We start from the raw sequence: 72,089 nt of genomic DNA on the forward strand, positions 1-72,089 counted from the left end.
TTCAATATAGCATAAATTAGCATAAATTCATCCATTAAAGACATGAATCCACATTTTCAAATGAATCCATATATAAGTTTCTACTTAATTTTGTGAATTCTAATTATTTTTGCCATATCAAATCTATTGAATTACTAAAAGGAGTACGAAAATAGCATAAATTATTATAATGAATTTCATATATTATACATAAAAATCTATAATATAAAGAAAATACTTATATGATATATTCAATATTTTTTTTAATACTAACTCAATTCTTACTTAATTGTATATCACCACAAATTTTCTTATTCAAAATTAAATAGCGTATACAATCAACCAATTAGAATTTATTTCCAAAATATGCAGGCATAAATTATTGCTTCGTTTATGCTAAAGTAGATCCACGATTTACATTCACATTTGAATGAAGATAATTTTTTCTTATTATTTCATATGCCATGACAATCAATAAGAGCCAATGACAATATATGTACATGACATTCCCGTTTCATTTCACGATCAACTTTACATTTGATATGAATGATATTATGCTCTTCTTTGTGGGTCAAGCCTAATGGATAAAATTACAGATTAAGGCGAAGGATTATACTTGGACGAAAGAATCAAAGAAGAAATTCAAAACTTATGGAATTCAATCAAGATTAAAGGACGAAAGAATATGACAAAAAAAAAGTTTCAATAGCGCATCAACTTTACCTCTGCCAAACATCAACCTTGGCGGTCAGCTCCACCAACTTTAGAGCTTAGCTTCGTACAACCTTGGCGATTAGCCTTACCACAATCTTTAACGGTCAACTCTGCACTAACCATGGGGCTCAACTCTGCCAACCTTGATGGTCCACTCCAAGATAGGAGTGAGCAAAATCCGATTAAATCCGAAAATTCGAACCGAACCTAACCGAAATACTAATTTGGTTCGGTTAATTTGGTTTTCGGTTCGGTTTTGGTTTTGAATTTTGAAGTTTTTGCTTTTTCGGTTCGGTTATGGTTTTTAAGAAAAAATATTTGGTTATCCGAAAACTGAACCGAAATAATAATTAATTTAATAATTTAATAAATTATATATATTATTTAAAAAATTAAAATGATTAGTATTACTATTCTATAAAATAGTCAATAATTACTCTTAATTTATACTCTTAATCTCGGTCAATTTAAAAAAATTAAAGTAAATTTTCAATAATGTTTCTTAATTTATACTATTAATCTTTGGTTAAGATGTTTTGAAATTTTGGATTATTGTTTTTTACGGATTTCGAATCTTGTATATTGAATATTAATTAATTATTTAAACTTTAAAAAATATAGTGTATTTATTTCGGTTATTTGGTTTTAACCGAAACCGAACCGAAATAGTTCGGTTCGATTTTGTTTGGTTTTAAGCATGTTCGGTTCGAATTTGGATATTAATTATATAATTCGATTTTAATTTGATTTTTGTTATTCGGTTCGTTCGGTGACTGAATAACCGAATGCTCACCCCTATTCCAAGATAGAAAATGTTATAATGAGACATGGGCTCAATTGCTTCGATTAATTGACTTTAGCGCTATATTTGCTTTGTAATCTATTAATATGATTCCCATGTGTAAAATTATTAAGTCATTCTTTACGCATTCAGCCCATTCTTCACATTTTTCAATGTTATTATTTTTCTTAAATTTGCTATTGAGATTCAAACCAGACTCGACTACGTTGTTGTTTCAAGAGTAAAAAATCAAAGTTTGTTGAAGATTTTAGCATGAGAAAAAAATTATAATAACATATCAAGTACAATGAATCTTCTTTTTTAAAAAAAGTACAATGAATGTTCTTATAAAGAAGTTCTTAAAATATAAATTTACTAATATGTATTACCATGCTTTAGTCAATATTATAATTGTTAGTTTTTTATTTTTTATTATTGTTTCATCATAGGCCCCCTATTTATGTACACAATATTTTTTTAGGACCAATTTTTTTTATTCTTTAAAGATTATGTATTTTTATAGAATATAACACAATATTTTTTATATTTTAGCACAACACATGATTAATCAATATATAATTAATTCTTTATAAAAAAAATTATATCAATTTACCCTGTGTGTATGCAGGGGTGGAATACTAGTCAATTTTAAAAAAGATTCCCAGAACATTTGAGACTCGATCCTCTATCATGTAAATTGACATAAACAAGACACAACAACATAATTTTGGTCCCTTAAATATAAGCACGCATGCCCTAAATAGTACATCCTGAAATTTGTCACTTTTTAAACTAACTAAAATAATTATTTTAGTTATTATCTCCGTTCATGAAATAACTTCAGACTTTTCCTTTGTGGAATGTTTATAAAAAAATTTCTTACCTATATTTAAACTATAATTGCAATACATTTTCATCACTTTCAATACTCGCAACAATATTTTCTCTACTCTCAATACACTAAATAACTTTTTTCTTAAAATATGTGTCACTCCCTCCTAAGAAGTTCTTTCATGGACGGATGAAGTATTTTTTATAAAATCAAATGAAATACTACATCCGTCCGTCAAAAGTGGAGCACTTTGGCTGGGCACGAAATTTAATAAAATTATTGGTTATTTTGATGTAGTGGAGAAAGAGTCCCACCACTTTATGAGATGTGTGGTTGAGATTGAATTTGAGGTGGATTTTTTTGTAAATAAAGAGTGTTTGTAAGGTTAAAAGATTAAAGTCGATGATGAGACCATTTTTTTCAAAGGAAAGTGGTACACTCTTTGCGGACGCCCTATATAGTAATTGTGCCCCACTTTTGGCGGACGGATAGAGTATTACAAATGATACTCCTTCCGTTCCACTTTACTTGGTCTAGTTCTTTTGGGTACGATTATTAAGGAGAGTAAGATTATAGTGTAAAATATGTGGACACATATTTATTGTAGTAAAAATTTATTACTAAAAAAAGAAACATGCCAAGTCGGGTGAGACGACCCAAAAAGAAAACTAGGCCAAGTGAAGTGGGACGGTGAGGGTATCATTTATAAAAATAAATAGTATATTACAAATGATTCTTTTAAGAATAGAAAATGATACTCCCTCCGTCCCCAAAATAAGTTCCTCTTTGGGGACGGCACGGGTTTTAAGGAAAAGTGGTAAAGTGTATTGATAGTGGAGAAAAATATGTTATAATTAGTATTGGAAGTAGTGAAAATGTGAAAAAGTGTTATAATTAGTATTGAGAGTGGTGAAAATGTGAAAAGTAAAAATAAATAAAGTATTATTAGTGGTGGGGTAGTTGTCCAAAAATGGAAAAAAAGAAAGAGGAACTTATTTGGGGGACGTTCCAAAAAGGAAAAAGAGGAACTTATTTTAGGGACGGAGGGAGTAGTATTTTTAATGTATGCAAATCAAATGATATTTTGTATAAAAATAAATGATATATTACAGATGATACTTTTAATACATATAAATTATACTTTTAGTAGCAGAAAATTATGCTTTTAATGTATACAAATGAAATTTCGTAAATGATATTTTGTATAAAATAAATGATGTATTACAAATGACACTTTTAATGCATTCAAATGATCTTTTTAATACATGCAAATGATATTTTGTAAATTATACTTTTTTTATAAAAATAAATGACATTTTATATAAAATTAAATGATAGTATATTACAAATGATTCTTTTAATACATGCAAATGATAATTTTGAATAGGGACGAGAAGGGTCTGGACAAAAAAAATCTAAAAAAATAAATAAATTGGACAAAACAATATTTAAAAATCAATAATAAAAAAGTAAAAAAATTAAAATAAAAGAGAAGACTACAAAAATATAAAAAAAATATATTAAAGATTAAAAAATCAAAAAATAATTATCTCATTTGGCCTCAAAATGACATTCTCATCGATCAATTTTTTAGCAAAATAATATTCAACAACCTCGTCACTCACAGACCGTACTGTAGTAGCACGATTCAAATCCGACTAACAGGTGTGATTCAATGTCAACTTACTAATTCTCCAAAGATATGCACCCTTTACAATACACAATCTAAACGTGCAATTCTTTTTTCCATTCGTACAGAGGTACACTGCACAGAATCTGCAGAACGATCAGTGGCACACTCTAAGTGATGCTCCAAATGATACATTTCTACAACTATCCTCAACTTTGCCTTGGATCAAAATATGACTCCTAACTCGAGCATACCAGTGACTAGTGGAGGCTGCTCAACCCACCCCAATGGTAGTATGTTGTTAAAGTTTGAAAATTGAATAATCCAATTGTGCAAGGAACGCTCATGCTCAACATCGCATGCAGACTGATGATTCAATGAAAAATGTCGTTGCCCCATAAGGCTATTCATTTATGTCGACTGTCCAACCCAAGAAAAAAAATCTTCTTTCATTGAATCAAGCAACTCTTTAGGACGATCTTCCACTTCATCTTCGGATGTAGACACCGCTTCATCTTTTTCATAACTCCTCATCGAACTCATCTTCATCATCTTCAAACGGCATGCCATGATACATCATTCTTTGATCTATATTATCATGATATACACCCGAGATACTACCTCTCATAGTGCTACGACTCACATTAACCTCGGGCCCGGAGGTACGCTGTTCTCAATCACATAAAACTCTGAATCATATCTAGGATCCGCTAACCATCGAAGCAACTCCATATTGCCTCGCAATAGAACTTTTGCTTACATGTTGTTAATATTTATGATGTACCATAACTCATATTCAGTCTCTTTTCGACTGCACAAACACTATCTAATAAGCTCCACAAGGTTAACACGATTAATTGTACTAGAATTGATACAACCAACAAAGAAATCTCCATCTATATATGTTGATCGTTCCCAATGACTGCCGTAATGCATTATAATACATCATCCCGACATCTAAGATTAACAAAAGATAAAAAAAAATAAACTGTCAACAAACCATCAAAATAATTTTTAGAGCTTCGTCTGCCAAGCCCACGATCATTGCTAGCGACCGTGGGAATTGCTGAAGCTTAAAAATCTCCATCGTGAGATCGATACTCTTAGGTATTTCAACTTATTTTACCGCAACATATGTTTCTAAACAAAAAGTTATAATTTAATACAACCTTATATAAATTAATGGACAATTTCATGCTAAATATTTATTGTATGATAGTATGAAAACCCTAATGTGACTATAAGAACGTGACATTGAAACCTAAAATCATGTGCGACCTATTTGAAACAAAATAAACAATATTCATGAGCAATATATATGTCTACATGAAATCGAAACCTTCGAACAACGAAACAATCATGAAAGCCGACAATAAAATTTACTGTTAGGTCCAGAGGGTCTCGAATAGGTGCATGGGGGGGGAATACAACTATGGGCTATTTTTCTTTCCTCTAAAAATAGAGGGATCTCAAGATAGAGATCGAAACGAAACTTTACACGCAAACTATGACACCTGTTAACTGAAATGAGTTTTGACCAACAGGGTTGACGACTGATATTGAAAATTCTTCAGTAAGGAGTTATCAGTTAAGTTACTGGAACTTAACTGATGCACATAAGGGCTTCAGTCGAGTTTGCTAAAACAGAGATGATATAAATATTTCTGACTATCAGAGGATAGATCAGTCACACTGATATCATACGCAGCGGAAATAATTTTGTTTCGTAATAGCCTCGGTTGAGCACGTTGTTAGTCTTAGGTTTCTCTTTGCAGTTATTCAGTATTCAGTTTATCAAAAGTAAGAATACAAGTAAGTATGTAAAAACTGAAAGCTGTAAATAACACAAAGACTTTTACGTAGTTCGGAAAACACTTTCCTACATCCACGGTCGGTTGATCAGACCAACAATCCACTCCGCAAGTGCTTAACTGGTGCACTGCAAACCGAACCGTGTGCTTGTCGGGTGCACACAACCGTTCCACTGAAGATTCCACTCTTCAGTACCCACACTTCACTCGTGTCGGATTTCTCACTCCTAGCACGACCTTGCACTAGGATCTCACGGAGTCAGAGTACCTTCCTGAACTCCTTTACCACTCAAACACTCTATTTTTTTTTATCTCGAAAGGAGGTTTGAAAAACTTGCCAACTAAACTTCAAAGAACAAGTTCTTTGGAGCAAGTTTGACCTAGGCTTCTGGGTAAACAGAGGTTTGCCTAAGGTCTAAGAGAATGTGTGTAATCAGCAGTGACTGATTTTTGGCTTTGGAATTCTCTTCTTCGATTCAAGCTTTGGGGAGGTTAAGCTTTGAGCTGAGTAGCAATTTTGGCAGAGCTTCAGCTTATGTCGTTGAATCGGTGAAGATTGAAGTGATCCTCGAGCGCTACTTATAGGAGAGATCATGAATAGATCCGTTGGCGGAGAACGTCTTCAAGATTTCTTCCGTTGGAGAGCTTTTTGAATTTGGGCTGAGGCTTCAATCTTCGAGGTTCCTTGTTTGGTGGGAACTGCTATCTTGATGGGCAGGATATGCGACGTCTCTGATAAAGTAGCCACCAAATAGGAATGACCTCTGCAGAGAGGAATGATCCTGAGATCTCTACATTTAATGCGGCTGTACTATGTGAGCACGTGGCTTCCTTTGAACGATGGAAGTTCAATCTGAGGAAGAATGTTTAACTGATACTTGACTTTAGTATCAGTTCGCTGAGTCCACGGAGCATGCATTAAGTAATCAGTTCAGAACTGATTCTTCAACTGATACTTCAGTTGGTAACTTCAGTCTTCAGTCTTCAGTCCTTCGTTCTTCAGGCTTCGGTCTTCAGTCTTCAGAATTGCAAACTAAAGTAGAAACGAACTCTAACACTTGAGTTCAAACTGTTTTAGTCTATTACAAATTAAACCTAAGGATTTTGGTATCATCAAAACAAGACACGATATTCCATGGGGTTCCCAACAATTTCGCCCTTTTTGATGATGCCAAAACCTTACAATAGTTCTAAGCAAAACAAAGACTGAACTCAGAGCACAAGTTCTAAAACAGGGTGAATACAGTTCCCCCTTAACAATAGAACCTAATAACTTGTACTTAGAGTCAAGAACGCAACAGTTCAAAACAAGAACGAGGATAAAGACATAAAAACCATAATCAGAGCCTGGACAAAAAGATATTGTCTTCAGGTTGAGATCAATAAGAAGTTCTTTTTATTTCAATAAAATGACTGATGAGACATCAGTCAAGGTACAGAGCAAGACTTATATTGGAGTACAAAATACTAAATACAAAAACTCATGGGAAACCCATGGACTCCAGCAGTCTGCTTGGCTGCGCCTTGAACTTCTTGATCTTCATCTTTTGTCTTCATTCTTCATGTTCCTAAACTTGTTCCATTCCCACTTGTTTTCATTTGACTTGAGGTCTCCCTGGGCTAATCTTCCTCATGATCATCGTGATGATCATTTTGCTTAATCGACTTCAGTCTTTCGAGAATAAGCCTCTAAGAACTTTCCCCCCTTTTTGGCAACATCAAAAATTTAGAATTGACTGAATGATGCAGCTAAGACCATGCGAGGAAACCGAATCGCAGAATGGTCCAGAGAAAGATGCCTTGGGTAGGATGGAGGTGGAGAATGCGGAGGTTTAGAGAAAAAAAGAAAGATGGAGAAGAGGAGAGAGAAATGATGGAGACGGAGAAAGGGGCAGGGGTTGATTTGCATGGCTCTCTAGAATGGGAAGAGAAGAGCAGCTATCATGCAAACCAAAGGAGGTTGACAAGAGGGTTTTTGGGGAAAAGAAAGAAGCACATGAGGAGATGTGTGTGAATAGAGAGGATCGAATCAGTGACTATCGTGAGGATAGACACTGTCGATGACCCAACACTTGGTCCATGAAGAGAAGACCTTGTGCAATAGGTTGCGCTGGTTGACAACAAGCTCCTGCTCATTGTTGTTGCACCACACGGAAGCTTCACAAAAAGGTGAGAAGCTCGCCTGAGGAACAGGTAAAGTCCGTCTTCTTGAGACAGGTACTTCAAACCGTATGGTCCGGGCATGAGGATGGAAGACGCTCGCATCGATGGATACAAGTGAGAACATGGCAAGCTTTGACGTCGGAGGGACGCTGAGATCCAGTGGAAGGGTCCGGTGAAGACCAAGTATGTGAGCGTCATTTTCCCACTCCATGACTTTGCAGTCATTGAATTCTCCTATGTCGGAACAGAATTTTCTCTGCAAACTTTGAAAGAATTTGAAATTTTTCTCACAGTGAAGGCTGTGGAGATTTGTTAGTGGATGCAGAAAACTATTGAAGACACCATGGTATAAATAAACACAATTACCAAGTGAGAAGATGAAAAGTTTTTCGAAAACTGTGCCTAAAATGTTTTTGAAGAAAAATTCACGTCTGCCGTCACTGCATGAAACGGAAGCTTCAAAAGGTGAGAAATATCATGTCAATGAGATTCTCAAGAAATTTGATCACAGAGGCAGAATGTCGCAGCCCGATTCCCGACACTAGTGATAGTGGGGTACGAGTATCGATACGACTATTTTTAAAAGAATAAAAGATAAGAAGAATAGGTCGAACATCAAGCGGAAGCTCGCATCAAAAGGTGTTAAAGAAATCATTATAAATGAACCCAAGGGTAAAATTGTCAATGTCGTTATAACTTTTTAATTATCAGGAATTTCACGAACAAAAACAAAACGGGTATCGCTCATTTTTCGTAAGGAATCATAATATGCAGAGTATCGCAGCAAAAGGCGAACCGATTATATGTATGAAGACATATAACCGTGAGTACATTGCTTAACTTCAAAAGAAAATTAAAGTATATCAATCATCAAGACTTTATCGTCAAAATGGAAATACGATAAAGTAAATACATCCTCCAACATTTCCCCGCCAGCACCAGACCAATCTCGCTCCTCGCTTAGTCTGCACATTTAGAAATACATGCAGGGCGTGAGTATATAATACTCAGTGGGCAAACGCCGAAAAACAAGAAAGGCGCTCTTAGAGCTATAAGTTTGAAGCTTGCCACATCTCAGCAATACACAGAAATAAAGTTAGCGTAAATGAATCTGTGCATGCAGTTTTCATAATCATGATATCATAAAGAAACGATAGCGCTATCAAAGTACTCATCATGTATGTACCACATCTACAACTCATCATCATCAAAGGTACTGAGAAGTAGGCCTCCCTCTCAAGTACCGTGACCGGCCGACCCGAAGACGGCTCGCAGTCACCTCTGTGCACAAAATCCCGCTTGTGGCAGGACCCAATTCGTCTCATCTCATCAGTAGAGGGTAACATACAAGCTCAACCTCAAAAATTGGCAAGTCAAACAGTTCTCAAATATCATTTATCTCGAAACATTTGTTAAACTCATAACATCATTAAACAATTTTAGAAAGCTCATACGATATACGTATACTCAAAATATTGCCCACCTGAAGACCTTACTCAAAAACTCCCGTCAAAGCGGAGTTACTTACTTCCCTGCTCTGCTCGTGTCTTCAGGGATCATCGTCATCATCGAAGGTTCATGTCATAAAATGAATCTCGATTAGAACTCAACGACAAAAACTCATGCCTTAACTCATGCTCTATCTTATATTCTATCTCTTAATCAACTCTACATAAACTTCTTCACTCAATTCAAATCCTTAAGTCCAAGGATAGGTTTCAAGAAAATCATGGTTCTAAGTCTCGATTTATCTCTCATATAAGACTCGTCTAATCTCATTAAAACACTTAGGCAACATTAACACATAAGGCACATAAGAAAATACAATCAAACATCAACAAATCATGTCCTGTTTTCCCACTGACTCAACTTCAAAATTTAACACGTTCTGACTCCGACATCTCCTGGACTCCAGACTCATACCAAAAGCAAGGTATTTGAGTCTAGTTTCATTTAAAAAAAAGTAGAGTCAGAAACTCAAAGTGGTTTGGGAGATATGGCGTTTTTACCACGGTCTACCATATTCGGCAGTTTTGAGCAATCGGAAACATTGATTTTTGAAAAATAGTAAACGTTGTCAAACTGAGCTAAACTTTGGTGGATATCTAGCCCATACAGTAAGGTTGATACCATAAAAATTTGGAAATCTAGATCACACAGGAAGCTACTGAAATGAATGACTTTGTCCCCTGTTCTCTGAAATTCCCGGTAGAAATGTGCAGATTTGGTTTTGAATTTTATAAAAATAGTAAATCAAGTCCAAATGACTTGAAATTTTACCGGTATGCTCAAGACGCATGTAGGGACATTCTGTAAAATTTTCAAAGCCATTAGACATCGACAACCCGTCGATCACAGTAGGTCAGTAGCCTACGAAAAATCACCAAAATTTCATCTCAAACTCTTAAATGCTCAATTCAACATTCCTTCAAAGAAAACCAATCAAAGCTCATTTTAAACACATATAACACTCAAAAACATTCAAAAACATTAAAATACTCATCATACTCAATCTCAAATCTCCTCTTACATCATAAACTCAAATCTCAAGGAAAACGTTTCTACAAACGTATCAATTCAATCCTCTTTTCAATTTCATGCTCAATATCATTCAATCATTCATTATTGACTTCATACATCATATAACTCATTTTACACAAATAAATCCCCTTTTATCATGCCAACTAAACTCTAATAAAAACTCATATATCCATATAAACTCTTCATACATCATGACAACTTTCACATAATGGTCATAAGCAAAATAGACCTCATGTTATCAATCATTGACTTCTCAAGATATGAAAACTCAAAAATTCTCATAAACTAACTCAAGTCAAAATTTTACTTAGCTTAGAAAAGACTTAATCAAACATATTAAAACACTAACATCATGTTCAATTACCTATATTTTAAGCCAAAACACTTAATAGACACATAGACAAGAAAGTCCTAATTTTTACCAAACTAAACTCTTTGAAATTTTATAAACTCACATGGATCTTTAATCTCATCATATATCTATCAATTTTAGTCATTTAAACTCACATATACTCCATCCATTTACAAATTAGAGCATAGATACACATAGCCCTAATTTTAGTAAACTAACTCATATCAAAATCATCATTTGACATCATATACTCAATTTACTCCATCAATCATTATCATATACATCTCATGAACTCCTCTTCATCATCAATTCATCACTTTAATCATCAACTCAAAAATTCCCAATTTTGGGTAAACTAAACTATATCAAAGTTTGAATCTCAAAGCATAGCTTTTCAAAACACACATCATACATCACCAAACATCACATAGATCATTTTTCTCACTTCTATTCAAGGAAAGAAGAAGAAAATTTTTTGAAGGGTAGAACACCCAAATTTTCGAAAATCTTGAAGAATAAAAGAGGGGGTGATTTTCTTGCTTCAATCCTTCAAATATACTCATATATATCATCATACAAGTTTAATCTATGAATATAGAGATCACTTACTCAAGTTTTTCACCAACAAACAAACTTTCTCTCACTAGTCTTGAAGCCAATCTTCAAGGATTTCCTTGGATTCAAGTTGATAGGAGGTGTTTAGGTGGAATTTTGTTGGTGATTTATGTGTTTGGCATATTTTGGTGAAGCTTCGGAGGTCTCTCCAATGGTTGACAATGGAGGAATTATGAGAGAGAAAGGAGAGAGAGAGGTGGCCGATTGGTGAGGATGAAGGAGAGAGAGAGTTGCTTGATAGATATGAATGGATTTGCAAGATTTAGATGATCTTATAGAGATTTTGCAAATCTTAAAGAATATTGGCAATTAATGCCTTTGATCTCTCTCTCACTCTAATCTCTCTCTAATCTCTACACTATCAATCCTTACTCTCTCCATAATATACTCTCAACTCTCTACTCTCTCAATTCTATACTTAGCAAAATTTAGGCATATAACATATGGTAGAGAGAATTAAAATAAAGTGTGAGAAGGGTGATTAAATAATAATCACAAAAACTATGGAAATATTACTCATTAATAAAGTACCATAGTATAATTATTCATGTGACCCAAAATAAAATAATTATAGCACTAATATTAGTGCACTCACTCAATTATAATATTCCTCATCATAGGAAAAATAATTTAAAAATATTATGCTTGGAAAAATTTCCATAAACCGGCATCGTTCGATTTTCCGGTAAAAATAAACTGCACTTGCTTTGCAAACTTAATAAAAATTCCAAGTGCTAAAGTCTCAAATAAAAATCATAATAACTTGGTTAAAATGACTCACGTAACAAAATCACATAATCAATCAGTCACGTAAATTCACATATCATCACATCAAAGTAGTCGGCAAACACAAACAGACTAAACGTCTCTCAGACCGACTCTATTTATCAAGGTTTCTCACTCTTTCTTCCTCGACTCTATTTCCAACTCATTATTCCCATTTTCTTAATAGGACAGTCAATCTCTGATAACTCGGTATCCGGTAACTCTATTCCCGGTAGTTGGAAATAAAATAAAATCTCAGCTCAATTCAATCAGCATCTCTATCTCAACTCATTTCTCAAATCTCATCACTCTAATTCCATCATCGGTTTATTCACTCGTATTTCTATTTAAAAGACAATCTGTCTTATCTGCTCATAAAAAAAATAGTCTCGTATTTCGACATCTCAGTACTCTCAATAGTGTTAAGACACTATTTCACAACATGAGGAAAAGTACGGGGTGTTACATCCTACCCCCCTTAAAAAAAAATTTCGTCCCGAAATTTGAGTTATTCACCTTCGGGAAAAAGCTCTGGGTACTTCTCTTTCATCTTCTCTTCAACTTCCCATGTTGATTCTTCTTGACTGTGATATCTCCATTGGATTTTCATCAAAGGAATCGATTCGTCCCTCAATTATTGGATCTTCCAGTCCAGCATAGCATCAGGTCTATCTCTTCGTAGCTCAAAACTGGTTCCAGGGACACTTCTTCTTGATAGATGACGTGTTTTGGATCAAACACGAACTTTCTCAATTGAGAAACATGGAAAACGTCATGGACGTTCGCGAAGCTCAGAGGCAACGCTAATTTATAGGCTACATGGCCTACTTACTCTAATACATCATACGATCATATATATCTTGGTTTGAGTTCTTGTTAACTCGAAAATAACATGCTCCTCGAGATAGGGAAAAACTCACATAATCATCGTTTCTATCATTGAAAGAATCTATCAGTGATTACTCAACTGTTTGATTTTCTTCTCTCGATTTTGCTATTCGATGCCATAATTCATGGCTATGTGGTTCCACTTCTATTGTGAAAGTCTTTAATAGGTATAATTGTATAAGGTTGCCAAAGTGGCACCTTCACGTGTTAACACGTTAAACATCCTTCTACGAATGATGCCATCTCTCGCTTCTTATTCTCTTATCAAAGCGTCGTTTCAGTCTTGGCACGTATTTACTACTTTCCGCCTGTGCGGTGTAAAAGGTATCATGAGCTTTGCTCGAAATTTCGTTTTTCAGCTCTTCTTTATCAGGCACACACAGTCGCTCTCTTAAAACTAAAATGGCATTATCTGCCGCCTCTTGATAATTCTCTATTTTCTCAATTCGAATCTTCATTCGAAATCTTTCCATCTTCTCATTCTCTCTCTGAGCTGTGACTATTCTCGATCGTAAGTCAGGTGTAATGCTCAGTGCAGAAATTATTATTTCTGTCGTTGGTGGTGGTATCTCTACCTCCTAATTCATCTTCTCGAATTCCTTGATTGGGTTCACTTCTCGTGTAAGGAGAAATCCTAACTCTCCCTGATTCTTTCTGCTCAATGCGTCGGTTACAACGTTAGCTTTTCCAGGGTGATAATTTATTCCACAATCGTAGTCCTTCATCAACTCTAGCCATCTTCTTCGTCGTATGTTCAGATCTTTTTGCTCAAAGAAATATTTGAGACTCTCATGATCGGTGTATATCTCACACCGTACTCCGTAGGAATGGTGTCTCCAGATCTTCAAAGCATGCACCACGGCTGCTAATTCTAAATCATGCGTTGGATAAATCACTTCATGCGGTCTCAGTTGTCGTGAAGCATACGCTATAACTTTTCACTCTTGTATCAGTGCACATCTTGGACCATTTTTCGATGCATCAGTATAAACTGCATACTCTTGATCCGCTTTCGGAACAGCTACTCTGGGGCAATAGTAAGCCTCTTCTTCAGCCCTTGAAAACTTCGCTCACACTCGTTCGTCTAAACGAGCTTGACTTCTTTCTTTAGCAGGTACGTCAATGGCTTAGCGATTTTCGAAAAGCCGTAAACAAAACGTCGATAATACCCTGCTAATCCCAGAAAACTGCGAATCTCGTGCGGTGTGGTTAGCGGTCTCCGCTCCTATACCGCTTGAACTTTCGCTGGGTCTACTTCAATTTCTTTTGCAAAACAATATGGCTGAGAAAATTGACTTCTTCAAGTCAAAACTTACATTTGCTAACTTCGCATAAAGCTTTTCAGCTCGAAATCTCTCTAATGCGATCCTTAATGCTCTTCGTGTTCTCGTTTATTCTTCGAGTAAATCAGGATATGGTCTATGAAGACTAACACGAACTTGTCTAGGTATTCGCGAAAAACGCGGTTCATGTGATCCATGAATACTGTCGGGACGTTCGTCAATCTGAAAGGCATTTCTTCCAAACATCTTTGAGTTTATAGTAATGCTATATTGCATATGCGATACCGTCTTCGGAAATATCTTCCGATCGTATTTTCAGCTGATGGTATCCCGTTCTCATGTCAAACTTTGAAAAAGTGCTCGCTCCTTGTAGTTGATCGAACAGATCATCGATACGTGGTAAAGGATATTTATTCTTTAACGTCACTTTGTTCAACTTTCGATAAACGAAACACAACCTCAAGCTTCCATCCTTCTTTTAACAAAAAGAACTGGTGCTCTCCACGGGAAAACACTGGGTCGAATGAAACCCATATCTAGAAGTTCTTGTAGTTGCAGCTTTAACTCTTGCAACTCTGTGGGGGTCATCCTGTACGACGCTTTCGACGTCGGTGCCGTGCCAGGCTCTAAATCGATCGTAAACTCAAGCTGTCGGTCTGGGGAAATCCCGGTAAAGTTTCAGGGAAAACGTCTTTGTAATCTCACACGACTGGCACGTCATCGACATTTGCCTTGGATTCGTCTCTCTGATTCAGATATACAACATACGCGGTTGTATCTTTTCTTCGCAAGAGATTTCTTGCTTGCAGCGCCGAGATGATCAGCGTCTTCTTCCATTTTCTCTCAATGCCAATGAAGGAAGTAGTTTCTTGGCCAGGTGGCTGAAAAGATATTCGTCTCTCCTTGCATTGTATCTATGCATGGTTTTCCTCTAACCAGTCTATTCCAAAATTATATCCAAGTGCCACGTAGGCATCAATCTCAAGTTTCTAGCCTCGAACTTAATCGATTCTAACTTAAATTCTAAGTTAGGGCATACGGATAAAACCGTAGTAATTCTACCTATGGGTGCGGTTACTCTTTAGAGGTTGTGGAGCAAGCTCTACGTTCAGTGTCGAACAAAAATACTATGGGCACATCATTCAACTTGCCTATATTTGACAAATTTCCTCTATTCTTGTCTGGTGCTTTCTACTTAAGCGCAAACAGTCTCTGGTGATGCGGTTGATTTGCCTGCGGGGCTGGTAGTTGCCTTCTTGACTGACGTGGTCGATAGGCTGGCTGTTGTCGCTGTGGTGGAGGTAGCGATAGGATTCCCTTCATTGCTTCGAGTTGCGGTCGAAACTGACTCGATCGTCTTTCGCTTCCACTTTGCTGACGATTCGGACACTGATGCGAGTAGTGTCCGACCCTTCCACAGGTGTAACAGCTATTCTTTTTCATCTTGCGTTATCTCCGACGTAATTTATTGCTCTTCGACAAAGCGATAACCCTCGCGGTCCTTGAAAAACTGCTGCTGGGGCAGCTGGGCCAATTATAAGGCTGTTCATCTCAGTTCTGATGTCGCGGTGGCGTATTTTGACTCCGCCACGGCTCCTTGGGGATCTTGACTTCGGTCGTCCCATTTTCTCTTTTCTTCTTGCCTGCATCCAGAAAAGGATGGATTGCACGTCTGAGTGCTCTAACTCGTTTGGGTGCTGAAGCTCAAATCACGTTCTCTGGCTGCATTGCCAGTTCTATATCAAATGCTCTATTTAATGCTTCAGTACACATAACCGCATTCTGACTCGTTAAATCGTCTCGAACCTCTTATCTCAAACCTAATCGAAACAATCCTGACATCTTCTCGTTCATCTCTTCTTGATATGTGGCATACCGAACCAAGTCGCGAAACTGACGTTCGTATTCAGCTACGGTTTTATTGCCTTATCTCATATCATCAACTCTATTTCTTTCTTTCAATTTGTTTCTCTTTCTCGACAAAAGTCTAAGGGAACATATATCAACCTTAGAACTAATTCTCATATTTCACAAATCGTAAGACTCTTACTCGACATCATATTATTTTCTCGATTCTCATAACTCATCGTCAAAGACATATCTCATGTCTATCATCGCAACCTCAGCTCAAAACTCTACTCAAGCATAGAGACTCTCTGGTCATCGTCATATAGACATATAAGAAAATTTTCTCTTTCGAGAACTCTTACTAATTGCGGGGCAAAACGAAAATAAAACATCCCCTATTATTACGACGATGCTACTTCTATACTAGTCATCATCCCAGTCTGCTATCGTCGAAAACGTTATCTGCTCTAATTTGTAATCTCGATCTCCTTGTATCTGCTTTTGCCTATTCTGGCTTAGCATCACTTCTTCTCATCCTCGAATTGGTTAGCTTTCTACATACTTGGCTAATAGAAGAAAATCCATAATCGAAAAGTTGTGCTCGTCCCGTAATAATATATTCTACGACTGCTGCCATAACTCGTGTTTCTTCCAAACACTCTTCTTATTATACCATCCTAGTTACCTAGACATTCCTAGCTCTTGTCGGATGTGGTAGGGAATAGGATGTGATGAATAAAATGTCTGATCTTGAACAAGACGAGCTCAAGTAATGGAATAATTCCATAATAGCCAGCGCTATTTCAAGGATAATGAGGAAGTTAAAATCAAGGTAAGATCAAAAGCTAGAACAGAATCTAGAATGAAACTGAGATACGATATGATAGGAATAAATCAATACTGGAGGTAGAAACAATCCACTAAGTGGAAAATGAATATATTGTCCACTGTTAAAGCAAGGGGTAAAAATTTCCAACACAAACGGGTCAGGCTCAAATACAGTGGATCTGGAAAAAAAATTTCTCAATAGTAAATAGTTCTTCTCCTGTGGGAGTTCAAATGGATGCAGAAAAATTTAAATACGACCAAGCGGGATAGGGACTTAATAAGTCTACTCTCATGACTACTCTAGCGATGATACGCGCGGTCCCGGTGAAAGTACCTCTATTGCGAAGTACAATTGGTCAATAGTATCTATGCATCCCATGAGTCTCCATTATACGTTCGTCCTATTAGGGTCGTGTCCCTAAATCGCGATGAAATCTCTAACTCTCGTCGTATTATCTCAACGGTTGGTTTCTCTGTTCCTCTTCTTCATCTTCTTCTCGATTTATGTTCCTTCTGTTCCCTCTTCTTCTCGGAGGTATACTATAAAGGAAAAAGAGTTATATAACTATCGGCTTCTAAACTAACCGTTCGTCGTTACAAAATACAAATCCTCGTTTTTCATTTCACTTCTATATCTCATTTATGATCTCAAAATTCTCAAAATTCTCGTCTATCATCGTTCGTAATTCCCATCAATCTCTATTTCTCATTTTTCATCAAGCATCAACATCATCATCATCATTCTCAAAGCTCTGATAAAGATAGTGAAACTCACTAATCAACTACATCTCTGTATATACATATATAAGGAAAATTGCCTCTCTCTCGAGGTCTTTTACAAAAGTAGGATCCTATGTACAAAGGTCCTAACACTATAATGATGCTCTAACTATACAAGCATCATAGGTACTAAGCACCTATAGATATATACTATCTGCACATACACACTATACTATGCCTCTCTTCCTATATATATACATATACGTATATATCGACTATGCATCTATACGTATGTACGTGTCTACTAGATACACGTGATCGCTAGTCGTCGTCTTCTGAAATCCTGCTCGTCGCATCGTCAACCTCCATATCCTCACTCGGCTCCGTCTCCTCGCTCGGCTCCGACTCCTGACTTTCGTACTCGTCGATCAGTCGGTAGACACTATCGTCGCTCGGCTCATCCTCGACATCGGTGTCCATCATCGGACCATAAATCGGCACCTCGGGAACAGGTACCCCCGTCTCGACTCCGTCGGCAGTAATATGACGCTGTAATGGCTGGGTCCGTCCGTGGCCAACCATTATCTCTGGAGTTTCCTCATCCGGGTCCTCCTCATCACTGTCCAGGTGTACTGGCCGAGACCTTCCCTCCTGGGCGTCTCGGGACGGTGAATATAAAATCGAGTGTATATACGTCTGAAAAGCCAAAGTGCCCGGCTCAGGCAACGGGGCAACCCTCGGATAAGGATCAAAGGGCACATACTGTATCTGAGGCTTAATAGAAACAATCGGCTATACTAGCCTCAACATCTCTCCTTGTATTCCACATCAACTGCCTCGTATCAGAATTCATCATCTCAAACAATTTCGTCATTAAAACAATACATGACTCATTAGTGAATCAAACTCAGCTCTCAACAGGAAAGCAACAAGAAACAACATCAACCTCTTACCTCGTTAAGCCGGAGGAGATGGGGTGCTGGGGTTCTGTTTCGAACTGACTCTCTCAAATTAGCCTAAGAATTCAAATTAGGCTAGTACTCAATTTTAAAAGAGTAGAAACAATCAAAGGTTCAACTCAGTCAAGCAATAGACTCAGAGCAGACGACCTGCTCTGATACCACCCTGTCGCAGCCCGATTCCCGACACTAGTGATAGTGGGGTACGAGTATCGATACGACTATTTTTAAAAGAATAAAAGATAAGAAGAATAGGTCGAACATCAAGCGGAAGCTCGCATCAAAAGGTGTTAAAGAAATCATTATAAATGAACCCAAGGGTAAAATTGTCAATGTCGTTATAACTTTTTAATTATCAGGAATTTCACGAACAAAAACAAAATGGGTATCGCTCATTTTTCGTAAGGAATCATAATATGCAGAGTATCGCAGCAAAAGGCGAACCGATTATATGTATGAAGACATATAACCGTGAGTACATTGCTTAACTTCAAAAGAAAATTAAAGTATATCAATCATCAAGACTTTATCGTCAAAATGGAAATACGATAAAGTAAATACATCCTCCAACATTTCCCCGCCAGCACCAGACCAATCTCGCTCCTCGCTTAGTCTGCACATTTAGAAATACATGCAGGGCGTGAGTATATAATACTCAGTGGGCAAACGCCGAAAAACAAGAAAGGCGCTCTTAGAGCTATAAGTTTGAAGCTTGCCACATCTCAGCAATACACAGAAATAAAGTTAGCGTAAATGAATCTGTGCATGCAGTTTTCATAATCATGATATCATAAAGAAACGATAGCGCTATCAAAGTACTCATCATGTATGTACCACATCTACAACTCATCATCATCAAAGGTACTGAGAAGTAGGCCTCCCTCTCAAGTACCGTGACCGGCCGACCCGAAGACGGCTCGCAGTCACCTCTGTGCACAAAATCCCGCTTGTGGCAGGACCCAATTCGTCTCATCTCATCAGTAGAGGGTAACATACAAGCTCAACCTCAAAAATTGCCAAGTCAAACAGTTCTCAAATATCATTTATCTCGAAACATTTGTTAAACTCATAACATCATTAAACAATTTTAGAAAGCTCATACGATATACGTATACTCAAAATATTGCCCACCTGAAGACCTTACTCAAAAACTCCCGTCAAAGCGGAGTTACTTACTTCCCTGCTCTGCTCGTGTCTTCAGGGATCATCGTCATCATCGAAGGTTCATGTCATAAAATGAATCTCGATTAGAACTCAACGACAAAAACTCATGCCTTAACTCATGCTCTATCTTATATTCTATCTCTTAATCAACTCTACATAAACTTCTTCACTCAATTCAAATCCTTAAGTCCAAGGATAGGTTTCAAGAAAATCATGGTTCTAAGTCTCGATTTATCTCTCATATAAGACTCGTCTAATCTCATTAAAACACTTAGGCAACATTAACACATAAGGCACATAAGAAAATACAATCAAACATCAACAAATCATGTCCTGTTTTCCCACTGACTCAACTTCAAAATTTAACACGTTCTGACTCCGACATCTCCTGGACTCCAGACTCATACCAAAAGCAAGGTATTTGAGTCTAGTTTCATTTAAAAAAAAGTAGAGTCAGAAACTCAAAGTGGTTTGGGAGATATGGCGTTTTTACCACGGTCTACCATATTCGGCAGTTTTGAGCAATCGGAAACATTGATTTTTGAAAAATAGTAAACGTTGTCAAACTGAGCTAAACTTTGGTGGATATCTAGCCCATACAGTAAGGTTGATACCATAAAAATTTGGAAATCTAGATCACACAGGAAGCTACTGAAATGAATGACTTTGTCCCCTGTTCTCTGAAATTCCCGGTAGAAATGTGCAGATTTGGTTTTGAATTTTATAAAAATAGTAAATCAAGTCCAAATGACTTGAAAGTTTACCGGTATGCTCAAGACGCATGTAGGGACATGCTGTAAAATTTTCAAAGCCATTAGACATCGACAACCCGTCGATCACAGTAGGTCAGTAGCCTACGAAAAATCACCAAAATTTCATCTCAAACTCTTAAATGCTCAATTCAACATTCCTTCAAAGAAAACCAATCAAAGCTCATTTTAAACACATATAACACTCAAAAACATTCAAAAACATTAAAATACTCATCATACTCAATCTCAAATCTCCTCTTACATCATAAACTCAAATCTCAAGGAAAACGTTTCTACAAACGTATCAATTCAATCCTCTTTTCAATTTCATGCTCAATATCATTCAATCATTCATTATTGACTTCATACATCATATAACTCATTTTACACAAATAAATCCCCTTTTATCATGCCAACTAAACTCTAATAAAAACTCATATATCCATATAAACTCTTCATACATCATGACAACTTTCACATAATGGTCATAAGCAAAATAGACCTCATGTTATCAATCATTGACTTCTCAAGATATGAAAACTCAAAAATTCTCATAAACTAACTCAAGTCAAAATTTTACTTAGCTTAGAAAAGACTTAATCAAACATATTAAAACACTAACATCATGTTCAATTACCTATATTTTAAGCCAAAACACTTAATAGACACATAGACAAGAAAGTCCTAATTTTTACCAAACTAAACTCTTTGAAATTTTATAAACTCACATGGATCTTTAATCTCATCATATATCTATCAATTTTAGTCATTTAAACTCACATATACTCCATCCATTTACAAATTAGAGCATAGATACACATAGCCCTAATTTTAGTAAACTAACTCATATCAAAATCATCATTTGACATCATATACTCAATTTACTCCATCAATCATTATCATATACATCTCATGAACTCCTCTTCATCATCAATTCATCACTTTAATCATCAACTCAAAAATTCCCAATTTTGGGTAAACTAAACTATATCAAAGTTTGAATCTCAAAGCATAGCTTTTCAAAACACACATCATACATCACCAAACATCACATAGATCATTTTTCTCACTTCTATTCAAGGAAAGAAGAAGAAAATTTTTTGAAGGGTAGAACACCCAAATTTTCGAAAATCTTGAAGAATAAAAGAGGGGGTGATTTTCTTGCTTCAATCCTTCAAATATACTCATATATATCATCATACAAGTTTAATCTATGAATATAGAGATCACTTACTCAAGTTTTTCACCAACAAACAAACTTTCTCTCACTAGTCTTGAAGCCAATCTTCAAGGATTTCCTTGGATTCAAGTTGATAGGAGGTGTTTAGGTGGAATTTTGTTGGTGATTTATGTGTTTGGCATATTTTGGTGAAGCTTCGGAGGTCTCTCCAATGGTTGACAATGGAGGAATTATGAGAGAGAAAGGAGAGAGAGAGGTGGCCGATTGGTGAGGATGAAGGAGAGAGAGAGTTGCTTGATAGATATGAATGGATTTGCAAGATTTAGATGATCTTATAGAGATTTTGCAAATCTTAAAGAATATTGGCAATTAATGCCTTTGATCTCTCTCTCACTCTAATCTCTCTCTAATCTCTACACTATCAATCCTTACTCTCTCCATAATATACTCTCAACTCTCTACTCTCTCAATTCTATACTTAGCAAAATTTAGGCATATAACATATGGTAGAGAGAATTAAAATAAAGTGTGAGAAGGGTGATTAAATAATAATCACAAAAACTATGGAAATATTACTCATTAATAAAGTACCATAGTATAATTATTCATGTGACCCAAAATAAAATAATTATAGCACTAATATTAGTGCACTCACTCAATTATAATATTCCTCATCATAGGAAAAATAATTTAAAAATATTATGCTTGGAAAAATTTCCATAAACCGGCATCGTTCGATTTTCCGGTAAAAATAAACTGCACTTGCTTTGCAAACTTAATAAAAATTCCAAGTGCTAAAGTCTCAAATAAAAATCATAATAACTTGGTTAAAATGACTCACGTAACAAAATCACATAATCAATCAGTCACGTAAATTCACATATCATCACATCAAAGTAGTCGGCAAACACAAACAGACTAAACGTCTCTCAGACCGACTCTATTTATCAAGGTTTCTCACTCTTTCTTCCTCGACTCTATTTCCAACTCATTATTCCCATTTTCTTAATAGGACAGTCAATCTCTGATAACTCGGTATCCGGTAACTCTATTCCCGGTAGTTGGAAATAAAATAAAATCTCAGCTCAATTCAATCAGCATCTCTATCTCAACTCATTTCTCAAATCTCATCACTCTAATTCCATCATCGGTTTATTCACTCGTATTTCTATTTAAAAGACAATCTGTCTTATCTGCTCATAAAAAAAATAGTCTCGTATTTCGACATCTCAGTACTCTCAATAGTGTTAAGACACTATTTCACAACATGAGGAAAAGTACGGGGTGTTACACAGAAAGGTTGGAAATATTTTTGGTAAAGATCTGGACAATTTAAATCAAATTAAATCCCCTTTTTGAAAATACTTGACCTTTACAGATATTACATATTCCAACAATATCAGTTAAAGATTTTGAAAGAAACTGATCAGTCAGAAAGATTTTGTAATTTAAAAACACAGAGTTCTTGACCGAAATAACTGATACTCCCCTTCTTAATCTCCGTGCCCAAAAAAAAGTGGCCACTTTTATTGGGACGGAGGGAGTATTAAATAGTAAGCTTAAAAATACTTACTGATCGACTGAGCATTGTAGTCAGTCGATACCACTTGATTCTGAATAACTCACCAGGATGAGTTTTCTCCATTGCTTTCCACGTCAGCGGTCGTAGAACAGCAGTTGGTTGACCATCAGTCAGCGTGACTGTTTGAGAGAAATCTTCAAACACAGCATCACTCTTCTGGGTTGATGAGGCTGATCCTTCCACACAGATCGTTGAACTTTTCTTCTGGAAGAGCTTTGGTTAGCAGGTCTGCTCTCTGAACTGCGGTCGGAATCCATTCAACAGAGATATCCTTCTTTTCGACGTGATCACGAATGAAGTGATGTCGAATAGCAATATGCTTGACTCTGGTGTGATGAACTGGATTCTGGGATATTGCAATAGCACTGGAGCTATCGCAATAGATTGGGACTTCCTTTTCTTCGATCCCATAGTCTTTCAACTGGTGGACTAACCATAGGAGTTGTGAACAGAAGCTTCCCGCAGCAACATATTCAGCTTCAGTTGTGGAGGTGGCGACTGAAGTTTGCTTATTTGAAAACCAAGAGATGGGCTTATTGCCTAAGAATTGACAGGTTCCGGAGGTTGATTTGCGATCAATTTTGCATCCTGCAAAATCCGAGTCTGAATATCCGGTGAGCTTGAAGTCGTCGTCAGCTGGGTACCACAATCCTAAATTGGGTGTGCCTTTAAATTATCGCAAGATTCGCTTTGCTGCATCCATGTGAGCTTTCTTTGGATCTGACTGATATCTCGCACAAACCCCGACTGCAAACGCAATATCTGGTCTGCTCGCAGTCAAATACAGCAATGATCCAATGATTTCTCTGTACTTGGTTGAAGATACAGATTTCCCTTCTGATCCTGGATCTACTTTCCAGTTTGTATTCATTGGAATCTTGACTGATTTCATGTGTTGAATACCGAACTTGGCGATCAGTTCCTTGGCGTACTTGGACTGATTGATCAGTATTCCTTCGCTGGTCTGCTTGACTTGCAATCCTAGAAAGAAATTCATTTATCCCATCATGGACATCTGGAACTTATTAGTCATGATGTCAGCAAACTTCTTGCACATGCGTTCGGATTTGGATCCGAAGATTATGTCATCGGCATAGATCTGAACAAGTAGGAGATCTTCTCCTTATTTGAGAGTGAACAGAGTTCTGTCCACTGATCATTTCTTGAACCCTTGTTCATTAAGATACTCAGAGAGAGTATCATACCATGCTCTTGGAGCTTGCTTCAGTCCATAGAGCGCTTTCTTCAGCTTGTACACCTTTTCTGGACCTGCAACCTCAAACCCTGGAGGTTGTTCAACGTAGACTTCATCTGTGAGCACTCCATTGAGTAAAGCGCACTTCACGTCCATTTGATGTACCTTGAATCCTTTGTGAGCTGCAAAGGCTAAGAAGAGCCTGACTGCTTCCAATCTGGCCACTGGTGCAAAAGTTTCATCGTAGTCGATTCCTTCTTCTTGACTGTATCCTTTCGCAACTAGCCTTGCTTTGTTTCTCACAACGTGACCTTCTTCATCTTTCTTATTTTTGAAAATCCATTTCAAACCAATCACCTTTGCATCATCAGGTCGATCCGCAAGTTCCCAAACTGAATTCCGATTGATTTCATTGAGCTCTTCTTGCATTGCGATCAGAGGCGGAGCCAGGCCCTGAGGCGTTGGGGGGGCAAAATATTTAAAATATCTAAAATAACTTATATAGATATAATATCATAAAATATTTTTACAAATCACAAAAATTCTCTATGATTACTAAAATGGAGTAATATGAACTCGTTGTAAAGTAATATATTTTTTTATATAATTAAGTAACAAGATAAAGACGGTCTCTCATACTATTTATAAGCTGACTTTTTTATAATCTTTGTGACAAAAAAAGAAAGTTATTTTTACAGTGTCATAGGTATGTATATACTCTGTATGACTGTATTCCCTGTGTCCTCTCACAATAATTCAATAATTATGTGAATTTAGAATTTGGATAATATATATATATATATATATATATATATATATAATATTGATATTTATTTATTATTTACAATAAAACTCGAAGAATATTCATGGGTGTAAAAAGAAGACCCACATGCTACTATTAAAATTCTGATAACAATAAACAAATAATTATGCCAAACGGAAAGCTAGAAATGTAATACAAAAAAACTGTGAATTAGAACGAATTTAGAAAAAATTAACTTTTAAAATTCAGAGTTAATAATGATCCTTCAGTAAATTAATTAGATTATTGAATATACATTGGGGCTTCGCTTGGATAAGAAATTGAAGAAGTAAGACGAAATAAATATTTAAAATAAAGAAGAGTTTCAAAAGACCAATGAATTGTATTTTGTCAATAATATAAAAAATAGTTAGAATTTGTGTAAATTAGGAATAATACTTTATTGGTGCAATTTTTGAATTGAATTTACTTGAATTTATCTATTTGAATGTAATTTATAATTTTTGGTGGGGCAAACTTAAATATTTATGTAAAATTGAATATATATGGAAGCATAATATAACTCAATTGAGGGGGGGCAATTGCCCCACCATTTTATAGTGTAGCTCCGCCCCTGATTGCGATGACCCATTCAGTGGATTTCAGCGCTTCTTCAATATCATTGGGCTTTGTGGATGATAAGAAACAGCTAAAATTCTTATCTTTGTTGATGCAGTTCTGGTTGATATCAAAGACGAGGTTGCACATTGATCTTCGAGTCTTGACACCGTCTGATGGTTCTCCAATGATGTTCTCCTTTGAATGGAGTTTAAACCATCTTCGATACTTCTTGATCTCTTTTGGTGATGGAGGAAGTTCTTTAGTCAGAACGGTTCTGAGGTATTGAGCATTGTTCTGAACTGGGGAGAGATAAGTTGGATCTTCTTCGGTTGGTTTAGCTCTTTCTTCATCAGTTGGAGTTCCCCCTTGACTGATGCCATCTGCATTGGTTCCAGTCTGAACTTCTGACCTTTGACTGATCTTCTGATACTGAAGCTTTTCAGTATCTTCATCTTTTTCGGGTCCCCACACCAAGACTGTAGAAGGTTCGGTGTCCTGCTTTTCAGTTCTGGAAACTTCAGCATTCTCTGTTTCCTGTTTCCTGAATTCATCAGCAGACTCATCAAAGACAACATGAGGTGTTTCTTCAACACAGAGAGTTTGAGAATTAAACACCCGATAGGCTTCGCTGGATCGTTCAGTTCCAGAATATCCAAGAAAGATTCCTGGATCAGCCTTGCTATCGAAGGTGTTTAATCTCCTCTTATCATTGTTGTGGATGAAAGACTTAGAACCGAAAGCATGAAAGTAAGAGATTGAAGGCTTTCTGTTATTCCATATCTCGTATGGAGTTTTTCCATGTCTTTGAGTGAGGAAGGAGCGATTTTGCGTGTAGCATGCGTTGTTGACTGCTTCGGCCCAAAACTTCAAGGGGAGTTTTGATTCGGCTAGCATCGTCCTTGCTGCTTCCTTCAAAGACCTGTTTCTTCTTTCTGCAACTCCGTTCTGTTGAGGAGTCATTGCCGCAGAAGTTTGATGACTGATTCCATGTTCCTCACAATACTCACGGATGACAGTATTGAGGAATTCAGTCCCACGATCTGATCTGATGCTGATGATGTTGACTTCCTTTTCAACACTTAGTCTTCTCAGCAGCTTTGGAAATTCCATCAGTGTCTCCTTCTTGTTGTAGAGAAAGATGACCCAAGTGTATCGTGAGAAATCATCCACGACAACTAAGGTGTACTTTCTGCCATTGTAGCTTCTGGGAGAGATAGGGCCAAACAGATCCATGTGAAGTAGTTGAAGAATCCTTCCAGAGGAGTGTCCTGACTTTGACTTGAATGATGTCTTTGTCTGCTTTCTCTTTGACATGCTTCACATTCTTGCTTCTTCTGGAATACAATAGAAGGCAGACCTTCTACAAACTGGTGTTTAGCAAGCTTGTTGATCGTCTTGAAGTTGAGATGGTTGAGTCTCCTGTGCCACAGCCAATTGAGCTCCGAGCTGCTCTTGCTAATAAGACACGTTTCTGGAGGGCTGTCTTCCCATGAGACAACATAGAGACTCCCTTGTCTGAAACCTTTCAGAACCACCTTTCTTTGACTGTTTCTGACAGTGAATTTATCCTTTTTGATCTTCACTGTGAAACCGCTGTTACAAAATTGACTCACAGACAACAAATTATGTTTAAGACCAGAAATAAAGCTAACATTACTGATACTGGCATTACCCATGTCGAGCTCACCATAGCCTTTTGTTTCTCCGATTGAGTTGTCTCCGAATGTAACTTTAGATCCAGCTTTCTCAACATACTGAGTTAGATATTCTTTGTAGCCCGTCATGTGCTTCGAACAGCCGCTATCAAGATACCACGTTCTTATTGATGCCTTGATTTCTTCCTTTCTTTTAGATTTTCTGCATTTGACCTGCAAGGAAGAGTCAATTTAGGTACCCAATCAAGATTTGGGTCCTTCAATGTTAGCTCGAATTCCCTTTGGAACTCATTATCTACTTCAGAACTGGTCTTGCTGATCTCTTGCGCTTTGCTGGTTGTCTGACTGAAGTAGTCATAGCTTTGGTTGGCACATGAGCATTCTTCTGTTGAGATTTTCTTCTGAAGGCCTCACTCTTGTAGGAGTTCTGTCTGATGAGGGGTTGAGGTCTTCTCTGCTCTGCAAGGTATCTGCCTTGAGATACTTGAGTCATCCTTGACTGATGGAGACTTGACTTATGTTGAGCATCATAAGTCTTTGGATATCCAGTCGTATGCTGTTGTTGATGATGTTTGCCTCGTCTGGATTTGTTACAGCTTTGTCTCCATGGATGTTCTTCTCTTCGGAACTGAATTGGTTTCAGTTTCTGACTGATGTTGTTGTTCTTTTCCCTGGACTGATGAGGAAGAGTCTTCTTGATGCCTGATGTTCCTTCCCCGATCTTTGACTGAAATCTGCTTTCCAGTCTTCTTAGTAGGATGATCTGGTTGGGGGCCTCCTTTGCTCGTCTGTAGCTTTGTGGAGGAGGAACATTCGTTCTTGCCATCAGTTTGCGTTTCTGAAGTTCTTCCATATCATGATCTCTTGATCCCTCTGAAGTGCTGTCTCCAGAAGCATCAGTTGACTCGTTGATCATGATACTCTTTCCTTTATCAACTGCAATCTTTCCTCCAATGCTTTCAACAAGGTCTTTTGATGGAAAGTTGCTCATCATGGGAGATTTCATCATGCAGTCATTGACTGTTTCCTCCAGTTTGTGATTGAGTCTCTTGATTTCACGAGATGCTCTGTCACATTCTGAGTTGGAGATTCTGAGCTTTTTTTCCAGTCAACTGTTCTCCATGATCAGTTGATCAAGACAAGTTTCATCCGGAAAGTAGATGACTGTCTGATTCTTGGCTCGTTCATCATTAATCTCCTTTTTCATTATCTGATTCTGCTTGAGGAGATCTTCGAACATTTTTCTCAACTGACAGTGATCAATCATGAGCTGATCGAGCTCGTCAGTTTCATCGGTTGAGCCTTCTCCAGATCCTGAATGATCTCCTGAATACACCAGGGAATAATCAGTATAAGGAGTTTTTGAGTGAGAGTTTACCTCTGAGCCATTCATTCCATTGTCGTAGCTGTTGTCAGCCACGCTTTCAGCTTCGTTGGCCATCAGGGCTTGGCTCTCATCATCTGAGCTGATAGAGTCGAAGTCGGATGATTCTGATGTATCTTTGAAAGATTCAGCATCGTCAGCAACCATCGCCTTCCTCTTCGCGTACTTGCTATCTTTCTTGGCTTTCAACTCTTTGCGCTCAGACTGCGTTAGTTCAGGGCATTCATTTCGAAAGTGCCCTTTCTTTTTGCATTCAAAGCATTCCATATCTTTGATGTCGTAGGCGGCTGACTTTCTTTCTCTGCTTCGATCAGTGGAATGTCTGGAGTTGCTTTCTCTTTCTTTTCCTTTGTAGTGCTGCTTATGGAACCTTCTGTACTTGCGAAATTTGGACTCCATCTTGTTGAATCTTTCAGTCAATAGAGTATATTGACTGAAGAAGTCCTCTGGCTTGAGTTCCGCTGGTTCCTTTGTTTGCTTCTTGCTTTCTCTTGCTAAAGCTTTCAGTGCTGCTCCTCTTGAGGTTGAAGGGCCATCTTCATCTGATCTTCCAGTTTTCTTGATTCCAAGATTTCTCTGGATGTCGAACTCATTTGCCAAAAGATCAGAGAAGAGCTTGTTTGTCGGGAGCTGACTGAATCCAGGCTTGTTCTGATGAGCGACTGAGTAGATCTGCCAATCTCCTCGTGGCAATGCTCGAAGAATCTTCAAGTTGATTTCTCGTTGGGTGTACTTGTCCTTCGAGATGGATTGAACTTCATTCAGAATTTGATTGAATCTGAGTTCCATCTCATCGACAGATTCATTCTTGAGCATGAGGAATGAATCAAACTTCTGACACGCTATGGATAGCCTGTTATCCTTGATTTTCCTCAGAGCCTACGCACATTCTTTCAAGAATGTCCCACATCTCCTTTGCACTTTTGCACGTGATGATCTTTGTGACGTGCTTGTCTGGTACTGTGCTGGAGATGATACTTTTGGCGAGATTGTCAAGCTCATCCTGCTTCCTTTCTTCTGTGGTGAAGTCCGCCTTCTGCTTGATCTGGACGTCATCGAATGGATCCCGAGAAGGATCAACGGGAATCCTTTTGACAATTTCGGTGATGATGATTGGTCCGTTGGTGATGACTTCCCACATTCCTGCCATGGTTAGTCTCCATAACAACAGTTAACAGCATATAAGAGCAAATTACAAGCACAACTTGAAAGAGAAAAGTTTTTCGAGACCTTTGAGAAAAAGGATCTAGTTCAATTAGAACCTAGTCAGAAACAGACTGTTCTTGCGAACAACCTGCTCTGATACCAATTGTTAGGTCCGGAGGGTCTCGAATAGGTGTATGGGAGGGGGGGGAATACACCTATGGGCTATTTTTATTTCCTCTAAAAACAGAGGGATCTCAAGATAGAGATCGAAATAAAACTTTACACGCAAACTATGACACATGTTAACTGAAATGAGTTTTGACCAACATGGTTGACGACTGATACTGAAAACTCTTCAGTAAGGAGTTATCAGTTAAGTTTCTGGAACTTAACTGATGCACGTAAGGGCTTCAGTCGAGTTTGCTAAAACAGAGATGATATAAATATTTCTGAATATCAGAGGATAGATCAGTCACTCTGATATCATACGCAGCGGAAATAATTTTGTTTTGTAATAGCCTCGGTTGAGCACGTTGTTAGTCTTAGGTTTCTCTTTGCAGTTATTCAGTATTCAGTTTATCAAAAGTAAGAATACAAGTAAGTATGTAAAAACTGAAAGCTGTAAATAACACAAAGACTTTTACGTAGTTCGGAAAACACTTTCCTACATCCACGGTCGGTTGATCAGACCAACAATCCACTCCGCAAGTGCTTAACTGGTGCACTGCAAACCGAACCGTGTGCTTGTCGGGTGCACACAACAGTTCCACTGAAGATTCCACTCTTCAGTACCCACACTTCACTCGTGTCGGATTTCTCACTCCTAGCACGACCTTGCACTAGGATCTCACGGAGTCAGAGTACCTTCCTGAACTCCTTTACCACTCAAACACTCTATTTTTTTTTTATCTCGAAAGGAGGTTTGAAAAACTTGCCAACTAAACTTCAAAGAACAAGTTCTTTGGAGCAAGTTTGACCTAGGCTTCTGGGTAAACAGAGGTTTGCCTAAGGTCTAAGAGAATGTGTGTAATCAACAGTGACTGATTTTTGGCTTTGGAATTCTCTTCTTCGATTCAAGCTTTGGGGAGGTTAAGCTTTGAGCTGAGTAGCAATTTTGGCAGAGCTTCAGCTTATGTCGTTGAATCGGTGAAGATTGAAGTGATCCTCGAGCGCTACTTATAGGAGAGATCATGAATAGATCCGTTGGCGGAGAACGTCTTCAAGATTTCTTCCGTTGGAGAGCTTTTTGAATTTGGGCTGAGGCTTCAATCTTCGAGGTTCCTTGTTTGGTGGGAACGGCTATCTTGATGGGCAGGAGATGCGATGTCTCTGATAAAGTAGCCACCAAATAGGAATGACCTCTGCAGAGAGGGATGATCCTGAGATCTCTGCATTTAATGCGGCTGTACTATGTGAGCACGTGGCTTCCTTTAAACGTTGGAAGTTCAGTCCGATGAAGAATGTTTAACTGATACTTAACTTTAGTATCAGTTCGCTGAGTCCACGGAGCACGCATTAAGTAATCAGTTCAGAACTGATACTTCTGTTGGTAACTTCAGTCTTCAGTCTTCAGTCCTTCGTTCTTCAGTCTTCAGAACCGCAAACTAAACTAGAAACAAACTCTAACACTTGAGTTCAAACTGTTCTAATCTATTACAAATTAAACCTAAAGATTTTGGTATCATCAAAACAAGACACAATATTCCATGGGATTCCCAATATTTACCATCGTGAGGTTAAGAACACAATCGTGGGCACTTATCGTGTCCACCATCATGACCTTAAGATCACGTTTTCCATAATTCATTTGTCGACTACTAGACGCATCATGCATACCTTTATATGAAATGAGAAACACGAAGGCGCATCTCTTGAAGTTTTCTTCTTCCCTTTTGACTGATTTTTCGAATGCAAGCTAGTATGAGGACTTTTTTTTTTTTTTGTATAAAATTATGTTGTGTTAAACCACCCCAACTATCACACCATTACTACCACCAACAACCTCTTACTTACAAAATTTATTAAATACCTAGTCTCATTCAAATTTTTTACCAAATCTGCAGTTCAATTAATAACAGTTCGTAGATTATATTCTGTCGTGCCCACGATCACGACCTGCTTCACGATGGACATGATCGTGTGCACGATTGTGGGCACGGGTCCTGCTTGTGGAAAATATAGAAATAGTGTGTTGATTTTTTTTTTAAAATGATGGGGACCTTAAGGGTAGTTTAATCATTTTAAAGATTTGGGTATGTAAAAAGAATGAGTTTTCAAGAGAAAATATAGGATTTATTGTTTTATATTGTGATATTTATTTGTGTGTTTCATCCTTCTAAATCAACTGAATATAAATAAATTTATCACGCAGAAACGCTTCTTTTCATACTGAGAGAAAAAAAGAAATAGTGCTAAAAAAGTAAAATGGACACATTAATTTATTAGGATTACCCTATTGGATTCATTAAGGAAAAAAAAAAAAAACCGACACTACATCCAAAAATGGGTTTGTGGAGATATGACGAGCAAATATAAGATTGTATCGATTATTCCGGTACGAAATATATACATAATCAGATTCAATTTGTTCATGATTAAGAATGTTAATTCAGTCTGAATCCAAGGTCCAAATAAGTAGGAGCCAGACATTTTAATAGAATATTTAATCTTAATCTTTATTGCTTTGCCTTTGAATATAATAAGAGACACATTATTCTGATTAAATTTTTATTATAATTATTAAACTCTAATTATAAATTAATAAATAGGAATTAATGTATCCTAATGGCTGATAATAAATTTTTGATCATAATCTATTCCGAAATTATTAGGGGTGTAATCAAACTGAGACGAACCAAATAGTAGTGTACTCAAGTTTGATTTGCTTAGTATCGAATCAAATACTTTGAGGTTCACGAGCTTAATCGAGTCTATACGAACTTTGTAAATTTATATTTAGGGGTTATTGCCGGAAAATACATATAATTTGTCAATTTTCTAGTTTATAACATGACCTTATAATTTGACCAGAAAATACATCAATTTTCAATTTAATCGCAATTATAACATGACAGTCTGACCAGAAAATATACCAAGTTTCAATTTATTCTCAATTATAACATGACCTTATTTAGATTATTTTTCATCGTAGATGTATTAATATTTATTGTATTCATATTAAATTGTTATGTATAAAATATTGTTAATTGATTGATTAATTTTTATAAAAATTAAGTTAGATGATTAATTATTTTATAATAATTATTTCATAATATATATATATATATATGTGTGTGTGTGCATTTGTGTGTTGAAAATGTATATATATATATATATATATATATTTGATTTTAATATTCTATTAATATATTACATATATAATAAGCATTTATTTATTTAAATTATGAAATTATAAAATATTAGGACCAATAAATAATTTAGGTACATATATAATAGAAATTATGTTAAAAAATAAATAATATTATATATGATTTTCATATAGATGTACATTTATCAAATATATATGTATATATATATATAGTATATGAAAAGAAAATTAAAACATTTAATATTAAACTTTGATATTATTATACTAAATTAATTACAAGGTCATGTTATAATTATTAATAAATTGAAACTTGGTGTATTTTCTGATCAGACTATAAAGTCATGTTATAATTGCGATTAAATTGAAATTGATATATTTTCTGGTCAAATTATAAGGTCATGCTAAAACCAGAAAATTGACAAACTATATGTATTTTCTGGCAATAACCCCTTATATTTATATTCAAAATATTGATTATTTTTTTTAAAAATAAATTATTTCATTAAGAATAATAAATATATTGATATTTTTTTTATAACAAATAGAGTTAATTAAAGATTTAATACGATTATTATTAATTTTAGTAGATAAATATAGATTGACTTATTAATAATTTATATTTTTCAAGCTAAAATCACTTAACGAACATGTTCATTAGCTAACGAGCCGAATAAAACTCAAGTTTGGTTTGTTTATTTATCGAATTTATCTAAACGAATTTGAACGAACTTTTTTCGAGCGACTTGGGTTTTTTACCGCCTTATAAATTGTACTCATTATTTAACTTTTATATTTTTTCACTCCAAAGCTTAATATACAAAAACAAGAAAAAAGAAAAAGAGTATGGTGCAATCATCTACATTTTGTGACACCTCAAGTAAAGCTATATTTTCCGGTTCATATTTCCAGTCGTGAAGAGAATTGGCGGAGTGAAGTAGCACTCTCTATTTTTAGCAACAATTTTGCTTCATCATGTGTAAGTATAATAAAGTTAAAGCCATTCAAAATAGAGAAGAGTTGAATATCCATTGTATTGTAACCCTAGATTTCGAATTCAACCAAACAACGCCTTCTCTCTCTCCCTCTGTGGCGCAGCAGCCCAGCACCAACACGACCCAATAAAGGAGAGGAGAAGAATAATACGAGTGAAGAAGAGGTGAGGTGGTCCAGTCCAAATATCTCCCAACGCAGTAGCATAGGCAATTAGGCACCTCAGCGGATTTCTCGATTTAGAAGATTCTTTTTCTGCTTTTATTTAATCAAATGCAAACCAATAATTCCACTGCTTCTCTTTGCATGAAGTTTAGTCCTCTCCGCCGCATCGGAGTTGGAGTCCTCAATACCTAACCGCCTCTTGTTTCAACAAGCTCAAGAATCCTTTATTTGCTGCAATTACCCTCCCCCCTGCTCGCCACGTCTCTGGTAGAATTTGGCTTCTTTTTGTATTTTCCCTTTTCGTTTCGTGAATCTAGGGTTTGTTATTTTGCGTGGGAGCTCTTGGGAGGGGGATAGGATGGCCGGGAATGGGCAGGGGATAGAGCCTGCCGTGCTGGATGACATCATCAATCGCCTGTTGGAGTTCCGGAACGCGAGGACTGTGCGCCAGGTGCAGCTGTCCGAGAATGAGATCCGTGCTCTCTGCACTACGTCGCGCGAAATCTTCCTCTCGCAGCCCAATCTCCTCGAACTCGAAGCGCCTATCAAGATCTGCGGTATCCTTTCCTTTTCCTTCTCTTTTCATTCTGTCCACGAATTTGTGCTTTCGTCATCTGCACCATGCATACCCTACCTTGTGAAAAAAACTCGCCTTTATCATGATTCTTATAATTGGTGCTGCTGTGGGGAAATGTATTGTGCTGTTGACTTTTCTTAGCGAGAGGAGGAATTAATGAACAATAAATTAGTTTCATGAGCTGCATACAGAGAACTCGAAACACCAAAATCTCCTTCCACTGTCGCACTGTATGTTACACGGCTGCTGAAATTCAAGAGTTCATTATAATCTTTGTAGGGTTTAGTTCTTGGTTATTAGGTCAAATGAGGCTGTTTTACAATGTTTCTTAGTGCTACTTTCATTCGAATTATAGTGTTTAGCTGTGTAACTGCCTGGCCCCGGACGATATAGTAATATAGAATAAGTGAAAAAGGGTTAATATCTTGATGATGCTCTTCTGAGATTGGATAATAAGTTTTCATTTGCCGAGCTCATGAATCTGCCTTACTTGTAGCTTGAAAGTATTGAAACTAATGGCTTCATCGGGAATTTCAACTATCGTATTGCTGCTCATTTCACTTCTAGGACTTTCAACACATTTTAAGACCCTAAAGTATTCGAAAGTTGTAGATGGTTAATGGTTTATCATCCCAAGATTGATCATAGTTGAATTTGAACACACTCCTTTGTTTATTAATAAGAATCTACTGGTTGGCATAATGCAAATCTTCCTTGCCATTAAGAAAAATCTGCAGGTTCTGTATACTTTCACGACTAACTTCCTCCTATGTGCCTGAGCGAGAATCTAGGGGTGCCGACAGTGCACTAGATGTTAATAATTATTGTTTTCTTGATGAGGTGATAGTATTACACTAGTTTTTTTCGGCGTTCTGTACGCCTTTATGTAGTGATATGATCATAATGTAATGCCTCATATGTAGAACTACTGAGCCATTCTAATATTATATGGGCACTTAAATTTTCCTCTCAAAGAGTCTGTGATAGCTTAGAATGTATTCTTTGGAATCTGGGAATTCTATGGATATGAACGCAAATTTACTTCTTAAGTAGGCAGTCAATCTATACAAGTTGATGATATTGAACTCCAGAAAGCAAAAGAGCCCGATCAAAATGTTATTACGCCACTTGGTCCTGAATATACAGAGATGACTATTGATGTCTTTAACTGACGACAAAAGTGATGTATTTACCTTTGCATATCTTTCTAAGTAAGCTTTGTCTGAAAATTGAAGATATCCTTACTGCCCACAAAGCAATTATGAGTTACCTCATCTTGGTCCGATTTAGAATGAATGCACATCTCTAACTGTTGTAATAAAATACAAATTTGAGGTTATGCTTGAGTTATGCATGTAACTCTTCTTGAATCTTTATAAGCTTGGTAGTTCATACCTAATTATCCAACAGATATCCTGACATTCTTTTGTTGGTTCACTTGGGTGTGTGAGATTATTCTGGTGCTCTTTTCTTCTTCTTATAATTTTTAACCTGCTTTCGAGCACTATATATAATATGAAGTTAAGTGTGGGTGGACAATCTTGCTTCGTACTCATAGCTGGGAGCCTGGGAATTAAATTAGTAATCACTTATCTTGTGTGCTTCTTTCCTTCTACTGGTAGATTACTGCTTCCCTTCTTAGGATTGGCATTTAGCCTCGTAATCAGTGTTAATTCCCTGTCTAGAAAAATTATAAATCCACTCATCAGTATTTGTTAAAAGATAAAAAAAAAGATGCATGCTCCTTTGTTAATTGAGTCAGAACTTGTTTGGTGTTTGTGGAAATCTCAATTTTCTTTTTATTTCACCCGAGAAAAACTGGGATTTATTTACTTTTTTGTGGATTGCAGGCGATATTCACGGACAATATGGAGATCTTTTGAGGCTTTTTGAATATGGGGGATTCCCTCCAGAGGCGAATTATTTGTTCTTAGGGGATTATGTTGACCGAGGCAAACAGAGTTTAGAGACAATATGCCTTCTTCTTGCCTACAAGATCAAATATCCTGAAAATTTCTTTCTCTTAAGAGGAAATCACGAATGTGCTTCTATTAACAGGATATATGGATTCTACGATGAATGTAAACGCCGTTTTAATGTTAGGCTGTGGAAAGTTTTCACTGATTGTTTTAACTGCCTTCCTGTAGCGGCTCTTATAGACGATAAGATACTTTGCATGCATGGTGGTCTTTCTCCTGATCTAACGAACTTGGATCAAATAAGAAATTTACCTCGTCCGACTGATATTCCTGACTCTGGTCTGCTTTGTGATCTACTTTGGTCTGATCCTAGTAGAGAAGTTAAAGGTTGGGGAATGAATGACAGAGGAGTCTCATACACATTTGGTCAAGATAAGGTGGCTGAATTTCTCATGCAACACGATATGGACCTGGTTTGTCGTGCACATCAGGTATTGGTACTTTCTTTCATTCATTCTTTCTTTCTTTTAGTAATCCATATGGATCTGGCATCTAATGATTATAGTCTTGCTTGCGCAGGTTGTAGAAGATGGCTATGAATTTTTTGCTGATAGGCAACTAGTTACCATATTTTCTGCTCCCAACTACTGTGGCGAGTTTGACAATGCTGGAGCTATGATGAGTGTTGATGAGAGTTTGATGTGCTCATTTCAGATTCTGAAACCAACTGACCGAAAGCGGCTCTTGTGAAGCAAGTGCTCTCATCAATGTTCTTGGCTCTCCGGGAGTATCCAGGTTGGTTTGATCTCCTTCTCATCCAATTTGGATTTGACACTGCTGCAATCTGAGCAGTTTCTTGTTCTTTGTATTGCTTTCCTGATATGTTTTGCTATACTTTAATTTTGGATGGTTTTCTTTTCCATGAGGAAATTGTTATGAGATTTGGTGAATCTGAAGGGGATCACCATTTTAAAAAAGATTAAATTCTCTATTTACAGGGACCTATTTAAATACAGAAACATAGCCTCTTTTGCATATAAGTTTCTCTCTATCAATTTTCTAAAATGAAAAGTACTTACCATTCTTATGCTGGCATTTGATTCACAATGGTGATGATATGTACCTTGTTTGTGCCTTCTCTCTTTCTCGCATGATTCCACTACTGTTTCTGTTACATGTCTGTAGTTTCAGACTTGCAAGCACTTTATTATTGTATAGAAAAGGTGACATTTATGTATCATGTGTTGAATCTCTCATTGCATTCCCAACGATAATCCCTATAGGGAACTAGTTGCATGTTTGCCATATTTTGGTAAGATTTTTTTTTTTAATCTCGAAAGGACTCAAATTATTCTTTTACCCCTTTTCGTTCCTTCAATACACAATCCCAATAGTGAACTAGTTGCATCCGCAGTATTTTGGTAAGATTTTGTACGTCAGAATGACATGATATTAGCCTTTTTAATCCCTTCTGTGTGGTTGGTTCCAGTGGCGCGATTGTATATCATGTTATTTGCATCTGAATTTGTTAGTAATAAGCTTTGTGCTTCATAGGCTTGCTGGACCTAGTTAAGATTTATTAAATTAATATCTGAAAGTCACCTGACTCGCCTCTTTTTACCCAAAAGCGACCTTTTTGTGGTCATTACAGATCTTAGATAATCTCGTCAAACCCTTCTGAAATTTACAGTTAGATAATCTCTTCAAGCCCCTCTGAAATTGGTTCTTGTATCCTTTTGTATCTAATTTTTCTTTTATAGGAGCAAATCAGATTTACTTAATAAAAGGGAATTCTTTTGAGTTTAAATTTTTTGTAGTTGCCGTAGTTAACTAACTGTGGTGACCAGTGGGGGTTCTTTTTCAACACCATTGGTTTTTTGCCCCTTATTCTTGTATATATATTAGTGATCTGTGTACATTGTCAAATGCAATATTATTTATTATCACTTTATCAGAGCAATGGAAGAGTGGAGAATGAGTACATGAAATACTCTTCATTGCTGACATATAATGGGGGTGTTTTTAGCCACTTATTAATGGAGTTTGAAGAGATTAGAAATCATTTGATATGTATTTGGTGTAATATGATGTTTTTTACAATTCATATTTTTTTTATACTAGCATTAAGTTCGCTTCAGCCTTGCAAATTGTTCATAATCCTTGATTTTAAAACTGTATACGGATTTGTCATCGTTGTGATACAGGATGGTTTCTTAAGCTGTTTGGTGACCTAATGTATACTGGTCCTTCAACTTTGTAGAACTCGGAGACATGAACAACAGTACTAAGGCATTGTGCAATGGCAGAATGTTTTAAGAATCTTGTTCATGTATTGTTTGCTGAGGTGGATACCCCTAAAGACTGATTGGGAGGCAACTATGATCAAATGGCCCCAAGTGCTGTATTTTTGTTTCGTCATTCCCTTTTAATATATTTCTGAATGCAATTTATGATTCGACTGTGTAAATCCACTTGTTTGGTAAATTGCGATGCAAGTGTAGATTTGTTGCTAAATTTCTGAGTTGCCTCCTGAAACACTATTTTGGTGAATCTTTCATATTGTAACGTTGATTAAGTCTTTTGCCAATGATGGTGATGCTATGATTGTCTCACTCAGATTTAGCATAGGAATTTTAAGTGCCAGGTTTATCTAATCTCACCTCATTTACCTGAATTTTATCAACTTTTTATGTCGTCTAGAATAATCCTTGTTTTCCCTGCCATATAAGAAAGCTCATCCACTTGTTACTTGTTAGGGATGATTTCACATTATATTTTCCAATTACATATTGTATTTCTCTGTTATTAGTGCATGTTGTGTGTATTAGATATAATGTCATTTGTTTGGTGACATTATAAATATGCACATGATTTGTATTGGTGGATCAGAAATAAGAGTAATATGAAAATTGTTATATAAATCAAGGCGGTTTGGGATGCTATTTTAGTAGCGCTTGTTTAGTTGGTTAAGTATCAGCTAAACTCGAAATATCATAATTTTTTACTCATGGATTAATTTTATGTGCAGATGTGGAGGAAAATTAAAAATTATAAGGACAAACAGTGACTATATTTGAGTGCGGGACGAATGAGTATTGATGATCTTCACAATTAATGAATCATTATGGTACAGGATGATTTCTTAGACTACTATTGTTAGCAATTATTAACCTCTATTTAGTTAATTTATTTCTTTTAGGCCCCGTTTGTTTGATAATTAAAATATAATCTCTAAGATAATTAATATTTTTGTTTGATAGACAATATATAACCCACGATTAAATTAACAAATTATTTCAATAACAAAAACAAAATCTCAAATTATATTTTTGCCCCTTTTCTTTTTGAGGTAATTTCTGCCCTTAATTTAAGAAATAAACAAAAACGTGTCAAATGTTCCCAACCCCCCCACCCCTTCATTGTTAGAACACGTATCCCCCTTCCCTTTCCTCCACCCAACAAATTCCTTATTCTTCTCAGCTCACCCCTCAATTTCGCCGCCCGCGCCCAACAAATCCCTCTGCTTCTCAGGCTGACTCCTTATTGTCGCCGCCTCCCACCCCCAAAACAATCCTTCTTCTTCTCAGGCTCGCCTCTCCAACCCCTCCTCCTTCCTTCTTCTTAAATATACAAAAAATTGTTGTTGAAGTTTTCGTTGATTTCATCGCCCCCAACATTTTCGTCGACTCCACTGGCCCCATCGCTTCGCCGCTCCCCAAGACGTCTTCCCCCATCCACTTTCTTTCCCGAGCAAAATATATCGGTGAATAGAGGAAAAATTCACTCTGCCACCCCTAGGGGTGTAAATGAGCCGAGTCGAGTCGAGTATTGCTGTGCTCAGACTCGAACTCGGCTATATTGATGAAGCTCGAGCTCGAGCTCGACTCGGCCGAGCTTGATTTTTTTGAGCTCGAGCTCGACTCGATGCCATATTCGTGAGCTCGAGCTCGACTCGATTCAGCTCGATTGTGGAGTCATACTCGAGTTCGAGCTCGTTTAAGCTCGTCTGATTAATGCTTCAACATGTTGTGGTTTGTCGGATTGAGAATGTGCCAAATACACAAAGTAAACAACGAGCAAGAACACCAAAATTACGTGGTTCGATCTTTCGATCTACGTCCACGGAGTAACCAAGAATTTCACTACTAGATCACTCAAACAATTTACAAGTTACAATAATGGAAAATCAAAAACAAGAAAACCGAAAGAGTAAGCTATCTAAATCACCAAACAAGAAGCTCAATTTCACTCTCTTTCTATCTCTATTTTTTGCTAAACAAACTGTAACGAATCAACCACAATACAGCTGGGAAAGTAAGGAATTTATATGTGAGAGAAGAAGAATGAACCTAGACGCATATTCTAAAAAACAGATACACAAGCACAACTTTTAGCGTGAGTTCAGTCGGGGCTAAGAGGGGTTGAAGTAGGGAGAGCAGCGGTGGCGGCTGATGGGCTACTGTTGTTCGAACTGAAGGAGAAGGGGGCGACGATTTTGACGGCCACAGGCTGTCCGGCGAGGGAGGAGAGAAGAAGGCGGCGACGCCGCCGCTGTCGTCGACTGTGGTGGTAGGCGGCGTGGGTGAGAAAAGAGGAAAAAGGAGAAAATTAGGGATTTGGGATAAGGGAATTTTAGGGATTCAAGGCGTGGAGAGTCAGGATAGGAAGGAGAGGTGGTGGCCGGCTGGAGAAAAGGCGGCGACGGCCGCCGGAGTTGCAGGAGCAGCCAGGCCGTGCGCGGGAGGGAGAGATGAGACAGGGAGAGGGAGGGTCGAACGATGGAAAAGGAAAGCCAAAGGCGGCGGCTCTGTGCTGCACTGCTGCTGTTGTTAGGCTCGCCGGAAGAAAGAGCCGCCGTCGCGCCGAGTGCCGGGGTGTGCGTCAGCGGTCGCTGGTCGCCAGTCAGTCGAGAGAGAAATGGGAGATTGGGGGCGTCTGCTAATCTGAAATAGGACTTAGGGTTTTGTTCAATTATTGTATAATTCAAATGTTACAATGGGCTTAGGGTTTGGGGATTGGGCCATCTTTGTGGATTTGAAATATATTTAAGTTTGGGCCTACATATAATATATTATATATATAATTGTTTGAGCTCGATTAGGCTCGCGAGCCTAACGAGTCGAGTATCACGAAACTCGAACTCGGGCTCGGTACCTACTCGAGTAGCTCGAGCTCGAGCTCGACTCGACTAACATCGAGTCAATTTCGAGTAATTTTCGAGCCGATCCCGAGTAGCTCGCGAGCTAGCTCGACTCACTTACACCCCTAGCCACCCCCAATAAGTGAAAATCGCCCCCCAACACTCCGCCGCCGCTCCAACACTTTCGTCTCCTAATTGCAATTCAGATCTCAAGCGTTGAACAATCGCAATCGCACGAAGAAGAAAAAGCTCTGTTGTTCCAATTGCAAAGAACACAAAAAAAAATCATGAGTATTTCCCTTTTTCGTTTTTGTAGTTGGGTGGGGATAAATTTGTCAATGAGAAAATTATACTTGTTACTGTACAAATCAAGATTATTGAACTGGGGTTGAGCAGTGGATGTAGTTTCTAAGAGGAATAATGATTTTGGTGCGGGCTTGGAGTATTATTCATAGAGCCTATCAAACTGACGAAAATGGTGAGAAACATAAAGTATCTCACCTAATATACCCTATCAAACATGGCCTTACATCATTAATATTCATTCTAACCCAATTATACCTATTTTAAGACATTTATCCATAACCACTCAAAATCAATTACAACTTTTTATATTAATTGTTATGTCTTATTTTTTAAGCATAAGAATTACATATAATAAAAATAAAATAAAATAAAATATTATAATTATAATTAAAAATGTCTAAAAGTAAAATTGAGCAATAAATATAGAGTATATTAATATTAAGAAATTTCAAACTAAACTAATAATTTAATTTACAAAAAAAGTAATATGAAATTACAAATAATTGCAACAAATAAGTAGATAAAAATTACACATTTAGAGGGTGAATCCAACAATCACTGAAATGACGTCAGTCACGTCAGGATCGACGGGCACTAGCAACCTGAGACCACAAATAACGTTAGAGCCCTCCGAAGAGCACCGGTGGGGGTGTCGATGGAAGGGCCTCCGATGCTCAAGTCAGTAAATAATAATAATAATAAAAATCGTATCGAAAGCAATGGAAAGTAAATGAAATAGTGAATCGGATCGATTTGGTCGATGGAGTTGAAGGTGATTGAGCAATTAGCGAGGGCCGTTGGGTCGTCCCGGTTGATCTGATCACCGGAGAACCTAAGGCTGGGAGCGTGGAGGCAGAAGAGTGCTAGAGAATGTGTTGGAAATGGGAATGATCGTAAGTATCAGTCTGAGTGTTAATGACGGCGTGTCCCTACATTGTGTTAATGAAGTAGTATATATAGGTATGGGCCTGACGGCTAGGGTTTTGCTGGCACGTCCCCTTAAACCCTGGTCGTTCCGATATTTGGGGGATCGTATCCCTAACCTCGTTCCTTTCTTTCTCTCCAAGTCGATGCCCTTCTAGGGTTTGTTGGAATGTTCTTTGAAACCCTAGCGGCTCCGAATTTTTAGGAAATGATCTTCCGCGACTTTCGTTTGACCTAGTCACCCACGTTTGACTAGGTTTTCGTAAGCGTATAATTCAGTTTGTTTGCTTTCGTGTTGAGATGTTTACTATGGTGCCGCTGCCAGGGCGGATGGGTCACTCCTCTGCCAGAGCAGAGGAATTGCTGATTCCTCTGTCGAGGACCTCGCTGATTCCTCTGGCGAGGTGCCAGAGGAATCGCGGCGAGCAGGGAAGTCGCCCCGAGCAGAAAATTCGCTGATCCCTCTGGCGAGGGTTTCGCTGACTCCTCTGGTGAGGACTTCGCTGATTCCTCTGGCGAGGGTTTCGCTGATTCCTCTGGCGAGGACTTCGCTGATTCCTCTGGCGAGGCGCCAGAGGAATCGCGGCGAGCAGGGAGATCGGCCCGAGCAGAGAAATCGCGGCGAGCAGGGAAGTCGCCCCGAGCAGAGGAATCGCGGCGAGCAGGGAAGTCGCCCCGAGCAGAGGAATCGCGGCGAGCAGGGAAGTCGCCCCGAGCAGAGAATTCGCTGATCCCTCTGGCGAGGGTTTAGCTGACTCCTCTGGCGAGGACTTCGCTGATTCCTCTGGCTAGGCGCCAGAGGAATCGCGGCGAGCAGGGAAGTCGCCCCGAGCAGAGGAATCGCGGCGAGCAGGAAAGTCGCCCCGAGCAGAGAATTCGCTAGTCCCTCTAGCGAGGGTTTCGCTGACTTCTGGTCAGTCGGATTTTATCCACTACAGTTTGTCCCCCACTCCATAGTTGGAATTTTTTTTTTAACTATGGAGTGCAATTTAACTTGTATAGAGTGCGCATAGTGAGCAGGGCGTTGCCCTTTTCTTTGATTCCCGGCAGTTCGCATGAAATAGGTGAGCCGGAAAAACGTGGTATTAAATGGTCGGGGTGACATAACACTGGGCGTCCTAGAACCGCGGCACTTTTAAAGGCCCAAAATGTATCCAATGGCGTTGGATGTTACGGTGGCGATGAATCATAAATGAATAGATATAGAATCAATCGGTGAATTGTTGTTGAACCGCGAATTGTACCTAGTGTTTGATTGGAAAGGTGATAGAGGGTAATTGGATTGTTGAGAGCACGAGAGTAAATTGCTGTAGTGTTGCAAGCAAAGATAGCGTAGGTTTCAGATTACGCGTACATGGCTATTTATAAACCCATGCTGGTTTTAAGATGGTAAATTCGTAGCTAAAACATGCGCCTCGCGTGATCGAAGGCATAAGAGTAAATTTTCCCCTAGGCGGGAGATTTCCCCGCTCTTTTGGTGATTTTTCCGGCGAAGGCCGTTTCTCTGACACTAGCCATTCCTCTGGCGAGTGCGATTTCTCTGGCAAGAGCCATTTCTCTGGTGAAGGCCATTTCTCTGGCAAGAGCCATTTCTCTGGCGAAGGCCATTTATCTGGCGAGAGTTGTTTCTCTGGAGAAGGCCATTTATCTGGCGAGAGTCGTTTCTCTGGCGAAGGCCATACCTCTGGCAAGAGCCATTTCTCTGGCGAAGTGAAAATTTTTCAGCTTGGGAGAGGCGCACTTTGTGCTGATGGACGCGATGGGTTTTTACCTCAGGTTCGTGAAAACGGGCTTGTGCCTTGTATAAGTAAGTTCTTCCCCCCATTTAGACTTAGTTGTTGAAACTAAAGTCTAAATTCAAGACGTTCGGGGTGGGACAGGCTTGCGTCTTTTAAATGAAGTTTTCTTCCCCCCATTTAGACTTAGTTGTTTAAACTTAAGGCTAAATTCAAGGTGTTCGGGGCGAGATGGGCGTGAGCCTTTGACATAAAAAATTTTTATCCCCCCCATTTAGACTTAGTTGATAAACTTAAGGCTAAATTCAAGGTGTTCGGGGCGAGATGGGCGTGAGCCTTTGACATAAAAAATTTTATCCCCCCCATTTAGACTTAGTTGATAAACTTAAGGCTAAATGTAATGTATGCGGGGTGAAATGGGCTTGCGCCTTTTGCATTTAAAGTTTTTTTTTTTTTCCTGGGTGTGGAGCCATTCCTCTGGCGAGAGTCGTTTCTCTGGCGAAGGCCAGTTTTCTGGCGAAGACCATTTCTCTGGCGAGGGCCATTTCTCTGGCGAGGTGTGGAGGGGGAGGGGGGGCTGCGCTCCTTAGAGCTGCCTACATACCCATTTAAGGGATCAAGCCCGGATGTAGTTCTGACCTGCATGCAAAGGTCAGTAATTGTAGTAGATGACATGGGTCTCGGAAGACCTTATTGAAATAAAGTGAAATTTGTAGAGTTTAGTATCAAGCGTGGTATTGCTTGAGATGTAGGGCGTTCCAACTGTTGTTGATTTCATGTCCGTCTGTCGATCGTAACTTGTATGCTCCACGTCCAACCACCTTGGTGATCAGATATGGTCCTTCCCAATTCGGGGCTAACTTACCCGCACTTGTTTCCTTGGTGTTCTGGAACACTTTTCACAACACCCAATCGCCCGGCTTAAATGTGCGAGTGCGGATATGTTTGTTGTAGTGTCTGGCGATGCTTTGTTGGTAGGAAGCTAGTCTGATGTTTGCAATGTTCCGTTTCTCGTCGAGAAGATCTAATTCGTGGCACATGGCCTCTTGATTCCCGTCGTCTGTCGTGAGCTCATGTCTGGCGGTGGGTACTTCGCTTTCTGTTGGGATTACTGCCTCCATCCCATAGGCGAGGGAGAATGGTGTTTCCCCTGTTGATGTTCTTGTAGTTGTTCGGTAGGACCATAGCACGCCTGGTAACTCATCTGCCCACCTTCCCTTAGCCTTCTCTAGTCGTTTCTTCAAGGTGTTCATGATGGTTTTGTTGGAGGATTCCGCTTGCCCGTTGGCTTGGGGGTACCTTGGCGTTGAGAAGCTTAGCTTGATGTTCCAAAACTTGCAAAAATCTTGAAAGTCTGCGCTTATGAATTGGGACCCGTTGTCCGTGATGATCTCCTTGGGCACCCCATACCGGCAGATCACGTTCTTCCATATGAACCCCTTGACTTCTTTGTCACGAACTTGGTGGAAAAATTCTGCTTCTATCCATTTGCTGAAATAATCGGTTACTGCCAACATGTATACCTTCTGCCCGGGTGCGGTGGACAGTTTGCCTACAATATCCATCCCCTATTTCATAAATGGCCATGGTGAAGTGATAGCGGTCAGGGGCTCCGAGGGCAGGTGTGATACTTGGGCGAATCGTTGACATTTGTCGCACTTTCTAGCATAATCAGCTGCGTCAGTTTTCATGGTGGGCCAATAGTAACCGCTGGTTAAAGCGCGGTGTGCGAGGCTTCTTCCTCCTGAGTGATTGCCACATTCACCTTCATGTAGCTCGGACAAGACGTATCTTGCTTCTGCAGGGTTAATGCATTTCAAGTATGGACCGGTAAATGAACGTTTATACAGTTTACCTCGGATGATGCAGAACCGTGCGGCCTGGGCTTTAATTCGACGTGCGTCATTCCGATCATCTGGGAGTATTTCTCTTTCGAGATATTCCATTATTGGGGTCATCCACGTTTGTCCGACTGATATTGCAGTCACGTGTTCCTCGGCCTCGTCTCTTTGTATTGCTGGATATTGAAGGCAAGTGATCGTTATTGTTTTAGGTTGTGTGATCCGAATTGCTGACCCCAGATTGGCCAAGGCATCAGCGTGGCCATTTTCCACCCTCGGCACTTGATTGATGGTAAACTCTTCAAAGCCCGATTGGAGTTCTTTCGTCTTGTCCAAGTAAGCCGTCATTTTCGCATCTTTGGCTTGAAATGTACCCTGCATCTGGTTAACTACAAGTTGAGAATCACTAAATACGTTAATGCATTTTACCCCAATTTATTTAGCTAGTCCGAGTCCAGCTATCATGGCTTCATATTCAGCCTCATTGTTGGTTGTTTTGAAATCACATCGGATTGACCGCTCGATGTTGTCTCCTCGTGGTGATGAGAGGACGATTCCAAGTCCGCTCCCTCGTACGTTGCTGGATCCATCGACATATAGTTTCCAAGTTCCACTTTGGTCTGGTTCTTCCGCCAGACAGCATAACTCTTTGTCGGCCTGTATAGTAAGGTTAGGTGCAAAGTTAACAACAAAATCGGCTAATACCTGAGATTTAAGTGCGGTCCGTGGTTTGTATGTGATGTCGTATTCACTCAACTCCACTGCCCACTTTGTCAATCGACCGGATAGTTCCGGCTTATGGAGTATGGCTTTGAGGGGGTATGTGGTCACCACTGAGATCGGGTGGCATTGGAAGTAGGGTCGAAGTTTTCTTGCTGCGTGGACCAATGCGAGGGCTAGTTTCTCCAGTTGGCTGTATCGGGTCTCCGCATCTAGGAGGGACTTGCTCACATAGTATATCGGTGCTTGCCTCCCTTCGTCTTCCCTGACCAACACGGCACTGACAGCTGTCTCAGACACGGCCAAATAAACCAATAGGACTTCATGGTCTTTTGGTTTGGCCAGAAGGGGCGGGTTAGTCAGGTATTGCTTGAGTTGTTGTAATGCCTCCTCACACTCCTCTGTCCACTCAAAGGTTTTTGATTTCCTAAGAGTGTTGAAGAATGGATGATACCGCTCTGAGGATTTTGAGATGAATCGGCCCAACGCGGCTATCATCCCTGTTAATTTTTGCACGTCCTTGACGCATGTTGGGGATTGGATCTTCATGATGGAGTCGATTTGGGCAGGGTTGGCCACTATGCCCCTTTGGGTGACCATATAACCTAAGAATTTCCCTGCACTGACACCAAAAGAACATTTAGTAGGATTTAGCTTCATATTGTACTTTCTAAGAATCTCAAATGTCTCCCTCAAATGATCAATGTGGTCCCTCGCGCGGATAGATTTGACCAACATGTCGTCGATGTAGACTTCCATTGTTTGGCCCAGCAAGCTTGCAAACATCTGATTGACCAGGCGCTGATAGGTTGCTCCCGCGTTCTTCAACCCGAATGGCATATACTTGTAGCAATATAATGCTACGTTGGTCATGAAGGCCGTCTTCTCCTCGTCGTCAGGGTGCATCCGTATCTGATGGTATCCCGAATATGCGTCCATGAAACTCATCAGTTCATGGCCTGCTGTCGCATCCACTAGCATGTCGATGTGTGGCAGTGGGAACGAGTCTTTCGGGCACGCCTTGTTGAGGTCAGTGAAGTCGATGCAGACCCGCCATTTGTCGTTCTTTTTCTTGACCACCACCACATTTGCGAGCCATTCGGGATAGTGGACCTCTCGAATGAGTCCATTCTTGAGGAGCTTCGTGACTTCATCATTAACTACTTGGTTCCTCTCTGGTGCAAACTTTCTACGTTTCTGTTTCCTCGGCGGGTAGCCCGGGGTGACCTGTAACCTGTGAACAATAATATTAGGGTCAATCCCTGTCATGTCCTCGTGGGACCAAGCGAAACAATCGTAGTAATCAGATAGGAAATTGATAAGTTTCTCTCTGAGCTCTGGTTTGAGTTGTGCTCCAATCCGAACTTTGTGGTCCGGAAAGCTCGCATTAATTTGAATTTCATCTATCTCCACCATCTCCTCCTCGATCAGGCTGCGTGGTCTCTTCGTTCGATTTCTCTGCTCTGCAGACTCTGACTTCTCTGCTCTGCAGATTTCGATTTCTCTGCTCTGGCACCTCACTGATTTAGACTTTCTCTCTGGCACCTCGGTGACTTCGCTGCGCTGGCCTTTGTTGATTTCGATGCTCTGGCAGCTTCGACTCCTCTGCTCTGGCAGCTCGCCGACTTCGCTGCTCTGGCCGTGTCGACTTCGCTGCTCTGGCTTTTGTCGATTTCACTGCTCTGGCAGCTTCGACTCCTCTGTTCTGGCAGCTCGCCAACTTCGCTGCTCAGGCCGTTGTCGACTTCGCTACTCTGGCCTTTGTCGATTTCGCTGCTCTGGCAGCTTCGACTTCTCTGCAGCTCCGTGTGCTAACTTATGTCTTGAGTGCACCGCAAGGTATGATGTGGGTGTTCCTGTTCTCCCATGTACTTTGAATGGGGCGGGGCTTCTTGCTGTAATTGCTATAAGGATGGGTTTTTCGCCTTCATAGTGGTTCGGTAGCACGCCCTGGAGTCCTTCTGCTCTCCCTTGATTTCCTTAACTCCCCACTTGGTTGGGAATCGTATGACTTGATGATAGGTAGATGGTACTGCTTCCATTTTGTGGATCCATGGACGGCCTAGGATGACGTTGTATGCTGATGGGGCGTCTACCACGAGAAACCTAGTGGAAAGGTTGACTCCCTCTGCGTAAATGGGAAGATCGATCTCCCCTACAGTAGTCGTACTCTCGCCACTGAAGCCAACGAGTACGGCCGCTTTCTTGATTAGTTTGGACTCGTCCAAACCCATCTCCCTGTATGCACTGAAAAACAAAATATTGGCAGAGCTACCATTGTCTATTAGCACACGCTTTGTTAAACAGTTAGCAATATAAATGGAAATAACTAAAGCATCATGATGAGGGTGTAGAAGCTTGTCTGATTCGGATGTTGCAAAGCTGATTGTTAGGGTTGGATCCGTTGGTCCAGCTTTGCCGGAAGGCGGAGCCACTGTTTTGCTTGATCTAGCCTGTCTAGCGTGTCTCTTGGCGGCTGAGTGGGTGATTCCGCTGACTTCAGAGCCTCCGGATATCACATTCACAGTTCTCTCATGATGTGGCGGGTCTGGTGGGCTGTCGTCTCTGTGTTTCTCTTGTCTTTCCCTTCCTTGTTGTAGGGTAAGCTTGCCCTTTTTGGTTAGGTAATCGGTGAGGTGGCCTTGATTTAGTAGGTGGGCCACTTCCAATCTGAGGGCGATGCAATCCTCTGTCCGATGCCCATGGTCTGCATGGAACTCACACCACTTGGACCTGTCCCTCTGGTCGGCTGGGGCCCTCGCCATTTGACTTTGTTGCCTAAATTTTTGAGAGCTAAGACCGTCTCGGTTGGCGAGATAGATAAGTTGTACTTCGGTATCTTGGCCCTTTCACGTGGTCGCGTTTCGTAAGGTTGGTCATACTGTCTCCTTCTGTATTCTTGTCGAGGAGATGGGTAAGGCTCAGACCGCCTATCATTTGTCCTCCTATCAACCCTGGAATCTCTTCTAGAGTTTCTGCTTGGTGAAGATCGGTGGTGGCTATATTGATCTTCCTCCCATTTGATTTGTGCCCATGCCTTGGCAAGGACGTCCTCCATGGTTCTACAAGGGTATTTGGTGTAGTGGTGCCGCCGGTTCAGGAACCGCCGGTTCCGGGCCCGAACCGGCGGTTCAGGGTCCAGAATCCGGCGAACCTGAACCAGCCCGGATGAAATTAAAAGGGCCGGTTTTCTGACCCTGAACCGGCGGTTCCGGTCCGGGCCGAGAACCGGCGGTTCAAGGGCCGAAAACCGGCGGTTCAAGGGCTTTTTCGTTTTTTTTTTTAATTTTTTTGTATTCTTAAATACCCAACACTGTGATTCACAAAATCAGATGCCCTGATAAATTGAACTTACTTAATCTAAAATAGAATAAAATCAAATTAGCAACCCAGAATAAAATTAGAAGAGTATTAGAGATGAAGGTTGGTGAAACAGCTGTTGTCGAATCAGAGAGGCGAAGGGAGGTGCAGCGGCGGCATCGCTGCTGTCACGGCCGTGCTACTGCCGGCGCTGACCTGGCTGAGAAAGCGAGGGAAGAGAGAGAGGAGGCGGATGGGCGGTGCTAGATCTGGAAAAGGGGAGGCGGCGGCTGGGCTGTGCTGCTGTCGACGCGGGGGCGGCGATGGCGGTGCTGCTGCTAGCCGGACGAGTGACAAGGGAGAAGCGTGGTTGTGGCGGTGGCTGGCGGAGGTTTCGCCGGAAGAGGGGGCGCGCGGTGGCGCTGGGTGTGAGAAGAGAGGAGATAGAAAGAAAAGGGAGAGGAGGAAGAAGCTGGTGGTTGGCCGCGATAGGGCTCCGGCGACGGCGTAAAGTGGCGGCGGCAGGAGGGCCGAGAAAGAGAGAGGGTGCGGTTATAGGTGGGTGGGTGTGTGTCTGCCTGTCTGGTGTGGTGTTAATTGAGGAAGGAGAGGGTAAAGTTTGAGTTTGAACTTTGAAATGGAGGAGAGAAGACCGGTCAAAAGGCTAGGCGCCTACTCCTAGCCCCCTGCCCCCCCTCCCCCCCGCCGCCTGTTGCGCCTGCCCCCCCTGCGCCCCAGCTGCTCTCCTCGGCCCCCGTGCCGGAACCGGCGGTTCCGGGCCGAACTGGCGGGCCGGACCGGCGGTTCAGGGTTGGGGGAAATGGGAACCTTAACCGGCCCGGATAACTGGCGGTTCGGCCCTGAACCGGCCCGTCGGTCAACGGTCCGGGCCGGAACCGTTGATCGGCGGGCCGATTTAGGGTCGAACCGCCGGTTCCGGGCGGCCCTTGGCAGCACTAATTTGGTGAGGTCTTTGTAGAGGTCTGAGTCGGGTAGAAGACCCTTTCGAAAGGCGGTGACCACTGTTTGGGTGTTACAATTGGTGATGGACACCTTTTCTTTGTTGAATCGGCTGATATAGCCTCGAAGAGACTCGCCACGTTGTTGCACCACGGCATAAAGGTCCTCCAAAATCTTCTCAAGTTTCCTGCTACTAGCATATTGCTGCACAAATATATCTGTTAGTTGAGCAAAACTTGAAATAGAATAATTTGGAAGGTTAGTGTACCACTGGAGGGCCGGTCCTGTCAGACTAGAACCGAACCCTTTACACATGCAGGCCTGCCTCAATTCTCGAGGAATTGCGGCAGTGAACATCCTTTGTTTGTACTGAGCGATGTGGTCGATTGGATCCGTCGTGCCGTCGAACATTTGCATGCTCGGAAAGCTAAACTTGATGGGCATTTCCACCAAGGCAATTTCATCCATAAATGGCGAGTCCGCATAGCAATTCTCTGAACTTTTGTGGATGGGTGCCGGGACACCAGGAATTCGCTGGATCAAGGCCTCCATTTCCACCAGCTTTCTCGCCAATTCTCCATCTCTGATTGCGTAAGGGCCGGTTGTGGCTGGTTGAGTGAATTCATTGGTGAACAGCTGGTCTTGGGTGAACTCCCTTGGACCGTGTCCGTCAGGCTGTTGGTTAACCTGGGTTGGCGGTGCGGCTGTTTGATTTGGCCCTAGTATGGTAGGTTGTGCGCCTCCAACGGCGGCATTGCTCATTGTTACGCCCGGTGTGGTGAAGATGGTTCGAGCATGTTGTCCTCCGGTGATGGTCGTTCCATCTTGTCGAGGAGTTCCTGACGTTCTGGCGTCCGTGTTGGGTTGCCCATGTTCCCGCATTTGCTCCAACGCGGATGTTGTCATGTTAATACCTGCATTCAAAGTCACACGACCAGTGTCAGTCTGGTTACCAACCACATTACGGTTTCTTACCGAAGATGACGGATCCATCACGGGGTGGTTGGATCCGTCCTTGCGAGTGATCGGTGTATCTCCCAGAGGCTGCATGGAAGACACTTGGGCTCGGAAGCCAAGAGGTTCGATGATTTTGATAGGCTCCATAGCCTCGAGACGGTCGTACAAGTTGGCATTCTCCCTTTCCAACTTTTTGCACCTCTCTCGCTCCTGATTCATCTGTTCAGTCAGGGCGGCGATCTGGGCGGCTAGGTCAGCCTGAGCATTCCCGTGGGGAGCGTCGGGAGTTTCAGATCCGTCACGACCGTCAGACATGATCGATGCTCGTAGAAATTTGTGGAAAGTGCGTTGATTCGCTTGATTGCTAGGGCCCCACGGTGGGCGCCAAATTGTGGAGGATGAATCCAACAATCACGAAAATGACGTCAGTCACGTCAGGATCGACGGGCACTAGCAACCTGAGACCACAAATAACATTAGAGCCCTCCGAAGAGCACCGGTGGGGGTGTCGATGGAAGGGCCTCCGACGCTCAAGTCAGTAAATAATAATAATAAAAATCGTATCGAAAGCAATGGAAAGTAAATGAAATAGTGAATCGGATCGATTTGGTCGATGGAGTTGAAGGTGATTGAGCAATTAGCGAGGGCCGTTGGGTCGTCCCGGTTGATCTGATCACCGGAGAACCTAAGGCTGGGAGCGTGGAGGCAGAAGAGTGCTAGAGAATGTGTTGGAAATGGGAATGATCGTAAGTATCAGTCTGAGTGTTAATGACGGCGTGTCCCTACATTGTGTTAATGAAGTAGTATATATAGGTATGGGCCTGACGGCTAAGGTTTTGCTGGCACGTCCCCTTAAACCCTGGTCGTTCCGATATTTGGGGGATCGTATCCCTGACCTCGTTCATTTCTTTCTCTCCAATTCGCTGCCCTTCTAGGGTTTGTTGGAATGTTCTTTGAAACCCTAGCGGCTCCGAATTTTTAGGAAATGATCTTCCGCGACTTTCGTTTGACCTAGTCACCCACGTTTGACTAGGTTTTCGTAAGCGTATAATTCAGTTTGTTTGCTTTCGTGTTGAGATGTTTACTATTGTGCCGCTGCCAGGGCGGAGGGGTCACTCCTCTGCCAGAGCAGAGGAATCGCTGATTCCTCTGTCGAGGACCTCGCTGATTCCTCTGGCGAGGCGCCAGAGGAATCGCGGCGAGCAGGGAAGTCGCTCCGAGCAGAGGAATCGCGGCGAGCAGGGAAGTCGCCCCGAGCAGAAAATTCGCTGATCCCTCTGGCGAGGGTGGTTTCGCTGACTCCTCTGGCGAGGACTTCGCTGATTCCTCTGGCGAGGACTTCGCTGATTCCTCTGGCGAGGCGCCAGAGGAATCGCGGCGAGCAGGGAGGTCGCCCCGAGCAGAGGAATCGCGGCGAGCAGGGAAGTCGCCCCGAGCAGAGGAATCGCGACGAGCAGGGAAGTCGCCCCGAGCAGAGAATTCGCTGATCCCTCTGGCGAGGGTTTAGCTGACTCCTCTGACGAGGACTTCGCTGATTCCTCTGGCTAGGCGCCAGAGGAATCGCGGCGAGCAGGGAAGTCGCCCCGAGCAGAGGAATCGCGGCGAGCAGGAAAGTCGTCCCGAGCAGAGAATTCGCTAGTCCCTCTAGCGAGGGTTCCGCTGACTTCTGGTCAGTCGGATTTTATCCACTACATTTGACTGAGCTTATAAGCTCTTCAAAACAGCTTATAAACTGTTTAGAAGCTTATAAACTCCTTCAAAGTGTTTGGCAAAATAAGTTCCTAAACAGCTTTATAAACTCTAAGAGCATATAAGCTCTCCAAAAAATAAGTTTCCCTACCCCAACTTATTTTTTATAATCTTATATGCAACAATCATTTTTCAAATGTTTTTTAACTATAATTTATTATTTTCATCATAAATCATCAAGTTCATTTCTCTTCGATTTTATTTCTCTAAAAATATATTTCCTCTCTCTAACAAAAAAAATTCTCTCTCTAGCTTATAAGCTCAATTATCCAAACACTTTGACAACTTATAAGCTGTTAAGAAACTACAACTTATAAGCTCTTGAAATATCTTATAAGCTCTTTAAAATAAGCTTAGCCGAACACCCTCTTAATTTTGTGCCCAACCTTTAGCTAAATATGCTCGATAAAGTCATTTTTTAAAACATTATGAGCATTTTTGTTACGAAGTTGTGCCTATCTTCATATAGCTAGACTTGTAATTCATTATGTGAAGAATTCAAAATTTGAATCATAATTTTCTTCACCATCTCTTCTTCGACTATTAAATATTCTAATTTCCATAAATTCAATAACATCGCAATAATTTAGGTAAATGTGTCTCTCATCTTCCACTATCATATTTTGTATGATGTTGCAAACAAGCATTACTTTTTTCATCATATCATATTCCCATATAAAAAATGATCGTTAAAATTGAAACGAGCTTGTATAACACTAAATGCTCACTCAACATCCTTTCGAAATAGCGTCTTGATGTTGAGCAACCAGTTGGTGTTTTCGAGTTTATGGACCATTAACAAATTTGACATTTGCTGCCTGTTAGAATGTTATTATCCCACATTGATTAGATGTTTCTTGTTTTAGCTAATACTCTTGTATATATACATGTACTCTTTATATTGATTACATAAAATTTTATTGCTACAATATTATGTCCACACATATCATGTAACATGGTATTAGAGCTCGAGGTTCTAGATTTTTTTTTGAAAAGTAGGGTTTAGGCTCATATTAAGGGGGCAACCACCTAGTTTTGTTTCGGGCTCACCGGTTGTCACTACTCCAGTTGGAGAACTGCCACCCTCTAATGACTCTATGATCGGAATTCGATCGTCAGCAATTAAAATTTGTCTCGCTTTTTTCTTTTTCCAAAGCGTGATAGCGTGTCGGCTTTGGTAAGGTTGTTGTGGGATCCATTTTGGTAAATGTTCGATTCTCTTGATTCAAACTTTAATTTTAACTTGAAACTGTTGGTGGGCTCTGCTTTGTGGTGGGAAACTATGTCTGAAGTTGAGCAAAGAACTGAAGTCGTGCTTGTCCCCAAACGACGAAGAGAAGAGAAATAAAAGTAAACAAACATGTGAGCATGAATTGGTGTCATTTCAAGGGCTTCAAATTTTACAAAAAATCTTTCAAAAGTGCATCACAAGTAGAAATGCATTCCAAGAAGTCACAAGTGATAATGAGTTCAATATTATAACCTCCAAGCTTGAATCCTAACAAAGTGGATGTTTCAATGACGCACTCAACTCTCAAGTGTTTAGAATGGACGTGTTTGCACTCAAATTGAAACAAGTATGCAATCTACCATAAGCTTGCCATTTATCCTAACTCTCTATACTTCAATGTGTTATAAATAAAGATCAACAAGGGCTTTTCTTTAGGTTGCAATGAGAGCTCTTTGGTGAGGTGAGGTGTTTATAGGCAAAGTGACTCATATCCCATACAATTTCCAAATTGAATAAGTCATATTCACCATTGTTCTTTTCTAATCAATCAACCAATATCCCCACATATCTTCTTTTTCACCCTATGAATACTTATCAAGACCATGATTCAAAAGGCAAATCAATCCCCTTTATACTTCTTTTATTCAACATTTCTTTTTGCTTTTCTTTTTCTTTTCTTTTCTTTTGGAGCTCATAGGGGACTAGTGATTTTCACTCAATCAAAGTTAGACAAGTAATTTCAATCATTTCTCATACATTTTCATCAAAGTAACCACTAACAATCTAAGTTCTACCCATCATTGGTTAATTCAAAGAAAGGCTATAAGGCACAAAGATGGTAAACTAGGATCGCATGAGAATTTGGACACAATTTAAGTCAAGTGGCTAACAAGGATGGCCTTAAATCACTTCAATATTAACAACACATCTACTTTTATTTTCAAGAGAGGACTCATGGCAAGTTCTAGAGATCAACACACATGCTCAAATGATTTACACTCAAGAACAAAATGAGATTGTAAATGTATGACAATCAAAGGCTCAATTCTCACAAGCTCATTTTGTTTTTCAAGTTCTTGGAGGTACAACATTTAGCTCACTTGTCACAAGTTCAAACTTTTCATGCATAATCCACAAGTGATACACACAATTTTTCCAAAAAACGATTCATATCATAAGCCCAATGACATTCAATCAGCATCACAAAGTTTGATACAATTATCCCAAGCAAAACAAAAACAAAAATATCAACCCAACTAACTCTCAAGCTTTCATTTATTCAACAATAACAAAAACAAGACAACAATACTAAAACAAACAAAAACAAGTAAAGCTTAAGATAGATGAGACAACTAATCCATCTCTCCCCTCCCCCCAAACTTATTTCACACAAAGTGAAAATGAGTTTGGAAGAAAAGAGAAGGAGAAGTTGTCTCGGACTCACAAAAAAAACTAACATATAAAAAAAATAAATAAATAAATAAATAAATAAACCATACAAAAATTAAAGGGTACCTTGTTGGGGTGCCTCCCAACTAGCGCTTAGTTTAACGTCATGAGCTAGACGTCTCCATGATGGTGTTATGGCTCGGGGGTGGTTCCAACGAACACTTCAACTTTTGGTTTCAAGGGCAAAAATGCCTTGATTCTTTCCTTCTCAACCACAAAGGTTCTTTCATCCTTCTTTCTCAATTCAATTGCTCCATTGTTGAAAACCTTGTTGATTTTGAAAGGACCCGTCCGTTTTGATCTTGGCTTTTCCGGAGGTAGTGATTGACGGAAGGTGAGGAGAAGGACTTCATCATCGGGTGCAAACTCCCGTTTTTGCATCATCTCGTCATTAGCACTTGTTATCCTCTCCTTGTAGAGGCTTGACTTCTCAAATGCGTGATACTCATCTAACTCTTTGAGTTGGAGTACACGGTCTTGCCCCATTGGATGTATCTCATTCTCACCAAAGAATGCATACTTCAAGTGTGTGGGGAGAAGCTTCAACTCCAAGCCTTGGGCTTCCTCCTCTTTCCTTTCTCCCTTCAATTTTTCTTTCATGTTGATGCAAGGTTCAATCACTTGCATCAATTTGCATTCCTCCACTCTCATTCTTTCTTCCCCATCTTTGTGCTTGGGAGCTTTGTGGATTGAGAAGGTAACACTCTCATCATTCACTCTCAATGTGAGCTTGCCCTTTGCAACATCAATTAGGGCCCTCCCCGTCGCCAAGAATGGACGTCCAAGGATCAAAGGTACATCCTTGTCCTCAACCATATCCAACACCACAAAATCCACCGGAAAAATGAATTTGTCAACCCTCACCAAGACATCCTCCACTATCCCTTTTGGATATGAAACGGAACGGTCCGCCATTTGCAAAGCAATCGTGGTTGGCTTAATGGTTCCTATTTCAAGCTTGTTGAAGATGGAGAGAGGCATCAAATTTATGCTTGCTCCCAAATCACACAAGGCCTTTCCAAAACGACCATTTCCAACATCACATGGGATAGTAAAGCTCCCGGGATCCTTGATCTTGATGGGTAGCTTCTTTTGAAGAATGGCACAACATTCTTCGGTGAGGTTGACCGTCTCAAATTCTTCTAATTTCTTCTTCTTGGATAGAACTTCCTTGAGAAATTTTGCATACTTGGGCATTTGTTGCAAAGCTTCAACAAGGGGGATGTTGATGTGTACTTTCCGAAAGATCTCAAGGAATTTAGAGAACTCACTCTCCACATTTTTCTTTTGAAGTCTTTGAGGGAATGGAATTGGTGGGCAATAAGGTGGTGGTGCCTTGTACACATCTTTCTCCTTCTCCTTATCGCCTTGCATTTTTGAGGAAATGTTCTCATCATTGTTCTTGACTTCCGGAGGTATCTTGGACTCTTCAAGTATCTTCCCACTTCTTATAGTGATAGCCTTGCAATGTTCTTTTGGATTCACAACGGTGTTACTCGGAAATTGCCCCTTTTGATGTTGGTTGCTTAAGGATTCAGCAATTTGTCCCACTTTCATCTCAAGCATTTTCAATTGGGTTGCTTGAGCCTCTAACCTTTCGTCGGTTCTTGTCATGTGGGCTTGAGTGGCCGTCATGAATTTCATTAAGATCTCTTCAAGGTTGAGCTTCTTCTCTTCCTTGATCATGCCATCACTCACCGCAAATCCGGGCGGTGGTTGCAAGAAGTTATTGGGATTACCATAGGCAAGATTTGGGTGGCGATTTGTTTGAAATCCTTGATTGTATTGCCCTTGCCCTTGCCCTTGATAACCACCTTGATGTGAAGGCCGGAAATTCCCTTGGCCTCGGTTGTTGTTGTTGTTGATGTAGTTCACATCCTCGAAGCTAGTTTGTTCTTCAACCACGGGCTCTACCCTTGATATTGACATAGCATCAATCTTGTTATTCATGGCGGTCAATTGAGCTGTCAAAAGAGCTATCGGATCCGAGCTTGTTGTAGCCGCCACCTTCTTCAAAATAGTCCTCTCCCCCGAAAATTGGTAGCTATTGGCGGCCAAGTTTTCTATGATGTGGGTGGCCTCCTCGTGGCTCTTCTCCAACAATGCTCCATTGGCCGATGCATTCATGTCTCTTTGCATCTCACCACTACACCCGGTATAGAATGAGCAAATAATGGTGTTTTGATCCAAACCATGGTTGGGACACTTCCTTATCATCTCTTTGAATCTCTCCCAAGCTTCATAGAAGGTCTCTCCATCGAATTGATGAAATTGGACAATGTCCTTCTTCATCTTCATTGTCTTACTTGGAGGGAAGAACTTGATAAGGAACCTTTGAGCCATTTTCTCCCATGTAGTGATGGAACCAATCTCTAAAGATTGATACCATGTCTTGGCCATGCCCCTTAGTGAGAAGGGAAAGAGTCGGAGTCGAATGGCATCCTCCGGAACTCCATTTATCTTGATAGTATCACATATCTCCAAGAAATTGCCGAGATGTCCATTCGGGTCATCTTGAGAAAGACCGGCGAATTGATTTTGTTGCACCATGTTGATGAGGGCCGGCTTGAGCTCAAAATTATTGGCATTGATTCTCGGGGCATGCACTCCCACTTGTTGGACCACGGGTTGGAACATATTGCTAATAGGTGGTGGTGGTGGTGCATTCCTTTGAGCCTCTTGCTCATTGATTTGCCCTTGCATGTCCTCCAATTGCCTTTGGAGTTGACGGATTAAATCGAAATTTTCCGCCATAGCTTCCTCCAACTCTCTATCTCTTCTTGTTCTTGCTTTGTTGTGTCGGCAAAAAGCTTCAACCTCAAGGTCTATAGGTATAAGAGGTGCACCTTTAGACCTTGTATTCATACACTACCTATCAACCAACAAGAACAAAGAGTCAAATCACAATCTTAAAATAGAAAACAAAAATTAAAGCAAGTAAAATGTCTAAAGTAGTTAAGCACAATGAAGCAAAATATCACAAGCAAAGAAACTAAACTAATCCCCGGCAACGGCGCCAAAAACTTGTTCGCTAATATTTTCACCACGCCGCAAGTATACGGGTAGTTGTAATATATGGAAGCAAGGTCGTATCCCACAAGGATTAGTAGTTCAATCTAGTGATTATCCTAATTCATTATGCTATAGCTATTTAGACTAAACGATTGAGTGATTGGTTTGATTATCTACTAATTACTTAACAAGTGCAAAGACAAATAAAACCAAATAAGCAAGTGGATTAATAAGATGATTAAGGCGATTTAGGGACTAGGCATCGATGATTAAGCAAAAGACTTCAATTATAGCTCAATATTAATCTTGACAATCCTAATTATCTAGAGTGATCTCCCAACTAGTTCTAGCCCCCTCCCGGACGACTAGAGCGGTAGATTACGGGTCATAGTTGCCGTCCCCGGTCAACTTCTAACCTATAACTCCCAAAAGCACACAAAGATCGACATACTCTCACCCAACTCTCAACCTCCCGGTTATCGAATTGATATGTTTCAAACACCTTATCTATTGCAATTATCCTCTCCCGATTCAAAGTGCAAATTAGAAATGCATAGAATGTGGCCAACAATCCATACAAGAAATAAATCAAGGGTTTGAAAAGATAATGTGCAAATGAACAAACAAGATTTATATTGAGCATAAATAATCAATCCATTACAATAATCATCTAGCCTAATCCCCAAATCAAAGAGAAATTTAGCCTAACATGTTCAAACACAACAAACCAAAATCAAAGAAATACATAAATGAAAGAGAGAGTAAGAAGTGACAAATCCTATTAATGAGCTTTCTTCAATCTTCTCTCCTCTTCAATGCCTTCAATCTTGGTAAAAGATGTGGTAATGGAGGCTAGGGTTTGGTGTGAATGAATTGGGGAAGATGGAAATGGGTGAGTATGAGGTTGGGGATGATGAATAATGTGAGGAAAAGGGGGAGAAATGGGTTTAAGGGCTGAAAAACGCGACTCCGCTCTTTTCCCGCGGTCATGGCCCGCGCCCGTGGTGCTCAAACGTGGGCAAAACTCAGGGAACCCGCGGTCCCGCCCCGCGGCCGCGGGTGGTGACCGCGGTACACCCCTGGAATTGGGAACAGCTGACCCGCGGTCCCACCCCGCGGCCGCGGGTGGTGACCGCGGGGTACTGGGCGTATTGCGCAGTCCGCTCGTTTTGCTCCGTTCTCCCTCGTCCGGACTCGGATTTGGTCGCCGTTTGCGCTCACGGATTCCTCTCGAGACGTACTTCAATCTCATATCTTCAAAATCCTCCAATGAATCATTGAGGTTTCCTGAAATTGCTCCAAAACTACACCAAGATATCAAATCTTTATAAAACTAAATATTCGGGCACAAACAAGCATTCACAAGCAAAACATGAAGGGAAATGACAACAAAACATGTGGAATTGAGGTACGAAAACCATGTTTGTCACCATCACAACACGAATCATAGTTAATAAATTGAGTGCTACAAATTATTTAGATTGGCGTCAAATTATTGAAATATATTTGTTGAGTGTCTCTATAGATGATCATATCTTCAATGATCCTCCAGTCGCTGCAAATAAAACTCTTTGGCTATGAGATATGCTCATTTGTTTTTATAAATACTCAACTCCATTAATATTGAGGTGGTTTGGATGGTTTTCATTGTCGGAATGTGAAAGCTTTGTTGGGCTATTTGGATTTTATGTATTCTGGGAAGAAGAATATATCTCATATTTATGATGTGTGCCAAGCTTTCTATAGACTAAACAAAATAGACGAATCTCATACTGATTATTTTATGGAATTCATTAGAACTTATGAGGACTTAATGTGTTCATTCCGTTTAGTGCCGATATTACTATTCACATGCTCGGCCTCAGCATGAGAAGATGGTTGTAATGAGTTTTTTAGTAGGACTTCCATCAATTTCGACACTGCTAAATCTCAAGTCTTTTCTGATTCGCAAATCTCGTCCTTAAAAGAGGCTTTTTAGCAAGATTCTTCGCACTTAACGCACGACCGCTACCACCACTTCTCCACTCAACAGTGCTATGCTCAGTGATACCCCTACCTATCAGTCCAGGAAGACATCGTACAAGAATGGAAGATCTAAGGGCACACCGAGATAGAGAGTCAATGGTAAGCAAATCTCGAGTGTTGTAATTGTCATGAGATTGGACATATCAAACGAGATTGTCCCAAACTTTGTTACAAGAAGCCCCTTCCATCAGTTCATGTCGCAGGCAGTGGCTATAGGTTAGGTCATTCTAGTGATTAGATTACTATTTTTGCTACTAAATACGCGAAGCTATTGTAAGATCGAGTAATGCGCGAATCTCAATCCAATTCTATCACATCTATTACCGAGTTAAGTAAGCTTAATACTTGCCTTGTTTTCACCAACCAGATGTGTCCTTGATTCTAGTGCCACTGATTCCGAGGCTATTAGGTGGAAAGAGACTGCATCACAGTCTGCCCTTTCGGCATAGTTAGCAAATGAGTGGAACATGAGGATAACTTATCTAAAGAAAAGCTTGGTACTGACAAGGGGAAAAAACACAAAACCATAACTAATTTCGTAAGAAAAAAAAATCGAAGAAGGCTCTCCAGGCAACAAGTATGACAAAATTGGAGGTAACAAAGCCTAAAAACTGTCCAAATGATAGTCTCTACATGGAATATTAAAAACCTTCATAAGGTTGATAAACAAAAGCTCTTGTCGAACATGTGTTGGTCAATAAAGTTGATATTCTAGGCTTAGTTGAAACAAAATTTGATAAAGAAAAACTAGAAAACTGATGCGTATTCGACTTTTGGGCCATTTGGCCCTATTTTTCCTTTTATTTGTGTCTGTATAGGTTGTATTGGGGAGAGAACAAGATTCCAAAGAAAAAAAGGTCCGGTCAATGGCAAATAAGCAAAAGATGGTCGGAATGTACATTACCAGCCCAAGCCGCATGATGACATATTCACCAGGAAGGAGCCGATGCGACGTACCACTCAGAACACCTCTGAGAAGCAAGGGTCCCTGAAGTGTACCACCTGGTGTGAGGCGAACTGGAATAAGCAGCCAGTACGGTCATTACCATAAACAGTAGCAGCAGCCGAAGTCCGATAAGAGAACCCGCGTGGAGAAGAATCACTGGAAGATTATAGTAGAAATTTGGCAAGTGAAGGATCCCAGAAGGTGGTAGAAGTTGACCTCATCGGCAACTGGAAGTCTATATCCAATCAGATCAATCAATGATCGTGCTAAACATGGAAAGAGATCAATCAGCAGATATGGTCATCGGCGAGCTAGGGTTTGACTGCTACCGAGCAGCTATTTAAGGGCCAACATGTGTGGCTGGCGAATAATTTATGCATCCCCATCTATTTTGTTATCATTACCAAGAAAAAATCTATTTACTTTGCGCATTTCCATTACATTGTGAAGAACAAATCCAAGGCGTTTGCCTTAGGTAATTTTGCTATTTACGTATTCCGTATTTTATTTCACTTATGAGTTATTTAAATGATTAATTGTTGATATGTAAGACATGCGAGAGGCTATTGCGCATTTGGTTGAGTCTAGTGGTTCCGGAAGGATCTAAGCCGATATCGTGAGCAGTTAGGGCCAAGCGAGTGATCTCCGGTAGATAAAGGGTTATCCACGTCAAGCAAAGGTGATGACATATCGGGCAGTAATGTCCAGTATACCTATGACTGAGTAGTTGAGCAACATCAACAAAAGGTGTTGTAGATCCGGAAGGCGATGAAAGGGCTTTTGGATACATTGTCCCTCCTCGGCATTGGGCTTCTCTAGCAACTACCTATCAACCGTGACGAGGCATAAATCCATGGTTATTGATCAAAGAAAGTGCCTCACGTATCGTAGATGTATCGATGATCGGTTGGATGCAGTTTCGAAAATAAATAGCCCAGGAGGTACGTCTGCTGACTAGATGCAGAGCTGGGGACCTTGGGAGAGAAGGTTGGTGAGGAGCATACTTGGAGATATCTGGTATGTCTACCATCTAAGGATGAGTGAATCACAACCTTGCGATCGGGGTAACTCGTTACCTTCAGACCAAGTGACTACAAGGGACTCAACCATCCTAAGTGTGGAGTATGTGATTTATGCTTAATTTACTCTATTTTAAGGGTTTGAAGGTGCGTGTTTTAAGATAATCCTCTGGAAATTGGTGCGTTTTATGGTGTATTTTATGCTTTGCAGGAGATTTAGGCTTTCGAGATGGAAGAATGCAGTTTTGGAGAATTTTGGATGAATTTGGCATTTTCTAGGTGTTCTGGTCTCCAGAGCAGAGAAACCGACATCTCCAGAGCAGAGAAATCACCATTCTTCTAGCGTCAGAGAAATCAACTCACCAGAGCAAAGAAGTGTCAGAGGAATCAAATCACCATTTCTCTGGCGATGTCAGAGAAATCACCATTTCATTTCTCTGGAGTCAGCGAAATCAAGAAGCCAGTGTAGCGAAGTCATCACCAGAGGAGTCAATAGTCAGAGCAGCCAAGCAAAAGTCCATTACAGCGGAATCGAGAAGCCAGAGAAATCACCGTTCCTCTGGCGATACCAGAGAAATCGCCATTCCGCTGGCAACCCATTCCTCTGGCGATAGCAGAGAAATCGTCATTTCTCTAGCGCGACCCGTTTCCCGGGTAACATCCGTTCCTCTGGCGAGAAGCTGCGAATTCGACAAGAGTGGGAGTATTTTCCGGAGCGCGCATCCAGCTGGAAAGTTGCCTTATTTTACACGATTCTATTACCTTTAGAATTCTACTTTGCATGGCAACTTCCATGGTGATCCGAAGGAAATCTGAAGCTTATAAATAGGTCCTCTTTTGACCTATTCATCATCCCCGAACATCTGAACATTTATATTTTCAGTTTTTTTTAGTTTTAGAATTTTTTAGCTTTTTAGTTTTCAAGGCTTGGATCAAGATCGAAGATTCAAGCCGCTACTTCAGTTTTCATTCGGTTTTTATACAATTCGTTTTTACAATTGCGTTCTTTTTAATTATGTTTATGTTTGATTTTATTATGTCTGGCTAGTTCTTTTATTCTGAACCTAGGGTTTGTACATAGCTAATTAATTATGTGTTTTTGATTTGTTGATATCAATTTGCCTTCCAACTTATGATTCATGATTCCTGGTGCTTATTCTATTGTGAATTATCTGATCAATGATTTACATGTCTAGCTGTTCAGTTTGAGTCTTGAATGCGATAATTGTTCAGCCGATTCAGGAATGCATGATATAGTGTTAGCCTTGAGTCTTGAATGCGATAGGTGAAGCTATAGGAAGCTATTCTTTATGTGCTATTTGGAGTTGATTGATTCCTTGGAGTCTTGAATGCGAAAAGGGGTTAGTTAATCTACGTTCATAGGTGTTCGTTAGAGAAGCTTGTGAATAATATAGTGATCTTTCATCAGGGTTGGATTAAAATTGGTAATTGAATCAATAAGTTAATAGCATGTAGTTGATTAGTGAAAGTACATCCCTAGGGTCGGAGTTTCCTTACGTTTGAGTTAGTTATCGTTATATGCTCTTTAGCTTTTATTTTATTAATTTTAGTTCGTAAATCACCTTCATCCTTGTTTTGCCTGTTTACTGTTAGAGTCTGTTTAGAAAATAGATAGAGTAATTTCGTTTTACAGTCTCTGTGGATACGATACTTTGCTTGCTATTTGCGTACTACAATTACACTGTTTAGTTGCAGTTTTTGTCGCTATAAAAATAGTGATCAGTATGCACTCTTGAAACTCCCCAATGTCTTTGGGCCACGCCTTGAGGTCATATGGAGCATGGACGGATCCTTAGTATGCCTATGACTGAATGCAAATATCAACAATGATCATGACCTACTCAAATCTTACCCCCTTTTATATTTGATCTTCGTTTAGTTTATTTGTGCAGACACACAGGTGGAGATCGTGACAACTCGATTTGTACACCGAGAACAAAATGATTCCTCACTCTCTGTGGATTCGACCCTAGCTTACCGCTAAGACTAGCCAGTCCGGTTATGGGCATATGAGCGAGTATTATCTGTCAGGGGCATACACAAGTATTTTGATCGTACCATACAAGGGTGCGTGTCAAAAATATTAGGAAATTCTTTAACACATGGTCTCTTATAAATAATTTTGACATGATGAAGAGAGGTAGAATTCTTGTTATTTGTATTCCCTTGAAAGTGCATGTATCCCTTATTAAAGCTGAGAAACAAATTTTGTATATTGATGTGTCGTGCCTTGTAATAATGACCAAATTCTGCTTTGCGTAAGTACATGGTTATTGTGTCCTAATTAAGCGTATGTCACTACGGACTTCGATAGTCCAAAATATTGATCACGTACTACCGATGCTAGCTGTCGGAGATTTCAACAACGTACTTGACCCCTCGAAAAAAGGCTTGTCCGTAGAATACCCCCGAAAAGATAGTATATTAACCTCACCGACATTTGCGCAACCTTAGGCCATACCGACACCCTATCTTTTGGGGCACTTCACTTGGACCGACGCAAATTAATCATTCAAGATTGATCGCGTGATATTGAATAATAAGTGGCTAACTGATGAAACTTTCATTTGCAGGACAAATTTCTTAGCACGTGGAGTACCTTCGAATCATTCGCGGCCATATGATGCTTATTCGAAAAAAATCAAGCGACAACATAAGCCATTCAAAGTTTTCAACTTTTGGTTAAATAGTGCTAATTTTGATAAGTGTCTACAAGATAACTAGGACACCACTAAAGCTTTGAAGGCCCAAAATAGCCTCAAGAACTTTCAAAACACACTCAAAGGCTTTCAATAGTAAAATATAAAAATCTCACCAGAAAAGCTCTTATGGCTAGGACTAAACTCAAAAGGCTGCAATATGCTTTGACGAAGATCCAACCAATGAAGAACTTAGGAACTAAGAAGCTACCCCTAAAAAAAAGGTAGCTTTCATTGTTGCCGCCAAGAAGGAATTTTTCGGCAGAAGGCTAATTGCCACCATTCGAATCACAACGACATGAGTTCTAAATACTATTTCTCTATGGTTAAAAATAGAACAATTACTAACGCCATCTCAACTTTATGTAGGGATAATGTCGAGCAAATTCTGGAAACAAAGGAAATTACTGAGGATAGTCAACTTTTACAAGAACTTGTTTAGGATCGAGACTATGGTTTCCCAACCCACGCGAAAATATATGAGGAAGAAAAAACACTCTCCCATAAAGAAAGCCTCACCATGACTCGACAAGTAGAAGAGGAAGATATAAAAGAATCTTTGAAGGACATAGATGGAAATAAAGCACACGCTTTAGCTTTCTTTAAGAAGAAATAAAATCTTGTTAAAGAAGAAGTTATCGTGGTTGTCTTGAAAATTTTCAACTATAGTTTGATCCTTACGGATCTTAACCATACAATCATTGCTCTTATACCTAAGGAAATCACCCAACCCCAAAGCTAGAGATTTTCGTCCGATTGCGTGCACTAATGTCGTGTACAAAATTATCACTAAAATCCCCATCAAAAGGATCATTCCATCTTTAAATCCCCTAATCAACAACGTGCAATCTGCTATTGTAAAAGGCCGAAGTATAACTAATACTCCCTCCGTCCCCTAAACATCTTCCTAAAGGAAGATGACACATGTTTTAATAAAAGTTAGTTGTGTATTTGATAAGTGGAGAATGGGTCCCACAAAAAGTGAAATTGTAAGAGTAATAATTAATGAAATTGTTCCTAAAAAAACACACCTTCAAGCCATCCCCCAATTTTTTTTTTCTTGCTAGTGCTCTAATAATCGTGCCCCCTTTTTGACTTTGGCAAACACTGTCCTCTGCTCTGTCACATTCATGTACGTCTTCGAGGTTAATATGATATGTCTTATCTATTGTCTCTTGAGCTATGTTTTCTTCATTGATCATTTCGTTCACAACATCCATTACATCATCCGCATTCTCGCCCATAGCCCTACCCTTGTCAAAAACTTCCTTCCATTCTTCGAACATAGGCCATGACTTGTAGCACATTAGCCTCGCATTGCCATCACATTATAAATAATGAAGATATGTGTAAGAACCAAAAAAATAAACAAATAAATAAACAAACAAACTCGCAGACCTTGATGTTTGCTTCGATTGCTCCTTGCTATAGTCTAACATATGTGTCCTTTTCAAATTAAAACCAACACTGCTTCGAGTTAGCATTGTAGACAGGGAATAGTAGTTCTTTTCCCAAGTGCTAATCTTCAAGTTGATGTGTGTGATTCCCTTTAGGTTTGTTCCAATAAATTCTTTTTGCATAGAATCTTCAAGCTTGTTGAGATAGTCAATCCTAAATCCATTGTCGTATTTTCAACCTTGTGCAACAAGTTCTTTCAATGATGTAAGAAGAGTCTCTTCATCTTTAGAAGACCAACTTCGCCTAGTCTTATTAGTTTTGTTAACACATATACGACCAACTTTATTACTGCTTGTTCCAATACCTTATAATATGTTTAAAGGGTTACCATAAGATGAGGTATTGTTCTAGGTTAAATTCGAAGGGCCATATCACAATTTAGGAATATTGATGGACCAATACACAAGCCTAAAATGCATAATCACAATCTATCCAGCTGCCCAAAATCTAACATTTCTTAAACCCTAGCTATTTAAAAAAAAAAATCTAACAAGCCTTATTCATCATACACACAAACAATGAACAAGAATTAACTAACCTTGTTGTGTAGAACTCATTATTTCAATTGTTAGCGCAGCGGTTCCGGGTCAAGGGTTGTGCGGTGATTTTTTTTTTTCTTCCTCTGCTCCATATTCTTTGCGGCTAGTTGTGGCAAGAATGCTCTGATTTTCCATTTATAGATATTCGGCAAAAGGATTTAGACATAAGGACATGTTTATCATTTTAAAATAATTAGAAGGTTATATTTGTAAAATTCAATAATAATCTGAATTTTAAGTACGTACAGCTACCAAACAACTAGTTTGTGTTATCCAAGGTTTATATCTTAACTACCAAGCATAAGGTTATATTACCAATCACACCTTATATAGAATATGTATCTTGACATATCCTAACCTACTTATCAAATGTGGTCATAGATGTTAAAAATAGAAAATAATAATCATTTAAGAAAAATTCGTGCATATTTATCCATCTAAGAGTTGCATATTAATTATCATGATATTGAAATGTCACTTAGAGGGTGTTTGACTAAGCTTATTTTAAAAAGCTTATAAGCTGTAACTCTTAGAGCTTATAAGATATAGTTTTTTAAGAGTTTATTAGTTGTCAAAATATTTGAATAATTGAGCTTATAAGCTAGAGAGAGAATATCAAAGTGAGATGAAATTAGAATGATATATAATGAAAATAAAAAATTATACAACTTGAGTTATTTTTGTAAAATGAGTGTTGCATATAAGATAATGAGAAAATAAGTTTGGGTGTAAGACTTATTTTTTGAGGGACCTTATAAAGAGCTTATTTTATCAAATAATTTGAATGAGTTTTTAAGCTCTTAAACATCTTATAAGTTGTTTTAAAGAGGTTATAAGCTCAGCCGAACACCCGTAAAATAGTGTGATAATGAGACATATAAGAGGCAAGAGGGCAGGCCATGAGATTAGATTCCCACTTGACAGTCTGTATGTCTGTCATCAACTCAATGGACCCGTCGTCAATTCCTCTCTCACTCCTAACTTAGTGCTCCTCAGTCCACACACACACACCCACGCTTCAAGTGATATCACCTCTCTCTCTCTCTCTCTCTCTCTCTCCTTAGATCGCGTCACATTGCCCTTCAGTCACAATGGCTTCAGTCGTCGACTCTGCGTGGACGGTGAGTGCTCCAGTTCCATGTTATTTTGCCCTAGCTTCGGCCTCTTCTCTGAAATCTATTCTATTGCATTCTTGGTTTGTACTACTTTCCTCCACTGCTGCCAAATTCTTTTCCTACATATATCTGTACCATACATGTTAAAAAAGAAAAGGTAACGAAAACAATGGAAGAAGTATAAGCTCAAATTTTACCAATCTACTCAGGTTTTTGAAGAAATCGTGGCGGTGAACAATCAGCAAAACATGTTTCTGATTTCTGAAATGTACCGTACCGTACCAGTGTAAATCGAAATCCTAGATGATTGTTCAGATTTCACCGAGTGTTTGTTATGTTGTTTCCACGATTAACATTTGCATGATCGAGAAACGCTAATCGCATTTCATTGTGCTCAATTTATAAAAATAAATCTCAATAACTAAGCTTAAATAGTTTATTCTGGATTAGTGTTTATGGCTCGGAGACAATGAAGATAAGAGAAATTAAGCCTATTGACATATTTGTTTTTCGTCAAGATTGTTGATCGGCTATATACATTTGGACACTCGTAGATAAGTTTTTGCATGTCAAATGAGAATAAAGGCTTCTAAACTAAATTTTTTGACTATCATGTAATGTAAATAACAAACCATGAATGGTTGTGTTCTGCATGCATAGCCATGATCAAGCGTCCCATTGGGGTTGATTGCTTTTGGTCTAAATGATACTAGAAAATTCTTTGACTGGTATGAAGAAATCCAAATGTCTGCAATTCTAAAAGAAAACATAGGCATTATATGGCCCTTGGCTGCTCTCGTTTTGCCCAACTCAGCCTAATAGGGTATCATGTCCCCTAGGCAGTGGCCAAAGCCCCGTGGTGATAGGCCTCAGTATCCTGCCTGCGTACAATTCTTGACCCTGCCTAGGTCTGCTTATGATGCTCGGCCTCAGTATCCTACCTGCATAAATTCTAGACTCTGCCTAGGTATCCATCCTTAAGATGCTCGGCCTCAGTATCCTGCCCACCTAGCATTAAATGCCTTTTGGAAACCAACTTTATATTGCTTGCCTGGAGTTAAGTAGTCGCAATCTATTGACCAGGATCTGTAAATATTCTTCTGTTCCTTTGTTAAACAACAAATTCTGGACCTTTCTTATGTCACTTCACTCACAGTAATATAATTCTAAGTTTGATTAGTGACTTTGATATGATAATATCGACATGTTGTGAACATTTTTCTCCCAACTTTGTTGGTCTTGCTCACTTCTTGGTTTGTTCCCAAGTAGATGACTAATAGCCTTTGGCTTGATAAATTGTCTGAATGTTTCATTTCTTAACTCCTACATTGCTATAAAAAAAGAAATGCAATTTCTGTTGTTATGTTATTGGATAAACTACAGAATATTTTGAAAGAGCACTACAATAATAATGAAAGTCTTTAGAAATATTTTTGGATTGGCAGAGCGATGAAGGCTTCTTGCGGTAAAAATCTTATAGAGAACAGTTCTCAGATCTCAAGAATGATTTTCATGTGGTTGTTAGGCATATAAGTTAGGGAGCCCTAACTTAACCCAAAACCATGGTCAAAGGTAAAGGGTTGACCCCCTCTTATATACCATTCCACACTTTCATGTGGAACCGATGTGGGATATCGTAACAATCCATCCCCCATTAAGACCGGACGTCCACGGACGGCTCTCACTCTGGGGAGCCCTCGATCGACCCAGGCAGGTCGCCTTTGAGCCCCTGGAGTCGTGCGGCACTCTCCCCAGGTAGCCCTCTCCCGTAAACTTCCGGATCCGGCAGGTCGGACCAAATTGTTAGGCATATAAGTTAGGGAGCCCTAACTT

General features: G+C 39.6%; 3 protein-coding genes, 2 long non-coding RNA genes and 1 other non-coding gene across 9 annotated transcripts in view; 3 read left to right on the forward strand and 3 right to left on the reverse strand.

Moving 5' to 3' along the window:
- Window positions 1–8,631: 8,631 nt before the first annotated feature.
- Window positions 8,632–11,821, reverse strand: LOC131006786 (uncharacterized). The gene is made up of 3 exons (XR_009095766.1): window positions 11,413–11,821; window positions 9,394–9,457; window positions 8,632–8,875 (listed from the first exon to the last, which is right to left on the reverse strand). It is a non-coding gene; the product is annotated as an uncharacterized LOC131006786 (long non-coding RNA).
- A 7,276-nt stretch (window positions 11,822–19,097) lies between these two features.
- On the reverse strand, window positions 19,098–22,121 carry LOC131006787 (uncharacterized). The gene is made up of 3 exons (XR_009095767.1): window positions 21,860–22,121; window positions 19,841–19,904; window positions 19,098–19,322 (listed from the first exon to the last, which is right to left on the reverse strand). It is a non-coding gene; the product is annotated as an uncharacterized LOC131006787 (long non-coding RNA).
- Window positions 22,122–34,350: 12,229 nt separating this feature from the next.
- On the forward strand, window positions 34,351–39,696 carry LOC131006788 (serine/threonine-protein phosphatase PP1 isozyme 2). 4 transcript variants are annotated; one of them, XM_057933926.1, is made up of 5 exons: window positions 34,351–34,614; window positions 34,766–35,170; window positions 37,041–37,600; window positions 37,689–37,904; window positions 39,370–39,696. In XM_057933926.1, exons 2-4 carry the CDS (start codon window positions 34,972–34,974, stop codon window positions 37,857–37,859), a joined length of 930 nt encoding a protein of 309 aa, XP_057789909.1. In that variant the 5' UTR covers window positions 34,351–34,614; window positions 34,766–34,971; the 3' UTR covers window positions 37,860–37,904; window positions 39,370–39,696. The 4 variants fall into 4 exon arrangements, with proteins under 4 accessions (XP_057789909.1, XP_057789907.1, XP_057789908.1 ...); XM_057933925.1 differs by having other exon boundaries at window positions 34,375–34,614; window positions 39,314–39,696; XM_057933924.1 differs by having other exon boundaries at window positions 34,358–35,170.
- A 9,984-nt stretch (window positions 39,697–49,680) lies between these two features.
- LOC130988403 (uncharacterized) lies at window positions 49,681–50,541 on the reverse strand. Its single transcript, XM_057912258.1, has one exon. It carries the CDS (start codon window positions 50,539–50,541, stop codon window positions 49,681–49,683), a length of 861 nt encoding a protein of 286 aa, XP_057768241.1.
- A 9,069-nt stretch (window positions 50,542–59,610) lies between these two features.
- LOC131007367 (small nucleolar RNA R71) lies at window positions 59,611–59,717 on the forward strand. The gene has a single exon (XR_009096070.1). It is a non-coding gene; the product is annotated as a small nucleolar RNA R71 (small nucleolar RNA).
- Window positions 59,718–70,052: 10,335 nt separating this feature from the next.
- The window catches only part of LOC131006789 (methylsterol monooxygenase 2-2), a 5,899-nt gene continuing 3,862 nt past the window's right edge, over window positions 70,053–72,089 (forward strand). The window contains exon 1 of the mRNA XM_057933927.1: window positions 70,053–70,262. Coding sequence (XP_057789910.1) covers window positions 70,233–70,262 — 30 coding nt within the window. The 5' untranslated portion in view covers window positions 70,053–70,232. The remainder of the gene's footprint in view (window positions 70,263–72,089) is intronic.

This window comes from Salvia miltiorrhiza, chromosome 1, assembly GCF_028751815.1.
Source record: "Salvia miltiorrhiza cultivar Shanhuang (shh) chromosome 1, IMPLAD_Smil_shh, whole genome shotgun sequence".
NCBI classification, from domain to species: Eukaryota; Viridiplantae; Streptophyta; class Magnoliopsida; order Lamiales; family Lamiaceae; genus Salvia; species Salvia miltiorrhiza.

Coding starts and splice junctions, on each gene's coding strand:
- LOC131006788 (XM_057933926.1), top strand. CDS start 34,972: ATGGCCGGGAATGGGCAGGGGATAGAGCCTGCCGTGCTGGATGACATC. Junction 35,171..37,040: donor AGCGCCTATCAAGATCTGCG/GTATCCTTTCCT, acceptor TGTGGATTGCAG/GCGATATTCACGGACAATAT. Junction 37,601..37,688: donor TGGTTTGTCGTGCACATCAG/GTATTGGTACTT, acceptor TTGCTTGCGCAG/GTTGTAGAAGATGGCTATGA.
- LOC130988403 (XM_057912258.1), bottom strand. CDS start 50,541: ATGGCGAGGGCCCCAGCCGACCAGAGGGACAGGTCCAAGTGGTGTGAG.